This window comes from Pezoporus wallicus, unplaced genomic scaffold (assembly GCF_028554395.1).
Source record: "Pezoporus wallicus isolate ANWC-B61680 ecotype Strahan unplaced genomic scaffold, APGP_CSIRO_Pwel_v1 contig_8837, whole genome shotgun sequence".
Lineage (NCBI taxonomy): Eukaryota > Metazoa > Chordata > Aves > Psittaciformes > Psittacidae > Pezoporus > Pezoporus wallicus.
The window spans coordinates 1,127,186-1,197,697 of record NW_026636730.1 but is presented as its reverse complement, the minus strand read 5'-3'; the positions used below and the strand labels follow the sequence as shown (position 1 = coordinate 1,197,697).

General features: G+C 46.6%; 2 protein-coding genes across 4 annotated transcripts in view; both read left to right on the top strand.

Annotated features, from left to right (window-relative positions):
- LOC130594973 (centrosome-associated protein ALMS1-like) overlaps positions 1-13,930 on the top strand; it is an 18,032-nt gene extending 4,102 nt beyond the window's left edge. The window contains exons 2-4 of one of the 3 annotated variants that reach the window (XM_057401280.1): positions 9,447-9,581; positions 12,149-12,344; positions 13,614-13,930. In XM_057401280.1, coding sequence (XP_057257263.1) covers positions 9,447-9,581; positions 12,149-12,344; positions 13,614-13,618 — 336 coding nt within the window. In that variant the 3' untranslated portion in view covers positions 13,619-13,930. Of the gene's footprint in view, positions 1-9,446; positions 9,582-12,148; positions 12,629-13,613 lie in introns of those variants that run through there. The other 2 variants (XM_057401281.1, XM_057401279.1) reach the window with 2 other exon arrangements.
- Positions 13,931-18,426: 4,496 nt separating this feature from the next.
- Positions 18,427-62,716, top strand: ALMS1 (ALMS1 centrosome and basal body associated protein). The gene is made up of 17 exons (XM_057401255.1): positions 18,427-18,689; positions 19,925-22,121; positions 24,477-24,636; positions 25,588-26,970; positions 27,786-27,916; positions 35,135-36,254; positions 36,525-36,860; positions 37,574-37,699; positions 40,564-40,734; positions 45,228-46,405; positions 48,472-48,583; positions 49,695-49,949; positions 51,609-51,853; positions 53,643-53,826; positions 54,026-54,089; positions 56,699-56,798; positions 62,455-62,716. Exons 1-17 carry the CDS (start codon positions 18,670-18,672, stop codon positions 62,497-62,499), a joined length of 7,827 nt encoding a protein of 2,608 aa, XP_057257238.1. The 5' UTR covers positions 18,427-18,669; the 3' UTR covers positions 62,500-62,716.
- The last annotated feature ends 7,796 nt before the right edge of the window (positions 62,717-70,512 follow it).

Genomic DNA, 70,512 nt, shown 5'->3' with positions numbered 1-70,512 from the left:
AATACAGAGGCTTTTTGACCGAGAAGGAGCATCCCCAGACATCAGCACTGACTGGTGGCCCTTTGGAGAAGAGCCTGAAGGCCTGTGGGCAGCAAGTTGAATGTTAGGTGACAGAGCACTCTCCTGCAATGAAAGCTAGCCATGCATTGGACTGCATAAATAGAAGCATAATTAGCAGTTGAGGGAACTGAATATTCCCTCCTCTGGGCCACAGCTGGATCTTCTCTCCTCTTCTGGGCTGCCAGTGCAAGCAAGAGGTCAGCACCATGGACTGCAGCTGGTGGAGGCCACCAAGATGGTCAAAGGCTGGAGCACGTGGTGTGTGAGAAGCTGCAGAGGTTAGGTTTGTCTGTAAGGAAGGAGGAGGGTGAAGGTGAGGGTCCGGCAGTGGTGCTTCCCTGCTGGAAGAGGAATTGAGGGAAGTGTTGTGGTTTAAGCCCTGTTGGCAACCCAGAGAAACCACATAGCTGTTCGCTCACTTCCCCATCCCTTTCCTCCCCCCAGCTCCCAGAGGGATGGGGAGGAGAATCGAAAGAATGTAACTCCCACGGGTTGAGATAAGAACAGTCCAGTAACTAAGGTATAACACAAACCACTGCTGCTGCCACCAATAATGATAATGGTAAGGGAAATAACAAGGGAAGAGAATACAACTGCTCACCACCCACCGACCGATAGCCAGCCTGACCAAGCAATGACCTAGCCCTTCTGGGTAACTGCCCCCAGTTTATATACTGGGCATGACGTGCTGTGGTATGGAATATCTCTTTGGTCAGTTTGGGTCAGGTGTCCTGTCTCTGCTTCCTCCCAGCTTCCCCTCCTCCCTGGCAGAGCATGAGACTCAGAAAGACCTTGGTCAGAGTAAACATTCCTGAGCAACAACTAAAAACATCGGTGTTATCAACGCTGGTCCCAGGCTGAAAGTCAAAACACAGCACTGCACCAGCTACTAAGAAGGAGAAGAATGACTGCTACTAATGAACCCAGGACAGGAAGGCAAAGGAAGAGTCTTGGAGGTGCACAGTGACAGGACAAGTAGCACTGGTGATGTGTTATAGTAAGGAGAAGGTCTGACTGGAGACAGGGAAATTCTTTTATATGAAGAGGATGGTGAAGTGCTGGACCAGGACTCCACAAAGGTGATGGAGCCTTCATGCTTGGAAATAGAAGCTGAGAAGATGAGGCCTGGGGAATCTGATATAGCCTGAAAGTTAGCCCTGCTTTGAGGAGAAAGTTGGCCTAGGTGACATGCAGAGGTCCCTTAACTTCAGTTACACCCTGATTACCCGAATAAAACTGATTCGGGCATTAGTGTGTATTACAGTAATCAGCTTTCAGATTGTGTTCAGTGCCCGTGGCTGGGGTGTGGCTGAACAGAGAGGTGCTGCCAGCCTCGGAAGCCCTGCATTCCTGGGAGAGTCACTGCAGATCAGCAGTGATGAATTTTCCACTTGGGATGTTCCTTAAAGGTAACCCCAGACTGGTGTGGGTAGGAGGGGACCTTAAAGCTCCTCCAGCTCCAACCCCTGCCACGGGCAGGGCCACCTTCCACTAGAGCAGCTTGTTCCAAGCCCCTATGTCCAACCTGACCTTGAACACTGCCAGGGATGGGGCAGCCACAGCTTCTCTGGGCACCCTGTGCCAGCGCCTCAGCACCCTCAGAGGGAAGAGCTTCTGCCTAAGAGCTCATCTCAATCTATTGGTGTTAGAAGGTTGACAGTGGAAACTACTATTTTTGATAGATTCCAAGTTGTGTGACAGCAATTATTGCACTGTCAGTGTCTATTATGTAAATATAAATTCAGTGTTTATTGTGTAACAAACCAATCAACCCCCAAACCTAAACATTATTGTGTAAAATTACCTTTCTAGAATGATTTCAGCCTATCCCACGCAGTGTATTGTGTGATGAAGCAGGGTTCATACAGACTATAAAGCTATGATACATTAAATTGTTGGGTTATTGTGAGATCGAGTTGCATTGAGGTAGCATGAAAGGAATTAATTCTGAGCTTGCATATAGCCTCCGAGATGCTTTTTTTTTTTGCACAACATTCACTTTGCTTTTCCTCAACCCTTCATTACAAGCCAATAACTGCTCCATGAAATGAGCAGGTGGGTATAGAGCTGTGACCTACATTGCCTGTGTTCTGGCACAATGGTTCCTTTAGTCCTCAGGGACAGGGTGGCCAGTTCCATGGTTTAGCTGTAAAGATGCGCTTGTTTCTGCCTGTTCTTTGCTCTTTCTCTGCGCTGGGGCAGTCGTTGCCCTGCAGTGTTGCTGACTCCAAGTGGCATGAGGCTCACACTGCACTGTCAGTACATGCAGGTGAGAGTGCGAGCTCACACCTTGGCTTTCTTCTTCTTCCTCAGCCTTCCCATGCTGGGGTAAGAGCCACGATACAGGCTGGAAAGCTTAATTTAGGTTTTGTGACAGCTTTTATAGCTTTTAAAAAGTCATTATCCAGTAATGTTTAAACATAAGCCAATGGACAAAGCAGAACTAGAACCTTTCAGAAGGTAGTATGAGTTGTACAGCTCTAAAGGAGCCTCCAGTGAGAGGATTTCAGTGGTACATCCTTTGGGTCCAGTTATCAGCAAATGTGCCTGGGATTTGTAGGATGGAGCCTTCTCTGTGTCTGCATTTAGTTGTACATACAGCCAAATTCATCCTTGTCTGAAACAGATGTTTAATTATTCATTAATTGTGGGTTTTCTATTGTATGCTTCTTTATCCACTAGGAATAGAACATAAAAGCTCAGAAGTAGAAGAATTTAGAACAAGTTATTAAAAAACCACTTGAAATAAAGAAAGAAAATACCCAGCGGGACTCTTACAAACAGTTTATTTCAAACCTGGTTCATGGCCACCTTTGAGAGGGTCAGTGATCTAGTAGCTGAAGAGGTGGTGGAGTATGATTGTGTTTTTCATCTTGGGATGAACTAAGAAAATAGGCAGCATGTTTGGAAGGCATTTCAGGTGCAACTTCTGATGATTTTTCCTGGCTCATTCCTGTTACGTGATTCATCAATGAAAATACTTTGTTAGTAGATGGTGAGACGTAGTGAATAGGTCAGTAAAGGTGTGCTAAAGTAATAAATACTGTGGGAAATGGTATCAGAATGGGGATTGTTCTTGGCAGATGGGTTAAAATAGGTCCTGGAGTTAGCAAGATGAAATCCAGCAAAGGGGGTGGAACCAGATGATCTTAAGGTCCTTTCCGACCCTAACAATTCTATGATTCTACTTGCATTGCAAGTGATGACCTTAATTTAGTGCAAGTGCTTCCTGAGGAGTGAAAAGTTGGTCCTAAGCTCTGCTGCCTGTTTTTCCAGCTGCATGTTCAGATGGGTAAGGGAGGTGAAACATTGATTTATACTAAATTAGCCATGAGCCTCTGATTTTTTTTTTTTTATTTTTATTTTTAGGAGGGAGAAATGAGGCAAAATGAAGTATTTGAAAGAAATTAGTGTATTTCATAGAATCCCAGAGTGGTTTGTGACAGAAGGGACCTTAAAGCTCATCCAGGTCCCAGCCCTTGCCACGGGCAGGGACCCGTTCCACTAGAGCAGCTTGCTCCAAGCCCCTGTGTCCAACCTGGCCTTGAACACTGCCAGGGATGGGGCAGCCACAGCTTCTCTGGGCACCCTGTGCCAGCGCCTCAGCACCCTCCCAAGGAAGAGCTTCTGCCTGAGAGCTCATCTCAGTCTCCCCTCTGGCAGGTTCAAGCCATTCCCCTTGGCCTGTCCCTACAGGCCCAAATATATGATGTTTTGAGAAGGTCACACTTTTAGAACTGCTTATCTAGGGAGTTCTTTCCCATATTGGGGCTGTTCAGGCTGGAGAAGAGAAGGCTGCATGGAGACCTCAGAGCAGCTTCCAGTGTCTGAAGGGGGGCTATAGGGATGCTGGGGAGGGACTCTTCATTAGGGACTGTAGTGACAGGATAAGGGGTAACGGGTTCAAACTGAAACAGGGGAAGTTTAGACTGGATATAAGGAAGAAGTTCTTTCCTGTGAGGGTGGTGAGGCACTGGAATGGGTTGCCCAGGGAGGTTGTGAATGCTCCATCCCTGGCAGTGTTGAAGGCCAGGTTGGACAGAGCCTTGGGTGACATGGTTTAGTGTGAGGTTTCCCTGCCCATGGCAGGGGGGCTGGAACTGGATGATCTTAAGGTCCTTTCCAACCCTAACTATTCTATGATTCTATGTCCCATTACGGACTTTCATGGTTGGACCTGATGATCTTAAAGGTTTTTACTGGCCTAGTTGATTCTATGATTTTTTATCTCTCTAGATCTTTTTCCTTGTGGTTAGAATCACAGTCTGGTTTGGGTTGGAAGGGATCTTCCAAGATCAATCCAGTTCCAACCCCCTGCCACAAGCAGGGACACCTTTCACTAGACCAGGTTGCTCAGCACGAGACCTCTCTTTTTGTTGTGCTGTTTTTCCTTATGTGATATTTTTAGTGTGATATTTCCATTGCTGCATGGGTCAGAACACAGTAAGGAATGCTGAGTCTGGCAACTCACGTTTCAAACCTGAGAAGCATTCCTATTTCGTTCTATGAAATGTAGCATCAGTTAATACCAAACAGGAATTGCTGTTGCTACCATTTAAGTTAATGGCACTGTGTTGTGTGGGGGTGGTTGTAGTTGTTCAGCTTTATTTTTGTCTTTTCCTCTCATTATGGATTTAGCAGCAAAATCTATCTTTGATGTATTGGATCTCAGGAAGAAAAACCTTGTAAATGTTCTTCATTTGAGTTTAATTACATGGAAGCCCTCAGAGATGATTATACTAATTTACTAAACCCTAACATGTTGCTTGCAACTGCTTTATGTACCATGGAGCACACAGTCCTAATATGTAGTAGATTTCTTCCATTATGCTGATTCCTTAATACTGCTCTTTGCTATGGGGATTAAACATGAAATAACGAAGCAGAACGTGCTGCTGTTTGTCTGCTTCCTTCCACTGCGAACCCACCAGGCCCCAGTGGCTTGGTTCTCTCGGGTGTTTGGTTAATGTGTAGCAGGTTCCTTTAAAGAGCGATGCTAAATCCATGAGGAAGCGGGAGAAGATGCTGCTGAGGAGTGTGTGGGCCTGAAGCACTGCCGCTTCTGGGGCACTGGTTATGTGAAAACGCAAACCAAACTCGGGTGGTAGCAGGAGAATCTGACTTGTGTGGGAAGTATTTGACTTCAGGAGCCGATCATCTTTCCTTAAGGTCCTCTTGTTACTGGGGTAGCTCAAGCTGTGCCAGCACCTCACCACCCTCACAGGGAAGTGGTTCTCCGTCTCCCTTTTGATAGGGGTCTGTAGGGATAGGCCAAAGGGAACGGCTTTAACCTGTTAGAGGGGAGCTGTTAGGCAGAAGCTCTTCCCTGTGAGGATGCTGAGTGCCCAGAGAAGCTGTGGCTGCCCCATCCCTGGCAGGGTTCAAGGACAGGTTGGACACAGGGGCTTGGAGCAAGCTGCTCTAGTGGAAGGTGTCCCTGCCCGTGGCAGGGGGTTGGATCTGGGTGGGCTTTAAGTTCCCTTCCAACGCAAACCGTTCTGTTATCTTAGTTCATGTTCTCATTCATGCTTTAATCTCCTTGGCTCGTGATGCTGTCGTTGTTCTTTTTGACGTTCTCTCACAACTTGCAGGCTAAGACAGATGAAATTTTAGAGCATCAAGTAAGACACGTGCCACTATGGGCTGATAAGATACTCAGCGGATGAGCTGTGCTGCTGATTTGCTGTGTTGTTGTACACTAAGGGAACTTTGTGTACAACAGGGAGATAAATATTTATCAGGCACACTCTAAAGTCATGGTGTGAATCAGTGCTGATAAAACATCTTGGGGCCTTTGCATGGAAGGTGCTACTTGAATGATCTCAGCAACAGTAGTACTACTTCAGTTCCTTCCTGCTCTTTTGGGGAACTGAGTATCTGAGCCTTTGGAAGCACTGGATATAACTACTCTGAATCTTCCAGAATATTGCTATTTGTAGTAATTGCATCCTAACTCATTAGAATCCCTTCTGGATGATTCCGAATATGGTACACTTCTGGCTCTGTTCCCCCAAATCAGTCTTGTCAAACCTATTTGAAATTCTAATGGGAGATTAGAATGGGAGATTCACTGTGAGGTGTCCCTGCCCATGGCAGAGGGCTTGGAACTGGATGATCTTAAGGTCCTTTCCAACCCAAACTATTCTATGATTCCATGAACGGGGTTTAAAAACTGAGTGTTCAGGGAGTGTTGGGAAGGGGAAAGTACTTCTGGAACAAAGACTCCCCCAGTGTGGAGCTCACTTGTACTTTATCCTTCTGTGCTCTCATTTTAGCCCCATTTGCCTAAGACTTGGGGAACCCTCCAAGGAATTTTCTTTCTGACTCCATTTGAGAGTGAATTGTGCTTTTCTTATTCATTCTATCATCAAAGATTTTGGTAAAAGATATGAAGCTACAGGTAGAACAAATCTGTTTAGATGATATATTTTTCATGTTATTTGAATGTGCCATACCAGGTGCATTGAAACTGTATGGAAGAAAGCTCAAATGCAAAGTTTGGCTTTAAGGTTTAATGACATTATTATCTCGGTCATATTTTTTTTAGGCTGCCAATTTCTCTCTGAAAGCAGGTTAATCAGGAGGCTTTGGGAACTGAGGAATGCTCTTCATGCCATGTGCTTCCTCTCCATGCTGGTGGATAGAGTGAGGGAATGCTGCGATGCCAGTGGTGCAGCACAGAAAAGGGATTATAACTGAAGTGGTTGACAGGTACATGAGTAATTAAATGCTTTGGAGAGAAATAGCTCGCCACAGGCTGAAGAAGGTCATTATAAAAAGGGGAGACTGAAGAGTAACCTGCACATAACATGCACAGTTGGCTTGTGTAGTGTTTTGTTCATTGTATGCATCTTGAATGCTGTCATTACTCATCCCTTCTGATACCCTCTACACCACCCACTCCATCAGCTCTGCTCAGTGTATCTAAATACAATCAGTACCTGGTTTTGGAATTGCTTTTCAAATCACACCCAGTCCTTTACCCAACTGTTCATTTCCAGCTGGATTAATAAAATTGCCCTTTTCTGAGGATGCACATTGTAAACCCAAATATTCTATAACAGGCCTTAATTAAATTACCAAACCGCTACCGGGAATGCTTTTACCTTTTGAGCTATTGTCACACATACTTTAGTGCTCCTTCTTTTAGTTGATTAGTATGAACAACAGGAGCCAGGGGAATGCAAGAGGGATTGAATATATGCATAGAGGCTGCCATTATTATGTTCAGTCCCTCTACAAAGCCCAAACAAACTTATTTTGTGCAGGGAATTAATTTAGATGAGTAGTTTCTGCCTGGTTGAGCCCCAGTTTCACCAGTGTGATTTGCACATGATCAGTAATAAATGTTTTCCTTTTGAGTGCTACAGCTCTTCTCAACTTGGGCAAAAATATTCATGAATTCCAAGTAATCTACTCGACATTGACCTGTGCGAACAGTTCTGTTGTGTGTCTGTTTCTGTGAGGCTGTTTGGTGGAAGGGTTTAAGGTAGGAAATGGTACTGAAATTCTGGAAGTTTGGGTGAGCAGCAATCGAGGGAGGGGATCCTGCCCCTCTGCTGTGCTAAGGGGAGATCCCCCTGCAGCCCTGATCCAGCTCTGGGGCAGCAGCACAAGAGGGACGTGGAGCTGTTGGAGCGAGGCCAGAGGAGGCCATGGAGATGCTGCGAGGGCTGGAGCAGCTCTGCTCTGGAGCCAGGCTGAGAGAGCTGGGCTGGGGCAGCCTGGACAAGAGAAGGCTCCTGAAGGGGAGACCTGAGAGCAGCTCCAGTGCCTGAAGGGGCTGCAGGAAAGCTGGAGAGGGGCTTGGGACAAGGGATGTAGGACAGGCCAAGGGGAATGGCTTGAACCTGCCCGAGGGGAGACTGAGATGAGCTCTGAGGCAGAAGCTCTTCCCTGTGAGGGTGCTGAGGCGCTGGCACAGGGTGCCCAGAGAAGCTGTGGCTGCCCCATCCCTGGCAGTGTTCAAGGCCAGGTTGGACACAGGGGCTTGGAGCAAGCTGCTCCAGTGGAAGGTGTCCCTGCCCGTGGCATGGGTTGGAGTTGGATGAGATTTAAGGTCCCTTCCAACCCAAACCAGTCTGGGATTATTCACATGGAAGTCAAGCTTCTAGGAAGTAACCGCTGCTTTCTCTCTGACCCTCTCCTTTTCTCAGTCTGTGCCCTCCTCTGCCCTTCACACATAACTCATCACCTTCTGGGTCACTGTAACTCTCTCAGCAGGCAAATACCACCAGATGGTAGATGCACAACTCATGGTACAGGAGTAGATGTTGGGGAGCTTCCCCCTGCCCTGCTTGCTCTTGCTGCGTTGTTCTTTGGATCCCACCTTTCCCTACCCTGGGCACTAAAAGCTACCTCTGAGGCTTTAGAAAAATTACTATTAATAAATCAAACTGGAATGGGAGTTGCCATGAGGAATAGGAGGAGGACAAGGGAGGGCTTTAGAGATGGGGGGAGCCACAAATCCCTCTCCTGGTTGAGGCTTCATGTTAAATCGCTGCCTTAATAACGTTACCTGATGTTCTCCTGTGCCAGTCTCTAGGGGCTGTTTTTAAGCCAGTACTTCCTTTTCTGGAACATTTTTGTTTGGGCTAAATCTTGGTGTTCCAAAAATGTCTCTTTTTGCAGTTCTGTCCCATTGTGTTTGGAGCTGGCTTTGTCTTGTCTGTGGAAAGCTGTTACAGAGACCTCAGGCATGGGATATTCTAGAAGAGAAATTCCATTCCCACTTCAGAGCAGCTTCCTCTGTTACTGTGTGGGGAGGAAAATGTTCCAGCTGCCTTTCTAGGCAGCAGTGCAATGCAGCTTCAATTCCTGCTCTCAAAGGATGGCAGGTATTGCCGAATTATAATATAGAAACCAACCTAGACTTGCTCTAAGGTAGTTACATAAGATGGCTTTTAAAATTCATTTTAAAACATAGATAGAAGTAAACCCCTTTTGATTTTAATGTAATAAATAAGTTTGCTGTTAACCCCCCTGGTTTAACAACCACTGTTAATAAATCATCAGGACAGATGGCAGAACCAGACTTGCATCAAGGTGATGGGTCTCTTTGATATGTTGTGATTTACTTTGCACTGCACCTGTATGGGTTGGGAACAAGAAATACGCTTCTGGCCCTCAGAAATAATTGGCTAATGTGCAGAAAAACATGATTCCAGAAAGCTGGATTTTGGGATCTAAAGTGGCAAAGAACATCCCTGTTTTAGTGAAGCTGTGGGACTCTGGATGGGATTCAAGTCACACGTTGAGGTAGATGTCCCACTTTCAGCCCTGAGGATGCCTTGATTACTTTATATGCTTCCTTGCCCTTGATTTAATATATGAATATATTGAAATACTAAAAAATTGGTTTTAAACCCATATGTTGTTTCTTTTAGCCCATTGCAACAACTCCACCACATCATGGCTGGGAGGAGGAAGCCTTAAGCCACAGCAGTAGTGAAACCCAGGTATCAGCTACCAGTGGGATGTCCCTTGGAGAAGCAATACGTCGGGAAACAGCCATTAAATGGGTATTTGCATTGTGCTTCCTTTTTGCTTGTGATTGGAAGATGGAAAATAATATGAAGTGCTTTATCTATGTAATTTAGGCCTCTACTGTCCTTGCCCTGTAGAGGTGTGTGGTTCTGCATCTTGGAACCGCAGAGAAAGATTGTTGTGAACTCTGGCAAGTCATCAATCCAGTTGTCAAAAAGCTTTGCAGCACTTGGATCACATCTGGAGCGAGAGCAGCAGCTCAGGGAGGGGATCCTGCCCCTCTGCTGTGCTCTGGGGAGACCCCCCCTGCAGTCCTGATCCAGCTCTGGGGCAGCAGCACAAGAGGGATGTAGAGCTGTTGGAGCGAGGCCAGAGGAGGCCATGGAGATGCTGCGAGGGCTGGAGCAGCTCTGCTCTGGAGCCAGGCTGAGAGAGCTGGGCTGGGGCAGCCTGGACAAGAGAAGGCTCCTGAAGGGGAGACCTGAGAACAGCTCCAGTGCCTGAAGGGGCTGCAGGAAAGCTGGAGAGGGGCTTGGGACAAGGGCCTGTAGGGACAGGCCAAGGGGAAATGGCTTTAAACTGACAGAGGAGATTCTGTAATCCATTCAGTTTTCATAGGATCACAGAATCCCTAGTAGTATAATGATTGTTTTTTATTATTTTTCTGTTTTCAGGCTATAAACCTAGAATATACACTAATATAAGCCTAGTGTAGTATTTTCATCACAACACTATCTTTGAGCTGGTTTCCATTTGTAATTTGCTGTAACCCTGGTTCTGCTACTGCCTCTTAAGTTGTCAGATCTGTCTACTTCAAAATAGAATCACAGAATGGTTTGGGTTGGAAAGGACCTTAAGATCATCCAGCTCCAGCCCCCAATTTGGATGTTAGCACAGAGCCATGCTCTAGTCTGTGTGAGATCTGACTCCTTTTAGACCTTAGTTTTGATGACGTGTTCAGTGTGTGATTAAGGAAGACTGTACTCACATCAGGGTACAGTCACAGAATCACAGAATCCACTAGATTGCAAAGACCTTTAAGATCATCAAGTCCAACTATAGTCACACTTCTGTCTGCTGGATGTGCTGCCAAGTATTTGATTACTCTGAGAATTGCATAACATCGCTATTGTTTTGAAACAACTGAATTGATTAAAAACTTGTATTTCCAAATTGTTGTGGTTTAAGCCCAGTCAGCCATGCAGCTCATTCCCCCCTTTCCCCCCCACCCTGCTCCTGGAGGGATGGGGAGGAGAATCGAAAGGATGTGACTCCCATGGGTTGAGATAAGAACAGTCCAGTAACTAAGGTATAACACAAATCACTACTGCTACCACCAATAATGATAAGGGAAATAAGGGAAGAGAATACAGCCGCTCACCACCCACCGACCGATACCCAGCCCAACCAAGCAATGACCTAGCCCTTCTGGGTAACTGCCTCCAGTTCTACATCCTGGGCATGACGTGCTGTGGTATGGAATACGTCTTTGGTCAGTTTGGGTCAGGTGTCCTGTCTCTGCTTCCTCCTGGCTTCCCCTCTTCCCTGGCAGAGCATGAGAGTCACTAATACCTTGGTCAGACTAAACATTACTGAGCAGCAACTAAAAACATCGGTGTTATCAGCACTGTTCCCAGGCTGAAAGTCAAAACCACAGCGCTGCACCAGCTACTAAAAAGAAGAATGACTGCTACTGCTGAACCCAGGAGACAAAATGATGAGAATAATCTTGTGCAAAACATTGTTCATATCAAGTTTCTAATGTGAAGAGTAACTTCTTGTAACTTAGTAATGCTTTAAAAGGTAGGAGAGCTTGCAGCTACTAAGTAATGATAGTGCTGTACTACTGGCATCTCACTGGGACACTTTCTTGCTTATATTAACATATAATTATAGATACTGATAATAATGGGTTGTTTTATTGATCTTCTCAATTCTCTGCACTGAAGGCTGGTCTGTGCCTCTTCTGTAATTAAAGTTTAGCTGGTTTAATTACTTCCCAGTGATCCCAATGCTAATTCTTTAATGAATAATGCGAACCAAAGATGCTCCTTTCCATTTGATCATGAACTGGAAGTCTTTAATTAAATATAGCAAACAATTGGCTTGGATTCTTGAGCATTGTTTGTGTGAACTCAGTATTCTGTAACTAGAAACTTAGAGACAAATCAAACTCTTCTGCCTGTTAATCCTCATTTGTACAGTGCAAACCATCTTTACCAGTTAGTGTCTGGAGCTGGATTGCCCCAGTATCCTGCTGAAGTGTTTGTCCTGGTCAGGATTGCTCTTTCTAAGTGTGAGACTTCCTTCTGTTTTGGTACAATTCATCTGCAGTGGCAGGATCTCGAGCTGGAGTTTCAAAGTGATGGGAGGCTAGCGGTCAGATAGTGGCAACTCGGGCAGTAGTGAGGACTGAGTCTGGACTTCAGCAGTTCATAGTGCATGATAATTATTTTGCATTAAAATCTGAGTATTTATATATGAAATAAAGTACAATTTAGAAGCAATAATTCCATTGTTTCACAACTTCATCCTCTGGAAATACGTCTTATAAAGCTTTCTTCATGCCTGAGCACTTCTGTTTTCTCCTACCTGCCCTTAGGGAATTGAGTCATGGTATCGGCTCCCTGCAGAAGTGGATGTCAGCCGATTGACTGCTGCCTCAGAGACCAAGCTTGGCCTGACTGGTGATAGAAACGACCTGACAGAGTTCCCTACCCTGGAGGAAGGAGTGTTGGCTTCAGCAGAAGCATCTAGAAGGCAGTCTCCTGGAGATGCAGCACATGGCTTACAACTGGGTATGGTCAAAGCTGCCTTGGTTTAACTGCTAAATGATTAGGATTTTACTTTTAAATCAGTCCCTAACCTGGATTGGACTTGTTTTAGTGAGAACTGGTGCTGACAAAACACATCCTGTGTAATTTGGCTCTGGGAAATCCCAGTCACAGCTACAGGTTGGGCAGAGGAGTGTTTCAGAGCAGCCTGAGGAGAAGGACTGGGGGTGCTGTGTGGTGGGAAGCTCCCCATGACCTGGCTTCAGTGTGCACTTGAGCCCAGAACCCCCTCTGTGTGCTGGGCTGCACCCCCAAGGGGAGTGAGCAGCAGCTCAGGGAGGGAATCCTGCCCCTCTGCTGTGCTCTGGGGAGACCCCACTTGCAGCACTGTGTGCAGTTCTGGTGTCCCCAACATAAGAAGGACATGGAGCTGTTGGAGCAAATGCAGAGGAGGCCATGAGGATGATCAGGGGCTGGGGCACCTCCTATATGGAGACAGGTTGAGAACATTGGGGCTGTTCAGCCTGGAGAAGAGAAGCTGTGTGGAGACCTCGGAGCAGCTTCCAGTGTCTTAAGGGGCCTACGAGGATGTAGAAGAGGGACTCTTCATCAGGGACTGTAGTGATAGGACAAGGGGTGATGGGTTTAAACTGAAACAGGGGAAGTTCAGGTTGGAGATGAGGAAGAAGCTCTTCCCTGTGAGGGTGCTGAGGCGCTGGCACAGGGTGCCCAGAGAAGCTGTGGCTGCCCCATCCCTGGCAGTGTTCAAGGCCAGGTTGGACACAGGGGCTTGGAGCAAGCTGCTCTAGTGGAAGGGGTCCCTGCCTGTGGCAGGGGATTGGAACTGGAGGAACTTTAAGGTCTTTTCCAACCCAAACCAATAAAAATGCCTTAATATTTGTCAAGGTTTGCATTTTAAATGCAACTGGAGTTAAAGAGAAAACAAAAGGCTTTTTAATATGATACAAAGATGTAAGAACTTTCTCTACTGCTGCTGTTTCATTTGCTGCTCTCTAGAGAGTGTGCCAATAGCTACGGGCTTTTTGTAGATGCGCTTAAAATTCCAGCTATGGGAGGCAAGGTGAGAGGGAAGGGAGAAACAGAAGCTATAATACTAATGTATTCCTTCTCCTCCTCAGAAAGTGTTTTGAATTTCATTTGGGGTGTGGAGGGGAGAGAATCATAATGACAGTTGTATCAGAATCGCTCCTGCTCCACTGTGGAACAGATTGACAAAGCCAGGAAGGTTTTGTTTTTGTTTTGCCTTCCTTTTTTATCTCCCACAAATGGCAGCTTGACTCTGGCATTCAGACTTGTCAGCAGGCTGGAAGATGAAGTAGCATGCCCAGCTTTGCTTGTGCAGGGAATTCAACTGTGAGGAAGCTTCTGACCTTCAGAGCGACAGCGGGAAGAGTCACTGTTTTGACACGAGATGCTTGAGGATTGTTGTACTGACGTCACTCGCTGCTTTAAGCACCCAGCACCTGCTTCTCTGCCTGCAAAACCTGGGTTGTGTCTGAGCAAAATGAGCCCCTAAATCATAGAAAGCATCCAGAATATGATAGCCCTGATCTTTCTGCCTCCTGAATAAAAGAAGTTATGGGAAACATGAGTTTGTGTGCTGTAAGATTCAAAAAAGCCAGAGGATGCAGAGCACATGATATGGCTGGAGTTATATTTTAGAATGATAAATCCCAGGCTGGTTTGTGCTGGAAGGGGCCTTAAAACTCATCCAATTCCAAGCCCCTGCCACTAGCAGGGACCCCTTCCACTAGAGCAGCTTGCTCCAAGCCCCTGTGTCCAACCTGGCCTTGAACACTGCCAGGGATGGGGCAGCCACATCTTCTCTGGGCACCCTGTGCCAGCGCCTCAGCACCCTCACAGGGAAGAGCTTTGTGCAAGAGCTCATCTCAGTCTCCCCTCTGGCAGGTTCAAGCCTGTTCATCCCCTTGGCCTGTCCCTACATCCCTTGTCCCAAGCCCCTCTCCAGGTTTCCTGCAGCCCCTTTAGGCACTGGAGCTGTTCTAAGGTCTCCTCAGGGCTTCTTCATCCATTCTCCCCTAGCCTGTGTTTGTGCAGGGGATTGCCCTGACCCAGGGGGAGGACCTTACTGTTGGCCTTGTTGAACTCCAGAAGGTTCACATGGTCGCACCTCTCTAGCCTGTCTAGGTCCCTCTGGAATTTTCTATATACAAAAATGTGTATGTTATCTCTTTTAAATATATATACATTTGTTTTTCTAGTCCCTGTTAAATGCTATCTATTGAATTCCATAAGGATGCTTTTTCAGGTCATTGCAGCAGAAGCAAGCTGGAAGAGAGGGTTTCCACTGAGGATGTGTCAGCAGTGAACCTTGACTATTCTCTTCCCTCCTTTTTTTTTTCTGTTCCCTTTTTTCCCCTCACTCTTCTTACCTGGCCTTGTCACTCGTCTGCTGCTTCAAGGCAATGATTACACCCACAGTTCTCCAACTGGAAACCTCTGGGGAAGGCAGGGAACTGTCAGCCTGAGGCAGATTTGCATGGCAAAGCCAGAATGTTCTTTGGAGAAGCCAGGGGAGCAACCCTGCCTGAAGTGGAGGTTTGTCTCAGTCTATCTAATGAGCTAAAATCTGCTACTGCAAGGAAGAGCCTGGCTTTCCCTTGTCCTGCAGACATGCTCCTGCTGCATCCCCTCTGCTAAACCCACTGTGTGAATCAGTGCGACCAGATCAGCTTGCTGTTTATAGAATCCCAAAACTGGTTTGGGTTGGAAAGGACCTGAAGATCATCATTCAGTTCCAACCCCCTGCCATAGGCGGGGACACCTTCTACTATGCTGTGATTCCAGGTGAGCCAGAGTGCCCTATGTGAATGGTCTGTGCAGTGAGGTTGGCAAATATCAGCCTCATCCAGGTGTTTTCCCTGTAAGACCTCAGGGATTTCTGAAGTTTCCCATAGGAAGAGCCAATAGCATCCTTGAAGGGCCTCCCTAAATGCAGTGAGGATTTCCTGTTTATAATCCTACTTAAGGAATCATTTTTCATCTGGTTCAGTGCTGGGTTGACTTTTTTAACACAAATGCTGAGTGGTACTTATATGTTTGTTGATATATCTTTAAACCATTGATTTATCAGCCAAATGGTGTGACTTCCATTGTGTGTGTATATAAATGTGTGTATGCACATTTATTACATCAATATATGTGTAGATCCATTAAATTCTTTAGCAAGATGTATTCTGGATAGCATTTGACAGCTTGGTTTCAATTACATGTAGTTCCCTCCCTCAGTCTATTTTGTTTCTTCATTTACAAAGGCAGCACCCCCAGAATTACTGTGTGGAAAAGCTTTTCCTTTAATCACTCCTGATTTTAGTGTAGCTTTAAAGCACGTTCTCATTCAGAGGGAAGAAGTTAAGCTGAAAATGAGGAAGGCTGATTTTTCCCTTTCTATTACATGAATACAAGTGAGATGCTGGTTCTGCAAACGCAAAGTATAGCATGATGTGAGATGAAAAGTCTGATTTGGTAACAGCCATTGCTGTTGCCTTTGTTCACTAATACCATTTGAACTGTAAAACCACATTTGGGAGGGAAATAAAGTCCATCTACCACAGTTAGGATAGTTTAGGTCCAGCTTGCTTAATGCTTCTTAAAATACATGTTCGTGCATCTCTAATGCGATTCTCTATCCAAGATTGATCTCCTTGGTATTTTCAAGTGAAACAACAAAGAATTGTCTGAGTAAATGCACACTGAACAGAATAAATGCATTGGAAATTGTCTGCTCCCAGTGAGTAGCTGCGAGTAAGGAATCTAACATGCAACTTTGGTCTGGTTCTAGGTATCAGCCACTGGAAACAACCTCCTTTGGGTCCTGCGAAGTACACATGAAATAACACTTGGATATAGCAGTGAATTAGATCAGTCTCTTCTTCCCTGATTTTAAATCATGAGTTAAATTATGACTGAAATCGCAGAAGTACCTAAGTCTCGTGCATTAGATCCAATCTTGGTTGTACTCCATAGTATAACAGAGCCCTGAGGTGCTGTCATGTTATGAGACATCTCTGACCTTGTTCCTTATTTTCTTGGCTCCCTCTATGCTGATGCTGCCATTTTCTCTCCTTTGTTTACACTTCCATGTATGTTACAGTCATTTATTCATCCAGCTTTACACAGACGCTTATCAGTCTGAATGGCTCCTCTTATCAGGGAGTAGCTGTTTGTACCTATTTCTTTAGACATATATCACTTCCTTTTCTGTAACCTTCCAAAAAAGCAGGTGGCTTTTGTTACTTTTCCCTCCTGTTTGGTATTGCAAATCCAGCCTGGTTTGTGTTGGAAGGGACCTTAAAGCTCCTCCAGTTCCAAACCCTGCCACGGGCAGGGACCCCTTCCACTAGAGCAGCTTGCTCCTAAGCCCCTGGGTCCAACCTTGAACACTACCAGGGATGGGGCAGCCACAGCTTCTCTGGGCACCCTGTGCCAGTGCCTCAGCACCCTCCCAGGGAAGAGCTTCTGCCTAAGAGCTCATCTCAGTCTCCCCTCTGGCAGGTTAAAGCCATTCCCCTTGGCCTGTCCCTACATCCCTTGTCCCAAGCCCCTCTCCAGCTTTCCTGCAGCCCCTTCAGGCACTGGAGCTGCTCTCAGGTCTCCCCTTCAGGAGCCTTCTCTTGTCCAGGCTGCCCCAGCCCAGCTCTCTCAGCCTGGCTCCAGAGCAGAGCTGCTCCAGCCCTCGCAGCATCTCCATGGCCTCCTGTGGCCTCGCTCCAACAGCTCCACGTCCCTCTTGTGCTGCTGCCCCAGAGCTGGATCAGGACTGCAGGGGGGGTCTCCCCAGAGCGCAGCAGAGGGGCAGGATCCCATCCTTCAGCTGCTGCTCATGCTCTGGGGGTGCAGCCCAGCACACGGGGGGGTTCTGGGCTGGTTAAGATGGAAGTACAGTGCAGTGGTGGCTGGTGCAGGGCATTTATTTGGTAAACTGGGGGGAGAGTTTGCCTTTAAAGAGGTGCTGGATAAATGAAGACTCCTCACTTCAGTTGCTGTAGCATGTTTGTGCCATCTGTACTACAGATGCTTCCTCTAGGATGCGTTAAGTTGACCATGTGGTGGAGACAGCTGCTAGGGTAGAAGGGGATCTCTGAAACTCTAGCAGTCCTACTATTACTCCTCTAGCTGCCGCTGAAGTGGGAGTAGGGGACATCCACATTTTGAGCCAGCTTTGCTGTGTGATGTAGGATTATTCCTATCTATATAATTATTCTCTCACAACATAGTGATCTAAAGTCATTATGAAAATGTTCGTTGGAGATATTAAATTAAAAGTGAATCAGATATGTTGTCTTATGGTTGGGTACCGCTCATCAGGTGATGTAATAGAGGCTGTAGAAGGCCTCAGGATAAAGCTGATGTGATGTAAACTTGATTTATTATATGTAATAGTCTTATCTGATGTGATTATGGCTCTGTAAGTGATGCAGAGTATGGCTGGCCTGAGATGCTCGAAATCTAATGAATGGAGATTCTGATTCTCAGAGTCATGTTCTTGACCACAAATAACTTGTTTTGCTTTAAAAAAAAAGCTTAATTAATAAAGTATTGGAGGTAAGTGTCTTCTGTATCCATCAAATGTGCATGTAGGCATTTACAGTGATCAGATCCCAGTTTATAGATGGTTTTGTTCTTGTGGTATAAAACCCTTTGTAAACAGTGAACTGAAAGTGCCAGCTCTCTCCAGGAACAAGGGAATATGATAGAAACTAAGATTTATTGCTGGTGTGGTACTATTGTAATGGTGATGACTGGGTTTTACTACTTACATCTTGAAACCCTAAAGAAAAAACCTTATGCAGCTTTTGCTGTAATCAGAATCTGTGGAAAAATGGAGACTGGAAAAGGCATTGCTGGGCATTCTTGGTTTTTAAAGCACTGAATGGGGTAGAAGCCCTGTGGATGTGCAGTTTGCATGGAATTTCCCCTGGGAGTGAGTGGAGAAGGACAGGGATGTGCCCAAGGAGAAGTTTAAGGTTAAGAGAGTGAGTTGGAGATGCCAGTTTGAGACTAACAGAAAGGAACCTGAATTTGGTAAGAAAGCTGGATTTCATCTAGGAGGGAACATGCCTCAGCAGGGGATTTAAGTGATGGGATTACATCATTTTCACTGCAGTTGGCACGGGTTTGGGTTTTGAAGGCTGGATTAGTTGGCAGAGCAGTTTAAAGAGGGATTGCCTGGCAAGCTTTTATTGCTGTGCTCTTCTTGTTTTGACCAGATACTCCGGGCACTCAATTCTCTCCGTGTCTTCCACGGCTGACATATTTAACACAAGGCCAAAGATGCTCAGGTGTGACGCTTCTCCAGCAATCAGAAATGGATTTTATTCCCTTAAGGTAGGATAAAGCTACCTGGAGTCATGCTAAACACAAACCTTATTCCCTCAGTGGCCATAAAGTTTCCTACACTTGATAAATAATGACAGTTTTATGGTTACCCAAATAAGACAAATGTGGCTTACCCTTTGTGTAGAGAGGAGGCATTGTCAGACTTCAACTCATCATCTTTTGCCTTCAAGAGAGTTTGAACAAGGGAAAACCTGAACTTGTCATCCTAAAGCACCTGATGAACACGGGAGAATGAGGAACTCCACCCTCAAAGGCATCTCTTTAGACTCTGGTATAAACTTCATCGCATCTTGCACACAAAAATCAGATACAACTTGTATTTACAACTGTAAATATATGCAATAATATTGTGGTTTCTATATACCAGAGTAATTGGTGTGATGTGTAATTGAAAATACGTCTTTTTTGTATAAAATATGAATGCATAAAGAAATAACACTATCACTAAAAGTCTTCATCCAAACCTTCACTTCAGGGTGTGACAAATGATTCCTTTTGTGCAAGAAATCCTCTGCTTTTATTAAAAAGAGGAAGAAAGGAATATATCTATATAAACACACAGATTTCCAGTGTCATTGATGTTTAGGCTTCCTTCTATTTTACTTTGGGCTGTGACAGGAGGCTGGTTTGATTCCTAAAGTCATACACTGTGACTTCACTTTGTGCATCAAAACTTGGTTCCACCAGAACTGAAGATCTACTTGCATGGAGAAATACCAGTTTGTGTTTGATGTTCCTTTTCATATAAAATAACCATTAATTCAAAATCCACCATAGAAATAGTAGAAGTCTGTGTGCATCCAAGGCCTGGCTTGTTTTATATCCTTCAAAGAAATAATTGATACAATGAAACTGGAGGAGGTGATTTATATTAAAGAGAAATTACACATAAACTTCTATCTGTGTGAGGAACTCCTGTGTTTTATATAACTGATAAACATCCTGTTAAACTTCAGTCCTCAATGGGTTGAAAGTATTAACGTACTAAGTAGAAACTAATGTTATTTTCAAACCTTTGTTTCATATGGCAGCAGAGCTTCTGGATATTGTTTGGACTCTCTTTATGTTCCTTCCCATTTCAGCCTGTTGAGGAGATGTGTTTCTGTGTGTGTTGCTAAAGCCCAGTTATTCCAGTGACTTTTGCCTTGTATTAAAACAGAGAATGTGGATGTTGAAGTGAAAAATATAATCAGAAATTCACTTGCTTTCCTTGCCTCTTGCAGAGGAGTCCCTGATGTTTCTGGTGTGTCTGAGGAGCATTTAAAGCCGTCCTACATCCGTGAAACTCAGTCACTGATGGACACAGAATCCCCCTCCAATGCACCCAGTGACTGCTTTCCTCTATCACAGCATCCTCTTCCACTTGAACACATGGAGCCTCATGATGCCAGTCTTGGTGGTGGTTTGGCTCAGGAAACCTCTTCTTCTGGACAAGCACCTGTGAGCAAGGAGGCAGATGAAGACTTTAAACCTGGTACTCACGAGGAGGCACTGATCCCCCAAACAAGTGCCAGTTTAGCAAACTCCACTTCAAAGGTGATGCCAACAGAGGCAAATAGACTGCACCAAATGGCAGCTTCTCTTGCAGAGCAGATCTGTAGTATCGCTGTAAAAGATGAACATTTCTCCCATGACAGCAGTGTAGCAGCTATTGGTTCTGAGCTTGCAGAGAAAGAAAAAGGGTTACTGAGGAATAATGAGTTCTCATCTTCAGAAAGCTCCTCTTGTAAAACAGCACTGACAAAGGACTCGGAAAAGAATGAGAGAGAGATGCAAAAGGAAGAGGTAAAAAGGGCTGAGAGTGAGTCAGAAGGGTGCATGAGGCAGCTGCACAAAGAGGAGAAGGTTCCTGAGCTGAATTTATCTGATAATGTGAGGAAAGACAGTTGTAAAAATTCAGATGCTCAACATGTTTGTTCTGCAAAGGCTTCTGAAGCAGGCAAAGAAATGTCAAAGGAAAATGGAATGGATTTAAATGGCTCTGAAAGCTTGAAGTTAGTGGCTGTTACTGAGGAGCTCCAGGGAGCTTTCCTAGATCATCCGCAGAAGCAGCCATCTCCTGCAGTGAGGTTTGAGAAAGAGGAGTTTATCCCTGCTGTGACAAACACCAGTGATTGTGCACCTAAACAACTGGTTGTGACTGACACGGGAGCTCCTTCCCCACTCAGTGAGGATGCCTCAGTGGAAGCAGAACCTGGAGGAAGCAGGAGTGCATTAACTATCTCGGACTTCTCCATAGAAAGGGGCCATAAAGTAACAGGCATTTCCCCTTCCTTTAACCTTGTGAGTGATGGCTCATTCTCTGTCCACCTTCCTCATCCAAGCTATCAATCTACTCCAGGGATACTTCTGAAGAAAAAAATGAAGGCAGAACTTGGTGCCCTTATGATCAAATCAGATATTCAGGCGTCTTCCTGCTTAAATGAAGAAACTTCAGAGAACTCCTCTGCTGTCACACCTGCATCTGATGAGAAGCAACAGTCCCTCCAGTGTGCTCAGAAAGCAAGCAGTGAACATTTGGAGTCCTTAAAACTGACACGTCCCCACACTGGAAGGATTCAGGCTCTCCCACCACTTAGTTTCATGGAGAAGGTAGGGGCTTGGAACATGAGCCAGCCAGAGGAAGCATCTGGTGTGGTGACTTCATGTGAAGTTTCTCCAGGTGGAATTTCTCCCAGGAGAGCCTTCAGTGCCATTGCCAGTTCTTCAAACAAGATGTTATCAATGCAACGAAGTGATGGAGACCCCAAAGATGATGTTGCTGCTTCCTCCAGAGTGACAGGTTCCTTGGAAAGTTTGCATTTCCACACTAAAAACCTACTCCTTGCTTACCCTCTCACCAGGTCTCAGTCTGACAGCACAGTGAATGTTTCCAGTAGGAATGCATCCTTGGTTGAAGTTCCCCTTCCAGCAGACTCAACAGAGGCAGTGCAGCCTCTAGAAGACAAAAGTAATGTTTCAGGAGTGTCTGAAAACAGTTTAGGGAGCTCCATGATCCAAAAGATTACAGCTGCCATGGTTGCTGGATCTAGCAGTAAAGATGCACAAGATAACAGTACAGGACAAAGCTCAGACCCGGATGTTCTTGTTTCCAGTGAAGGAGTTGCTCAGCTCCTTAGAGACGATGGTAACTCTTCAGCTGATGACCAGAAGAACTGTGATGCTCTGGAAAATCAGTCTCACAACTTCAGTATTCCTGCTGGCCATGTCAGTGTGGACAATCTGGGTGATACTTCTCCTGATAGCTTGAATCTTCCCATTAGTTCTGGGGAAGGTAGACCCAGGGGTTTGGGCTCTGCAAGGAGCTCTTCAGGGGTTTCCAGGCACTTCTTCACCAGTGCAGAAAATAACTTCATCCCTGTTGGAGCAACTTTGGAAACTCCTGAGGAAGAAGAGCTTAATATTGAGGAAAGGATCCCAGTAAGTTGGTTCCTAAGAGAGAATTATAACTCTTCTTTGCCTTTTGATTGTGAAGAGATCAGCGTGCACTTGGCTGTCATAGAGTAGGACGTAAGTGTAGAGGTATCACAAAAACGAGACACAAGCATGCTTATATATAGTTTCTGATACTCATCAGGTTAGGAACTTGTCATGCCATAGTTCATAGACCCATGGTTTGTGTTGGAAGGGACCTTAAAGCTCATCCAATTCCACCCCTCTGCCATGGACTGGGACACCTTCCACTAGAGCAGGTTGCTCCAAGCCCTATCCAACCTGGCATAATGCAGGAAAAATGTAAAGATTGGTGGTGGATGGTGATGGAACTCGAAGGACAGGACATGATGATCAAACGTGGAATGTTTTTGATGAAACTCATACAGGAATTGGTTATGACTCTTTTAGCAGAGCACTGATAAGCAATTTCTGGTCTTCCAGAGTCTTTCCAAAGATCCAGGTTATAATTATCCAGCCATGAGGTTGAGGCTCAACTGCTGACTAAGGAAACACTGGGCTGCAGAAGAGCTGAACTTCACCCACCCACAATCTGCAGTAATAGAAAACCCACCACAGGATCCTGGCAAATCAAACTGCCTTTTTCTTCTATAAATACTCCCTTTGCATGTTCACTTTGTTCCTGTATCCAAGGCGTAAATTCCTGATCCTTTATATATTGCTCATAAAGGCTTTTGGAAGCCTCTGAATCCATTTCCTCCTTTAAATCTCACTTAATGAAGATTCCTTCCCTTCTTTTCCCATTTCAGGCTTGTTGCTGGGATTGGAGGGCAGGTTCTGGGAGCCATGTGAGCTGTGCTAACGGGTGCTGAGTGTTAGGGGAAAATGAGATGCAGATTTATGTTAATGATAAACATGTAATTATCTTCTGAGTAAGTGGCTGTTCCTCTCACAAGATGACTCCTGTAATGATGAGGGTTTGGAGCTGGGGTTTAGAGCACTCTTCACTTGGTTGTCTGGGCAAATACGTGGTGAAACAAATATAAATATTGTAGGGAGGATGTTGTAAGTGACATGGGTGAGATGTAAAGGTTGTCTGTTACCTTCTTTTATGACGATAATCAGGCTGTTCTCCAGCACTGGGTCTGAGGAATTCTGCTCTTAGAAATCACTGACCAGGTAAAGGAGATTGGGTCAACTGTATGGCTGTTATGTGTAGGGTGTTTTAAATAGTAAGAAATGAGACTCCTGCAGCACTGTGTGCAATTCTGGTGTCCCCAAAATAAAAAGGATATGGAACTGGTGGAGCAAGTCCAGAGGAGGCCATGAGGATGCTCAGGGGCTGGAGCACCTCCTGTATGGAGACAGCCTGGGAACACTGGGGCAGTTCAGCCTGGAGAAGAGAAGCTGTGTGGAGACCTCGGAGCAGCTTCCAATGTCTGAAGTGGGGCTATAGGGATGGTGGGGAGGGACTCTTCATTAGGGACAGGACAAGGGGTGATGGGTTCAAACTGAAACGGGGGGAGTTCAGGTTAGATCTTAGGCAGAAGCTCTTCCCTGGGAGGGTGCTGAGGCGCTGGCACAGGGTGCCCAGAGAAGCTGTGGCTGCCCCATCCCTGGCAGTGTTCAAGGCCAGGTTGGACACAGGGGCTTGGAACAAGCTGCTCTTGTGGAAGGGGTCCCTGCCTGTGGCAGGGGTTGGAGCTGGAGGAGCTTTAAGGTCCCTTCCAACCCAAACCAGGTTGGGATTCTATAATGTTTTCTGTGCAGCCGTTATTTGGGAGGAAGAAGGTTTTTAAACCAAACGTTTGTGTTCTCCTTCCAGCTGATAAATGGCATTTTAAAGAGGTGAGGCTGAAGTTTATCAGCCTCCTCTGAAGTATCAGATCTCTCGCTTACGCAGTGTATGGAGCACATGAGTAAAAAGACTACAAGCAGTTGGCTGTTGTCACAAGAACAGGATATGTGACCTCTTTGCCAACCTTTTCCATCCTTTCTGGTTCCTGTGGGAAGGGCTGGGCACTGGTTTGGTGGCATCAGGCTGCTGCCAGTGTCCATCTTTGGCATGTGCTGAAGGAAAGGTCAGGAAAGGCCCAGGAAAGAACTGCTGGTGAGTGCAAGCACAAGCTGTCCCCATCAGAGTAGTTCTTACAACTTGGGCTGAATTGCTTCCAGACAGAACTGCATGAGGAATAGGTACAGGATACATCAGTTGTCTGCTGGGCTGCACATGGCCTGTGAGGTGTCTGCTAGGTAGACTTAGTCATATTAGGTAGAAAACAGGCAAGTTGTTTGCATTTATGATGATGCAGAAAATAGGCACCTTCAGAATCTGATTTTCTGTAAGAGTGCCATTATCTTACTTATTTCTTCTTTTGCCAGCTATATCTTCAGAACCTTGGCATTGATCAGTCACCTGGAACCATACTGAGGCCATTTGTGCCCCGAGGGCCCATCAGGGAAGTTGAATTTTCCCCTTCAGAGCTTAGAACACTGAAGGACTCCACTGACACACTGGCATGGTCAGCTCCACAGCCACAAGGTATGGGGAAGGAGGGACTTTGTGTTGTGCAAGGCTTTGAGAGCACAGGACTTCAGGCTCACCTGTGTCAGGTGTGTTTCTTCTCGTGTGATGCTCTCTTTCATTTGCACAAGTTGAGCTTCTCCCATCTTGCATGTGAAGTAGTTGACACTGGAAAAAGGAAGCATTAAAACCATGGAAAACGCACCTGCTCTCTAAGGACTCAAGGCTATGTGGCATCTTCCAGCAGTGCAGTGACATTTCATCACGTTTTATCTTTATTTCTCTTTTATAAGAGCTCTTAAGAAGGAAATGATTTCTCTCCAGCCCTCCCAGCATCTCCATGGCCTCCTCTGGCCTCGCTCCAACAGCTCCACGTCCCTCTTGTGCTGCTGCCCCAGAGCTGGATCAGGACTGCAGGGGGATCTCCCCAGAGCACAGCAGAGGGGCAGGATCCCCTCCCTGAGCTGCTGCTCACACTTTGGGGGTGCAGCCCAGCACACGGAGGGGCTCTGGGCTCAAGTGCTCACTGAAGCTGGGTCGTGGGGAGCTCACTAACCAGTAATGGGAAGGAAGCTTGTCCATAGCATGTCCTTTGCCTGTTTTCAGAAGGATATATTGGAAATGCTGCTTTTTTAAATACAAATGCTCATTTGGACATTCAGGCACCACTATGTCATGTACCTAAGAGCATGTATTTAAAATTCAGTCTAAAGATTTATTTAAAAGCAGTTTATTCAAGTCAGGTTCTGTAGTTTCCTTGGTATTTATCCCAGGTGGTTTGAGAGATTTTCAGTGGCTAGTTCTCATGGAAGTCTTAGTTCATGTCTCATTCCAAAACCAATTTCTCAAGTGTTTTCTGATATGTGGATTCTTCCCTCCCTTTACCATCCCTCCAGTACAAGAAAAAGTCTTTCCTGATGCAGCTGTTTCTGGAGCCCCAACCTTACTGACTCTTCTGTTTGTCTGTAGGTAAATTGCTGTCAGCAGCTGAAATCACTCAGACAAGTTTCAGCTTCGGCACACCTGCTCTCAGTGTGTCTGTACCAATGCATCCAGAGGTTGGCTTTGATGCTCTGTCACCCCATGAACTCTCTCCCTGCTTTTCAGGGTCTCTTGGAGACAACCCAGTGAGTCAGTGCAGTGGTTCATGCCATCATCTGGAGACTACAGCTCCCGAGGCAGAGTCTTCAGCTGTCTCCAAAGCAGCGGAAGCAAAGCAGGAGCTGCAGAGTGTTTCACCTCACTGCCATGCTGACAGGGAGAGTCCCAGCCTTGCTGCCAAGAGCGTTCAGGATCTGCTAGCTAAAAATGAGTCCAAAGATGCATACAGCAGCCCGCAGAGATGGGCTGCCGGTGCTTTGGCTGCAGTTAAAGGCGAAGTGGAAGTTGACAGAGGATCACAAACATCAAGTGTAGGTAATAAGAGAAATAAGGATCAAGAAAGTTGTCATTTGATGGGATCTGCTGCATTTCAAGAAATACAGAAGCTTTTGGCAGAGGCAGAGGATATAGCTGGCAGGTGGAGTGAGCCTGTCTTCTCCATTGCCTCTTGTAGAGAAACTGGTGAGTCTTCCCCAGTGCTCAATAGAAAGGAGGTTGGCTCTGAAGATTCTAGGGTAGGGAAAGACAGAATCCCTGAGTTCCACAAGATACTGTCTCAGGATGAGGCTATGACCCAAAGAAGTAGTCAAGAAGAGGGGTTGGTAATAAACCCTCTGCATTATAACACATGCAGTTTAAGATGGGAAAACTCTTTTGATGTCAGTTTGCACAGTAGTGAAGGGGTGATGAAGGAAATGACCACAATGCTTAAGACTGGAAAATCTGTAGGAAGATCTGAGCCAGAAGGCTGTAGCAGTGTAACTACAGACAGAAACCAGCCTGGGTTTGTGGGTCTTGCACAAAGCAGTGGAAGCAGTGAAGGCAGCACTGGAACAACTTCAGAATCAGGGAATCCTTCTTCCTCAGAGCCCCAGGGCAGTGTCACTGATGCCCCAGGAGGATTCCAGAGCACCTTGTCTAATGCTGGTGTAGCTGGAAGCAAGGCAGGAGGCACACGAGGGAGTGAGGACAGCAGCAGTGGAGATTCACTAGCTGCCCGTGTCAGAAACCTCCTGATGAGGAATCCTCCTTCCTCGGAGCCTTTAGGCAGCACCACCAGTGTCCCAGGAGGCTTCCAGAGCACGTTGTCCAGTGCTGGTACATCTGGAAGGAAGACAGGAGGCATGAGGGAGAGTGCCAGCAGCAGCAGTGGAGATTCCCTAGCCGCCCATGTCAAAAACCTCCTGAGGAATGGATCACCTCTGACACAAGTTGTGACGAGCGCAGATGAAGAGGAGAGGAAAGCACGAGGTAATGGAACGTCTCAGTTGTGTTTTATCAAGTGTTATGTTAGAATGGCATGTGTTTAGTTAGGTGCATGTGGAAGGGATGGCTTTAAAGTGGTTGCCCAGAGAAGCTGTGGTTGCCCCATCCCTGTTCAAGTGTTCAAGGCCAGGTTGGACACAGGGGCTTGGAGCAAGCTGCTCTAGTGGAAGGGGTCCCTGCCCGTGGCAGGGGTTGGAGCTGGAGTTGCTTTTAAGGTCCCTTCCAACCCAAGTCACTCTGTGAGACTGACTTTGAAGTGGAGGGCTATGGATGCAAGACAACCTGAACCTGTTCCCCTGATTTTAGAGGTACTTATATTACATTTATTAATGATAAATTTAAAGGGGCAGGGCTTAAACGATCAATGTTTTATAGTCATCTTGTGTAGTATGGTGAAACTGGGGTAGAAGTGAACTTCTCCAGTTTGAATGCCTTCTTTTGCCTGACATTGGTGCAAAAGTATTTTGTCCATGTAGGTATCATCCATGTGCTATGTTACGGATTTGGGAAGGGACTGTGTGATAGAGTGGTGACTGGAGTCTGGCACTGTAAAGAGGATGGAACCAGGTGATGGGTCCTGGATCCATCTTTCCAAAGAAATATTCAACAGACTCATTTAAAATTGTATCCCTGGTCAGTCCATGAGCTCTGGTCTCTGGTATTTGAGTGGTTTTTGTTCCCTCAGTCATGCTAGCAACAAACACATAGCAAAGTTTGGATTTTAAGGTATAGAACTGTTACCATACGTGATATGACAGAATGGAAAGGGAACTGCTTTCTGTTTCCTGTTCTTTGTGTAGCCTGGGTGAAGCTAAAACTGGCCAGTCGATCTCAGGAGTCCGTGTCAGACCTGAACCAAGAGGACCAGCAAAGGATCCAGGAAATAAAGGCAGAGCTGCTTCGGAGTGCCAGGAAATCTGCACGTGCCAAGGTACAAGCCAGCTGCTCTGGGGAAAACAGTTGGAGTGGGGGATAAATGCTGCTGTCTTGATGTGATCTTAAAATGATGAGTTATATTCCTGCAGTACTTTGGAGGATTGGTGTCTACAGAGGGAGGGGGGGGATGCGAACACTGAGAGCTCTGGTTAGTGGAGCTGCTTGTTTTGGCTTAGCCAGTTCCTATGTATGTTTTAGGACCAGCCATGGCACATGTTTTCCCCCAGCTGATAGTTGGGTATCTTGGGTGAGTGGCGTGGTTTGAGGTGTTGGAGGGTGCCACACAACTAAGGTGCTCTGAAAGAAGATGTGAAGGCCAGAGATGTGATCAGGGATGGAGCGAGGCCAGAGGAGGCCATGGAGATGCTGCGAGAGCTGGAGCAGCTCTGCTCTGGAGCCAGGCTGAGAGAGCTGGGCTGGGGCAGCCTGGACAAGAGAAGGCTCCTGAAGGGGAGACCTGAGAGCAGCTCCAGTGCCTAAAGGGACTGCAGGAAAGCTGGAGAGGGACTTGGGACAAGGGATGTAGGGACAGGCCAAGGGGAATGGCTTGAACCTGCCAGAGGGGAGACTGAGATGAGCTCTTAGGCAGAAGCTCTTCCCTGTGAGGGTGCTGAGGCGCTGGCACAGGGTGCCCAGAGAAGCTGTGGCTGCCCCATCCCTGGCAGTGTTCAAGGCCAGGTTGGACACAGGGGCTTGGAGCAAGCTGCTCTAGTGGAAGGGGTCCCTGCCTGTGGCAGGGGTTGGAACTGGATGATCTTTAAGGTCCCTTCCAACCCAAACCTGTCTGGGATGCTTTGATGTGACGGGACCATTGCTGTTACTGAGGTTAGAAGGTGCACACAGCCCATTGTTCTTAGCAAGTCCACATCCTTCCTTTTGAAATGAAGAACAGTGTTAAGAGCAGTCTGTGTTTGTGTTCATAGTTTCTTGGGCATGGACTGTCTTGGTCATAGAGACATCAGCTTCCAAAAACCATCGGAGCAAACTGCTCAGTTATTCACAATTTGATGTAATATTTGAATGGGAAGCAGGAAAAAACCCATATTTCAACAGTTCTGTTTAGTTTCAGAAATTCAGACAAACAGGAAACCAAATCACAAATGCATTTTTGCTTCTATCTCCTTGTCAAAAGCTAGAGGCCTGAAGCTGTTTTTCCTCCCAGCTTTTGTTAGATCACAGCTTTGTCCCCAGTATTAACCTATGACTGATGAACCAAACGTTTTACCTTCATGTGATTGTATCAGATGTGAATTGCTTTATCCCAAATGAGAATAAGCAAATATCAGTCATAGTTTTGCAAACCAACATTCCAAGAAACTGCTTTAAGTCAACCACAACATGCTCTGCTTTGAGCTTGGAAATACATTTGCTCTACAATGGCTTTGAGGTAAAGAGCTGGGTTAAATTTGCAGCACGAAGGTCGATGGGGTGGTTTTTGGTAGACTTCAGCTAAATGTATTTTTTTTTCCTCTCTTTTTCCACACTCTTCCTGTATTTTCAGTTTCCTCTCAATCAAAACAGCACATCACAGCAAAATACAGATTATTGACAACTGTTTAAGGGGGTAAAAATTGCATCCACTTTTGTTGCTGACAGTATAATTGCTGTGGATGCAGTGGATCTTGTTCTGTACCATACCTGTTGAATTCGCAGAGCAAACCCGGGCGCTGCCTTCAAACCCAGAACAAAGATGCTGCAACGATGTTTTCCTTCTAAATTGGAAAGGCTGAGGAAGACAAACTGTTCCCAAGCACTCCAGCAACCAATTCTTCCGTCAGACCATCATCTTTATTTAGTGCTTCTGATGCAGGCATGCGATGAATGTTCTTTTTGGAAAGATTAGACTCTGCCTCTCATTTCTCTAGGTGACAACTCAAGAAATATAATGTACCACTGCGAGATGTTCTTGTTTCCTGCAGCAAGCATGGGAAGCTTCTCTCTTAAAAAAAAAAGCCAAGGCACTGAAGGAGTAGGACAGTTTGGGAGGGTTCTTCTCGGTGATCTTCTGCGTTTCAAGATTGTTCCATGTTTTGAGGTAGTCAAGGAGCCGTTTGATAGGTGTTTGTCACTGGTGATGTGTTAACAGACGCTCAGAAGGAGAAGCATCATACTGATTTCTCAAGTTCTAGCTGAGTGTTTCAGGAGGTGATTGGGACATATGCACATAAATGGGCTCCAAACATGTACTGAAGGGCTCTGCTGAACAGCGGCCCAAAATATTCACTAGGGAAACTGAATTTTGAAGGCTTTAAGATCTTAATTTTTAAGCTCCAAATGACCCGGCTTCAGTGAGCGCTTGAGCCCAGAACCCCCCCATGTGCTGGGCTGCACCCCCAGAGTGTGAGCAGCACCTCAAGGAGGGGATCCTGCCCCTCGGCTGTGCTCTGGGGAGACCCCCCCTGCAGTCCTGATCCAGCTCTGGGGCAGCAGCACAAGAGGGACGTGGAGCTGTTGGAGCGAGGCCAGAGGAGGCCATGGAGATGCTGCGAGGGCTGGAGCAGCTCTGCTCTGGAGCCAGGCTGAGAGAGCTGGGCTGGGGCAGCCTGGACAAGAGAAGGCTCCTGAAGGGGAGACCTGAGAACAGCTCCAGTGCCTGAAGGGGCTGCAGGAAAGCTGGAGAGGGGCTTGGGACAAGGGCCTGGAGGGCCAGGCCAAGGGGAATGGCTTGAACCTGCCAGAGGGGAGACTGAGATGAGCTCTTAGGCAGAAGCTCTTCCCTGGGAGGGTGCTGAGGCGCTGGCCCAGGGTGCCCAGAGAAGCTGTGGCTGCCCCATCCCTGGCAGTGTTCAAGGCCAGGTTGGACACAGGGCTTGGAGCAAGCTGCTCTAGTGGAAGGGGTCCCTGCCCGTGGCAGGGTTTGGAGCTGGAGGAGCTTTAAGGTCCCTTCCAAACCCAAACCAGGCTGGGATTCTGTGGTTATTTAATGCAAATGCTTTGTAAAGGGGCCTTAAAAATGTGACATTTCAGATTGGTCCATGAACCTTAGGAAGGACTGGTGGCTCTCTCCTATAAGCTTGTTTGTGGCGAAGGGAGGCAATGAGTTGCCAGGATGTTACTATAGACAGGTCACTGTTGGGTCAATAATTCTTACATCTGTGGTGATGCTGGTGTGGTTGTGGAGATCTGGTTTTGCCTGAGCAGGTATGTTGGCATTACTTACTACTTTGATAAGCAGTTTTACCATAGGGATGGCTGCTGCTTTCCAGAATGAGCCATGAGCCACCTATGATATTTGTTGGGACTTTAGGAAAAACAAATGAAAAGCCAATCCTAAGCTCCAGAACTCAGCCCTGTTACTGTTCTTCCATTGAAATCATGAGGCTCTTTCCAGATCAGAACTTTTAGCATAACAGGGAAAAGCCAAAGACTTGTAGGTCTAGTTTCCATTCGAGGAGCATTGTCTTTCACATTTAACCTTCTTCTTGTGCTGAGTGTACATTTGCTTTGGTCCCTAGTTAAGATTGAGGGGGTTTGAGTTGCTCTTAGATATAAATCCAGGTTCAAAGTGTTAAACCTATGAATTTTCCTTCTCAACCGAGGACCTTTTTTCTTCACCTTTATTTTTATGGATGCCAAATAGCCATCTCTTGTCTGAGAGCATTCTGCCTTTGTATACTGTATTCTCCCAGATTATGCTGTATTTTTCCACTCCTTGTACTTTCTCACTTTTTCAGGAAGTTCACTGAGTTGTAGCTCTAAATTTGCACTGCAATCTCTTGTGGATCATATGCCATATAGATCTTTTTTGGAAAGATGACACATAACAAGCACAATAAAACATGTGAAAGGCTTGGGAAGAGGAGTTTATAGCAACTTCTGTGCTTGCTCTCAGGAGTAGGAGTTGCTTGGTATTACTTAGAATCACAATCATGGAATGGTTTGGGTTGGAAGGGACCTTAAAGCTCATCCATTCCCAACCCCCTGCCACAGGCAGGGACCCCTTCCACTAGAGCAGCTTGCTCCAAGCCCCTGTGTCCAACCTGGCCTTGAACACTGCCAGGGATGGGGCAGCCACAGCTTCTCTGGGCACCCTGTGCCAGTGCCTCAGCACCCTCAAGGCTCACTCATGGCCTCACTACTTCAGGCCATCAAATTGGTGTGTGGTTTGGGGCAGAGATGTCATGGGAGCAGCCTTACGCTGGCACAGGGCTGCTCTGTGTTCTACAGTCCCTCTTGCCTGTAGGCACCAAGGTAGCTAAACTAGTTTAGTTCTGCTTCAACAAGGTAAGACCACAGAAAAATACTGCTTGGAAATAATAATCCAGACCTTGGTGAAACAGTTCCCTACTAATGACATCTGGGATGTGCACAGGATGGAAAATCAGTTGTGGAATACTTGTTTATACTTTGATTTACACCAGAAATGTTGTTGACTGAGGTTTCTATTTCCAAACTCCAACTAGCTGCTGAGCTATAATCATCCAGGGACCTGTGAAATATACTCTGCTGTTTCCACAGTTATTCCACTCAGTAGGAATATATAAATATAGCCAAGATTTGTATCATTATCATTTTCTAAAGAAGCTTATCTGGCCCATCTCCATGGTACTGCGTTTATCTGAGGTTTGCTCTCTGCAATTCAAGTATCGTGATTTTTAATGACCCTTAAATTAAGGAAGGGCAGAGAGTGATAAGTTAATGATGTCCATTCTTAAATCTTCTCTAAAGAAGGCTGGTGACTTGCAGTTTCACATTCATGAACACAAACTCTTATGATCTGAGTGTGAGGTTTGGATGCTGATAAATTGATTTGTCTTTTGTCCTGTCCATTCCCAGTGGTCACTAACAATGATGCTGCTTCTGAAGTTAAACTGACCCATCACAAAGAGTCGGGGTGGAATAACGTAAGAGGGAGCTCTTTCCTGCATGGTGTGGTTTGTGTCAGCACTGGGACTGTGTTGAGACCTGGTTCACTTAGTGCCCACCTAAGTGAGGGCCATCTCGGTGTGTAGATAAATGTTCCTTTCTCTAGAATCAGTACAGCTACTTCTGAAGGTTTCAGCTCTCTTGTTCTTGCCCCTTGTTGGAGGTGCAGTGTTAAAAACCAGGTGAGTAGCTGTCTTAATGTGCTTCAGGGTAAAATCTGTTGCAGTTTATAGTGAATGATAACTTAAGGTTTTCCCAGTTGTACTTGCAAGGCTTTCTCTTCGTGTTCTTCGAGTGACAGCTTTCTGCGTGCACCTGGGAGTGTGGTGTTTTATTCACTTGTGGTTTGTTTGCTTGTTTGTGGTGTGATCTTTAATCTCTTAATCTTCTCTTCCAAACTACCTTCTCCATATGTGAGTCAGGTAAGTTGCTGCATGGATCAACTCTCGGCGTTTGGAGCTTCTGCTGTAATGAGAAAAGTCTTGGAAGCAAGGTCCTCTCCATCCCTACCGCCTGATCCTTCCACATGCACAGGGAGTTGCAGAAAGTAGGGAAATCATAGGATCCCAGCCTGGTTTGTGTTGGAAGGGACCTTAAAGCTCCTCCAGCTCCAACCCCTGCCACGGGCAGGGACCCCTTCCACTAGAGCAGCTTGCTCCAAGCCCCTGTGTCCAACCTGGCCTTGAACACTGCCAGGGATGGGGCAGCCACAGCTTCTCTGGGCACCCTGTGTCAGCGCCTCAGCACCCTCCCAGGGAAGAGCTTCTGCCTAAGAGCTCATCTCAGTCTCCCCTCTGGCAGGTTAAAGCCATTCCCCTTGGCCTGTCCCTCCAGGCCCTTGTCCCAAGCCCCTCTCCAGCTTTCCTGCAGCCTCTTTAGGCACTGGAGCTGCCCTAAGGTCTCCCAGAAGCCTGTCTCCAGAGCAGAACAGTTTAAGGCACAGCTTTTTATACTACTGTGTGAAACACATGCCAGAGATGCCTGAATCCGTGTAGTCAAATAGTGGAGTCCTTAATATAGTGATCCTGATCCTGAAGGGATGATACAGATGTGGGACAATTTGTATGGTCAGACAAACATGTAACCTAGTTTTAAAGAGACTTTATGAGCATAGACAACTGACAGTGAACTTCACTGGTTTTGTGGGATTAGTGTGTTATATGGGACTTCTCTGCAATACCTTCTCTTTCTTGCAGCATTGTCACCAGCGTTGTAAGCAAAAAAATCCTCTTTGTGGCAAACGTACCCGTTTTGATGGGAGAACGACACGAGCTGTACCCGAGAACTGGAAAGTTCTGACAAGTTCTCACTGACCTTAAAGAGCAAATCAAAGCTCTGATGATTTTCAGTCACTGTCTCATTGCTGCCAGCAATGGGCTGGGACCATAAAAATAAAGAGGTTTATTGCAGCAGTTGTCTAGGGGGGAAATTGGCTTCTTTCAGGGCAAAGAGAAATATCAGTTATGGGAAACTGAAGCATTTCTAATTAAGTATTTTCTCATTAGTATAAAGAGCAGCTTGCTTTTCTTCCCTGTTTCTCTCATTTTAGTTATCCTTCATAACCATTAAGTCAAACAACTCAAGTGCAAGGGAAACCCTTTCTCTCAAGTTGCGTTTCATACAGTGATAGTTATGGCAAAGCAAAGTGTCAGCTGTAGAAGCATCTCCATAACCCTAAAATGTCCCATAAAGCAGCACTTTAATAGTGTGGAGTTTGTTTGGATTCATCCAGACCAGAAGAGTTTTGGTGTGTGTCTGCTACCTGATGGCTTGGAGGTCGCCAGAACTTAACATTATGTACTAGTTCAGGTTTGAGTACTTACAGCTGGAAGTAAACGTGGCTTTTTGTGTTGGTGTTTCTGTGGAGCTATGAAGGGGATTTGTTTCATCAGTAATGCATAGATCACAAGTAGTTCATTTGTATGTGAGTTCTCCATCCTTAGACATTTTTGAGACTTGATGGGACAATCACCCTTGATGAGGATGCTGCGGCGCTGGCACAGGGTACCCAGAGAAGCTGTGGCTGCCCCATCCCTGGCAGTGCTCAAGGCCAGGTTGGACACAGGGGCTTGGAGCAAGCTGCTCTAGTGGAAGGGGTCCCTGCCCGTGGCAGGGGTTGGAACTGGAGGAGCTTTAAGGTGTTTTCCAGCCCAAACCAGCCTGTGGGTTTTCTGTGATTCTATGATCAGTTCCATTACCACATGAGTTCCAGAGGAAGGGTGTGCTCACACATGGTGACAGGCTCTTGATTATTGACAGCACGAGTCCCCTGAATTCCGCAATCCAGATGTGGGCAGGGGCAGGCAGGTACCCCCATAACCTACATGAATTCCTCTCTGTTTTTCAGGCTCCACGGGTCTGTGGTTTGGAAGCTGCTTCTGAGTACAGTCGTAATGGAGAACAGGACATTGAGCATTTCAAAGTTCCAAGTGACAGAAGATTTCAGACTGACAAGCACAGGCAGTCCATTGGGACTGAGGAGCTTTTAGAGTCAAGCTTGACGCAAGCTGTGCCATTACATCAAGCTGATCCTTCTGATTGTTGCCTGCTTAAGGATACACACATTAAATCCTTGAGGATTGTTCAAACGCCTATCTGCAACCCACATCGAACAGATCCAACTGGTCATTCTGCTGCTGAACTTCACCCACCATTGCAGATGGGAGGGGACACGTGTGCAATGAGGTCTGCAGCTGCTTTTGATGCCCAAACAGAAGCCCATTTGCTGTCTCAGAAGAAGCTGTTGATGGAGAAGTGTTCTGAAGATCTGGCCAAGCAAATCACTTCTATCACCTTTTCATCCCGAAAACGTTTGCAGTCACCATTGACTTCCATGGCACTCAACAGTAGCTTTACTAGAGATGGTTTTGATGGGATAATGCCTTTGGAGGTTGACTGTGCTAGCACTGAGGAGCACAGCCATGACAAACAACACTGGGAGAGATCAAAGACCTCTCCTTCAAGCCCAGTGCTTGCTGGCTCAGTGTCTAGTAAGATTGCTTATACTGCTGAGAAAGACAGGTTTCATCATGTCTCTGCTGACAGTAACAGTGTTGGAGCTCATCAAGAGACAGACTGTTTGTCAGATCAGGATTCTGAAAGCATCCATATTGATAAAAGACAGACCCTTAGTGCAAAGAATTCTGATGTTCTGCCTCGAGATGTGACTGACTCGGGCAGGCGAAGTGCCAGACTCCTGGGGCTTGGCTGTGAGAGGAGGTTTGGTCAAGAAATGAATAGATTTAGTGAACCACATTCCATAAGCTCTTACCAGGAGGAGAAAAGCAGCCCAGCTGGCCATGTCCAGTTCTATGAGAGCTTGAAAGGTTCAGGTCCAGCTCTACAAACTGACCTGATGAAGGGCCATGTTAAACTGTCAGCAGAAGAGAAGAACAGTCCTTCTGATGAAGTACCCCTCATTCAGAAAGTGAGAGACGCAGTCGATGCATCTCACCACTCATCTACAGGTGAGGTTTTATCCACCACATCTGTATCTCCTTCCTCACCAACTAAGAAGGTATTGTCTTGTGTCCACATAACTCTTTCCTCAAAATGTAATAGCTCAGAGCTGCAAAGGGATGTGAATACTGAAAATGAGATGAGAGTATGGGATAAACCTGGAGTTAAGACTCAACCAGTGTCTTTTAAAGCTCCAGAAGCTTCAATAGAAGCTGTTTCTAAATTGTCATCTGCTGATCAAAGATCTTCATCTCTCCCCATGCCAGCATCTTCATCAGATCCCTGCCTCATCCTCTCCTCTGTCACCAGCACAGCAGGGCAAGAGCTGCCTCCACAGAGCAGTGAGAGACCACAGGTTCCTGGTTCAGGGCGATGTAGTGTGAAGAATACCTTCAACTCTGTAGCTCCTGCAAGCACTGTGAAAAGCACTTCTGATGCTGCCACTCAGATAACAACAGAGAGTCCTGTAAAAACCACCTTTTCAGCAGAGATTTATGTTAATTCACAAGACAGTGGAAATGATGTTCACCAACCACCTCTCCAGAAAGCACATGAGCTTCCCAACAACACAGCTTCATCTCTTGACAAGGTGTCCTCTTTCACAAAGCAGGGTGGTGAGTACATGTGTCTTATGTTACGGGTTAAAACTTAAACAGGGGAAGTTTAGATTGGATATAAGAAGGAAATTCTTTCCTGTGAGGGTGGTGAGGCACTGGAATGGGTTGCCCAGGGAGGTTGTGAATGCTCCATCCCTGGCAGTGTTCAAGGCCAGGTTGGACGAGGCCTTGGGTGCCATGGTTTAGTGTGAGGTGTCCCTGCCCACGGCAGGGGGGTTGGAACTGGATCATCTTAAGGTCCTTTCCAACCCTAACTATTCTATGATTCTATGTAGATCTTCATCTATCAAAGTCTGAGATACTGGAAGGGGCTTGGAGCAAGCTGCTCTAGTGGAAGGTGTCCCTGCCTGTGGCAGGGGTTGGAACTGGATGAGCTTTAAGGTCTTTTCCAACCCAAACCACTGTGTGATTCTATGTTGGTACCCAAGTTGGTCTTTTTACATCAGTGTTTGTCACCCTAGTCGCAGATTGAACATTGAATAGGTCAGTAAGCTGGTTTTGTTAGCAACAGTCAACCTTTGAATCACTGGGTGGGTATTAAATAATGAAATTAAATGAATTAAATAGCTAATAATGGTAATATATTTTCCTAAAGAATAGGGGATTTCTTCAGCAGTCTCCTTGGGTCCTGATTAGTTGCTTTTATCTTCAGTTGCATTTAAGGATTAAAGCCTGACTTGTGGTAATAGCTTTATCTCCCATCCCCACAGATCAGCCCTTATTGCTGCCATATAAACCTTCTGGAAGCACTGGGATGTATTATGTTCCTTATCTAAAGGCAGTATCCAAAATGTCTCCAGTTGGATCAGAAACCAGTGTGGAGAGCTCTCACTCAGGTATGTGTTTCATAGGATCATTTATCTGTAATTATCTTAAGTCTTCCACCTGCAAACTGATGGCTGTAGCTCCTGAATCAGAATACATCTATTTCATGTGCAGAAGTGTCTCAGTGGAGCTCAGAACTCTTCTGTCCTACCAGTTTAGAGTAAGTGCATTGGTTTTAACAGCAGAATGTCTTCGTTCATGTTCACACTGCTTTATAACACAAAGCTCTACAAGTCCTGACTGGAGGCTATGGTTTCAATTGCTTTGATGAAAGGGATGGTAGTACTCCATTCTGGCACTGAAAAGAAACACGGCTCCATGTTTTACAGCTTGCTAATTCTTTACTTTCCCCTGGGAATGACTATTCAGCTTGGACTCTTTCATATCCCTGCCAGTTCTTCTTTTTAGTTCCCTTATTTATGGGCATTTTCCTCCCTTTTTATTAATTTGGCATGTGTGCTCTCTGAAATAGCTGCATAATACAATATGCATTTCAGAGAACAGCTTTCTCAGTACTGCATTTTCCCTCCCTGTTAGGGGATTCCAGTGTACAAAGCTTTTCTACAAGCAATATAGTTCATAACTGTGATTTGAAGAGCACATTCACCTCTTCCCCACATCCTCACAATAAAAACCACTTCTCTTTTACTGGAAGAAAGGGTGCTCAGTGATTCATCAGCTTCTTTTGCTTTGCCTGCTGTTATTTGTCAGTTCTCTCCTATATGTGCAGAATGCATCACTTAAGCATTATAGCTCTTACTTGCAAGTTGCTTTCAATCGGAGCTTTGTGGCATCCAGACTTATTTGTAGGCAAAACTAATATTGCAGAGATGTCCAGGTCCTGCCAGATGTGCCCTAAGGGAGTAGCTTGATACCACAGTGACAGTAAGTGCACAGGTTAGTCATTATAGCCAGAAATCATGCTTGTAACTACTTTTATCTCCTCTTTATTATAGAATCACAGAATGGTTTGGGTTGGAAGGGGCCTTAAAGCTCATCCAGTCCGTACCCCTGCCAGGGGCAGGGACATCTTGCAGTACACCAGGTTGCTCCAAGTGCCATCCAGCCTGGCCTTGAACACTTAGACACTTGAACACTTAGACACTTGAACACTTAGACACTTGAACACTTAGACACTTGAACACTTAGACACTTGAACACTTTGCCACTCCCTCTGTTGTAAGATGCTCAAAAATAAGAGAAACAAATGTGGTGTGAGTCTGTTGTTTTGCAGAAACTGTGCTGCTAGATATAAAATTTCAATATGCATCAGAGGCAATGCAAGGTTCTAGAAAACATACAGCAGAATTTAAACATATCTTTTGTCTTTTAAACTCCTTGCTGCAGTTGGGATTCTCAGCTCATGACTGGTAGCTGATGGTAATTGAGTTAAGCTCACTGAAGTAACCAGGTGGTGTTGACAAGGAGGATAAATCAGTTTGGGACCATTTTAGGAGACAGCGGTATGATAGTAAGAGAGCTCTGCTGCTGGTGGCTTGAATTCTTGTTTAGAGGTTATACAGCTCTGCTGTTCTCTTCCACTTTTCCTCCATTGTTATTTTGAGCCCAGAAAATAGATACTTGCATCAGTCAGAGAAAATGTCAGGAATTTTAATGTGAGCAGGAGGGAATTTGGACATTTCAAGTCCTGTATCTGCCTTTCCAGCAGACTGTCTAATACTCATTTTCTTGTGTTCTTCTGTGCTCATCAGTTGAACAGGTGAAACTTAACCACCTTAGGGAAAAACCTTATAATAAATGGCTTGAATAATAGAATGGTTTGGGTTGGAATGGATTGGGTTGCTGGTCGATGAGAAAATGATCATGAGCTGGCTTCAGTGTGCGCTCACAGCCCAGAAACCAACCGTATCCTGGGCTGCATCCAAAGGAGCGTGACCAGCAGGTCGAAGGAGGTGATCCTGCCCCTCTGCTCTGCTCTTGTGAGACCTCACCTGGAGCATTGTGTGCAGTTCTGGTGTCCTCAACATAAAAAGGACATGGAACTGTTGGAACAAGTCCAGAGGAGGCCACAGGATGATCAGGGGCTGGAGCACCTCCTGTATGAAGACAGGCTGAGGAAGTTGGGGCTGTTCAGCCTGGAGAAGAGAAGGCTGTGTGGAGACCTCAGAGCAGCTTCCAGTATCTGAAGGGGCCTATAGGGATGGTGGGGAGGGACTCTTCATTAGGGACTGTAGTGACAGGACAAGGGGTAACGGGTTCAAACTGAAACAGGGGAAGTTTAAATTGGATCTAAGGAGGAAATTCTTTCCTGTGAGGGTGGTGAGGCACTGGAATGGGTTGCCCAGGGAGGTTGTGAATGCTCCATCCCTGGCAGTGTTCAAGGCCAGGTTGGACAGAGGCTTGGGTGCCATGGTTTAGTGTGAGGTGTCCGTGCCCAAGGCAGGGGGTTGGAACTTGGTGATCATAAGGTCCTTTCCAACCCTAACTATTCTATGATTCTATGGAAAAGACCTTAAAGCTCCTCCAGCTCCAACCCCTGCCACGGGCAGGGACACCTTCCACTAGAGCAGCTTGCTCCAAGCCCCTGTGTCCAGCCTGGCCTTGAACACTGCCAGGGATGGGGCAGCAACAGCTTCTCTGGGCAGCACCTCAGCACCCTCCCAGGGAAGAGCTTCTGCCTAAGAGCTCATCTCAGTCTCCCCTCTGGCAGGTTAAATCTGTTGTCACCAAAGATCATGGAAATCAATGTGGCACAATACCCATTGCTTCTGTATTCCTCACTAGTACTGCTCACTAGGGATCACAACTGTTGCTTGGTGAACATCTTGGTGCTACTACTCAGATAAGAGACTCTATTAGACCTGCTTCTTTTTCCTGCTTCTTTTTACTCACAGTCACTGCTCTTTCTCTGCAGGGTCAAATGATGTTCTTCCTCCAAGATTTCAGGCAAATGTGCTTGGTTTAAGGCATGATAACCCTCCTGACATTACGGCTCTCAAGCATCAAGAAGGAATCTCCAGTAAGAGGGCCAAGCCCAAGTTAGCCTGGGCTGAGGACCAAATGATGCCACCAGATGCTCCCCCAGGTAGTTAAAGTGTGTTTAATGATATGTGTGTTTTCATATACATGAAAGAATGTAGAGCAGAAGAGTTACATTTCAGCAACCATGACTGTGTTCTCATGATATGCTGATAGTAGCCTAAAGATGCTGAATGTGACTCAGTTTTCTCTTCCCCATCTTTCTGCTTTATCCTGACTGCCCAAATATTTGGACATTAGTATTTGCTGGCATTCCCATGGCCCCAGGGCTTATTGTGGCATTTATAAGACATTTTTGGGGTTTGGTGGGGTGTTGGCTGGTTCTTTTTTGGCTTGTAAAGTGCAATATCTATTTTAAGTAAGTGTAGAAAGGATGCTTTTTTAGAAAATAACAGGAATTCCCTGGTAAATAAAACCAGGATTTATATAGGATTTGTCTATCTTATTTATAGGATAGATATAGGATTTCTCTAGGATAGATAGGATTTGTTTATCCTATTTGTAGGATATAGATAGGGTTTGTCTGTGTATTGAGTCACAGAACCATGGGATGTTTGGGTTGGAAGGGACCTTGAATCCCATCCAGCTCCAACCCCTGCCATGGGCAGGGACCCCTTCCACTGGAGCAGCTTGCTCCAAGCCCCTGTGTCCAACCTGGCCTTGAACACTGCCAGGGATGGGGCAGCCACAGCTTCTCTGGGCACCCTGTGCCAGCGCCTCAGCACCCTCCCAGGGAAGAGCTTCTGCCTAAGAGCTCATCTCAGTCTCCCCTCTGGCAGGTTCAAGCCATTCCCCTTGGCCCCTGGGGTTGTGTTCTTGCCCACAGATACACTGATGTGATGTCATGTAAAGTGTCTCTGTAATGTGTTTAGCTGAGTTTTAATTTGATTTGTTTGATGTTTCTGCCTTCCTCTGCTACACTGGCCTCGTTGGATGGTAATCCTGATGGATGAAGGTCACGGTCACTACTATAGTGGCCTACTTAAAGGCTTTACTTGTTGAGAATGCTGACAGAATGAAATCTCACTGAGCTCACTGATGATGTGGACACTGTATCTCCTGACAGCAGCTATAATTAGTCCTGATGGCTCCTGTTTTTTGTACAGAACCTCATTCCAGGATTGCGAGTGACTGATAAACTTCCTTGAGTCTGAGTAGGGATGAGGACTGTTGTGTTTGAGAGTTACCTCTTGTTCCTGGACAGAGGTAACTGTGAACTGAAGATTGCTGAGGGTGTGATCCTCTCCTAAATGCAGTTATTAATTCCTCAAGGAAGCTGTTTATGGCATGATCCAGTATTTGTCAGCATGTGCTGTAGTAACCAGCGAGCAAATTACGAGGCGGTAGTAATACAACTGTGGCTTTATTGAGGGATGGGACTGAAACATGAACAGGATAATGGGTTCTGAATTACGGAGTTCGTGCTCTCTGGTATGCAGTCACATACAAAGGGGTTTGGGGAGCCCATTTATTATTCTTAGCATCATGTAAACTTATTTGGAGAACACTGAATGAAACAGGTTTTCACTGAGTGCCTCAGTGTGGCTATTGTTGCCCTTTTAAAGCAGGTACCTCGATAGGTAAGGTCACCCCACACATGTACTGATAGGGATTCCGTCTGATGGTTTGAATTCTTCCCTTTAAAAGGGGTTTTCTTTGAAGCTTTTCTCTTGAGAATGGAAAGATTTTAGTATTTCCAGAAAATAATGTAAAAAAGACACATTGAACTTCATTATTTTATGTTCATTTTACTGTTTTGGTTAAGTTTACACATGACCAACAGTTGAATTAGTGTGAAGACAATATTGTTTTAACCCAGGTTTTCTAACGAAAGAAATAGTTCTCTGTGAGCACTTATAAAATGCAAGGATACAGAAATCACAGAATCAGATAGGTTGGAAAAGACCATTAAGATCATCAAGTCCAAGCATAAAATAAGTGGAATAAGGTACTAAAATGCAACAAGAATCTGCAGTAACAAACAAAACATCATGTTGGAGCAAAGATCAATGGATGCATCTCTCTAAATAGCCTGGGTAAAAAAAAGAAAGGGCACCACAAGAGTTAATATAAGATCATCTAATAGTATTTTTCAGTAGCTGTGATGGTCCAAAGACACAGCCAAGAAAGGAACTGTGAGTAGAAAGAACCTTCTGTTAAAGCAGCCACTACAGTTGAAGTTTTAAGGAAGCTTTCTGAAGACTCAAATGTCTAAAATCCTCCCTGACTTCTTCAACTGTATTTTTAGATGGTCTAATAAAAGATTACCTCTACCCACAGAGCTTGTCTAGAGCTTAAAATCATGCAAGTTATGGGGTTATTTTAATGTTTCTCTCTATAAACTTATGTTTTGCTTCTTTGCATTCCTTCCATTTTGTTGGGAATGTTAAAAAAATAGAGAAATGGCAAAAATTCTGCATAGTATTCCCAAGCCTGAGCTCATTTGTCAGGAGGCCGTAGAGGAATCTTGCATCAGCATATAAACATTGACCTTGTATGGGCAGACAAAGTCCTCCAGTTTCAGGGTTAGTGAGGCTGGGTCTGGTTATGCTCTTCATGATCTTGGCATTACACTGGAGTGTCTGTGTTGGGAAGGGAAAAGATGTTTAGAAATAGAAGGAAACAAGTAATTGATCATAGAATCCCAGCCTGGTTTGTGTTGGAAGGGACCTTAAATCCCATCTAGCTCCAACCCCTGCCACGGGCAGGGACCCCTTCCATTAGAGCAGCTTGCTCCAAGCCCCTGTGTCCAACCTGGCCTTGAGCACTGCCAGGGATGGGGCAGCCACAGCTTCTCTGGGCACCCTGTGCCAGCGCCTCAGCACCCTCCCAGGGAAGAGCTTCTGCCTAAGAGCTCATCTCAGTCTCCCCTCTGGCAGGTTCAAGCCATTCCCCTTGGCCTGTCCCTACATCCCTTGTCCCAAGCCCCTCTCCAGCTTTCCTGCAGCCCCTTCAGGCACTGGAGCTGCTCTCAGGTCTCCCCTTCAGGAGCCTTCTCTTGTCCAGGCTGCCCCAGCCCAGCTCTCTCAGCCTGGCTCCAGAGCAGAGCTGCTCCAGCCCTCACAGCATCTCCGTGGCCTCCTCTGGACCTGCTCCAACAGCTCCACGTCCCTCTTGTGCTGTTCTGATGTTATTAAGTAAAAAGGCGGTTTGTGAGGTGGTATTAACAGTGTGAATTCACTCAGTTGTAGCCATTCCTGAGCTTTTCTTGTATCCCTTTCCCACGTGGCAATGAGGTTTTGTAAAACCGTGGCTCCTGGTGATGTAGGTTGGTCTTTTCCTTCTGGCATAGGGAGGAGGCTCCATGCGGGACTTGCCATCCTTCGGCTGAATCGGTGGCAAAGCTGTCTCAAATGCAAAGGTGCTTTCGAGTTCTGTTGTCCTCAGTAGCTCACAGTCAGGAAACAAGACTGTTTAAAACCAAACAGCAAAAGTCCAAACAGGAAAACAAACCTGGGAGGAAAGTTGGAGACCTGGATTAAAACCAGCATGAGCGTGATCCCTGCCATTAATGGAGCCTGGTACACACTTGCTGACAGCTCCCGTTACCTTGTCACTGCTGTTACTATTAGTAAATAGGCTGTTCTTTGTATTGACTTTTCAATTCATACTAAAGCTATTAGTACTTTATGAGGCATCTTTAAATCACATACTTGGCTAAAATGGCATGGGATGTCTTTGAGTAAGCACAGAGACTTGGAAGGCCTTCTGGTGCTAGCATCTATAATCTGTACTTTCTACCTGCATGGTTCACTCTATGGTTCAGTCCAGTATACAACAAACATAACTTAAACCACATTTTTACCTTTTAAATGTGATTTTTAATAGTATATTAGAAACTATTTCAGAATTATTTAGGAGTACATTCCTGCTAGCACATGCTGCATACTGATTTTGTGTATGCCTACTAGAAATGAGTTTATCATTGCATTTTCTTTGTAATTTCAGATAATAGTGTATTCTGGGGGGATTTCACAGCTGCTTTGAGCTAGAATGTGTCCTCTGAGCTTGTAAGCAAAGCAGGGCTAGATCTTGGCATGTGCTGTCTTGAACTGGTTCAAGGAGCTGTGGAGGAAGTGGTACTGGTTGTACTCTATATGTAGTGCTTTACTGAGTTAGCTGAGAGAGAATGTTCAGGTATAGCCCTAGGGGACATTGTGCTCCGTGGGCATTTGTCTGAAAAGGGGCAGAATGAGTTGTGGCTGCCTCTCAGGAGTTCCCATAGATGAAGACTCAGATCAAGTTTTGGTCAAGGTAATTACCTGTGGTATAACTGGATTCCTCCTTCAGATTCAGTTGGATAGAATATTCTCTTGGATTCCATGTTACAAATGATATAAAATATTGCTCATGTACTTCTAATAATGCTGAAACTTCATTTCTAAGCTTGTTGCATTCAGGAAGGGGTGTAGTGATCCCTGCTTTTATCCTTTGAAGTGACTGGGAATTGTTAGGATGAAAATCAGCCTGGTTAAGATTTGCCATTTGCTATTTGTTTCACTGAAAAGAAACAGATTCAAGTGTTTTCTTCTCTTCTAGAACACACAGAGACTGTGAAAACCTCTCATGCAGCCTCCAAATCTGCACGGTTCTACCTTCGCCATCCAGTGCCCTCCTGTGAGAGCTACATCCTGTCTAACAGTGAGCTGTCAGAAGCCAGTTCTGGTGCTGGACCTGCCAGACCTTCCTCAAGTGCTGTCCTGCAGAACAGGAGGAAACCACATGGTCATCAGTGTGTTTTCTCTGCTCGTCATAAAAAAGATGGTGAAAGTGAATTCTTTCCACTCACTGCAGAAGCAGATAACAGCAGGAATGAGGATCTAGACATCAGCACATCTTTGGGGAATGAAACATCATGGAAGGAGCTCCTTCACCGCAGTAGAAGAGAAGCAGAACAAAAAGCAGCTAGAACTCACCCTTTGCCACGTAGCCAAACAACTCACCTCAGTGAGGATGAGGAGAACGACCTGGCACAGAGACAGAGAACCCACTCTCATGGTAGCTTGGATGAACTCTGGGTTAAGTTTTTGGAGTGCCAGAAGAGACACCAGCACCGTAGTTCTAGGAGTAACGGTGAGCTGACTCTTGTGGAACGCCTTGATCGATTGGCCAGGGTCCTTCAGAATCCCCTTAGGCACACACTGATACCAACAACCTCTCACAGGAGTGTTTCTGTACAGAGAATGAAGGGAAGAGGACAGGAGAAAAGAAGAGTGCCAGAAAAAAGCATGTCTGAAAGTACCTCGGAGCCTGATGCAACACATGTTGAAGGAAGACCACGCATCACCCATGGCAAAAATAGCTTTGTTGAGCTGAGGAAAAACAGGTCAGGAGAGAAAATCATCTGCCACATGAAGAACATTTTGGAGCAGCAGTACTTGGAAACTCCAAGCGACACCTCCTCAGAGGCAAGGCTTAGTGGAGATCATGGCACCACGATCACTTCCACCACCTCAGAGTCAGATACAGTGACCCAGACAGAGATGGAAACTGTCACTCAGACTGAGGTGAGCAGTTCCATTTCCACCATCGACACTGCCAGGCTGATCCGGGCTTTTGGCCGTGAAAGAGTTGAGGTGTCCCCAAGGCTCTCCCAGCTTTATCATACCATCAACCACCAGAGAACTCGCTCTGAAAAGTGGGACAAGGGCAAAGCAGTGGGTGTGGAGTATCCAAAGGTGACTTCTGAGAGGCACAAGAAGAGGAAAGAGATGCAGGTATGTGATCAGATGGACCAAAAGACAACTTGAACTGATCTTTACAGGAACTTCTCAGCTGTTGTGCAGTGGTTATCTGGGGAATTGTTGTAACTTCCCAGGGTGTTGTTTGTATCACAGCCTCCTGTCTTTGGTCTAAGTAGCCCACACAAGTCTTTCTGCCTTCCCAGGAGTGAAGTTGAGGTCAAACTATAGAATCCTAGAATAGTTTGTGTTGGAAAGGACCTTAAGGTCATCCAGTTCCAATCCCGTGCCATGGGCAGGGACACTTCACACTAGACTATGCTGGCCACACTGCCAGGGATGGAGCATTCACCACTTCTCTGGGCACCCTGTGCCAGTGTCTCACCACCCTCAGAGTAAAGAACTTCTGCCTTATCTCTAACCTGAACTTGCTCTGTTTCAGTTTGAACCCATCACCCCTTGTCCTATCACTACAGTCCCTAATGAAGAGTCCCTCCCCAGCATCCTTGTAGCCCCCTTCAGACACTGGAAGCTTCTCTGAGGTCTCCATTCAGCTTCTCTTCTCCAGGCTGAACAGCCCCAACTGTCTCAGACATGGTTCTTTCTTTCCCTTGAAAGGTCCCTTTCAACCCAAACCATTCTGTGATTCTATGATGTTGGCGATTCCTGTGATGCTTGGCTCAACAGAAAGCAATAGTTACTTAGTTGTAGTTACAAATACCTGTGATTAAAGATTGCTGTTTACTTCCAGTGAAAGCTCTCCTCAGAGACCACTGTACCATTCTTTTAGACAAATGCTGCATGTTAGAGCTCAGTTTCTGACAGCCTATTGTCAGCTCAGCTTCCCAAAACCTCCGTTACAGCTTGCTTTATTTATAGATGCTGAACCCATCATCCCAGAAGGATTTTTATCTATTCCAGTTTCTGTTATTTCTAAAGCACTCTTCAGGCTGCCATCTGGTAGCAGGTACAAAGCTAAAGGTTGAGCTATTCAACTGCTGAAGGGCTTTGAAAGCACTGTGCTGAATATTGGAGTCCAAATAGAATCTCTGTGTCTGTATTCAGCACTGAATGGCTGCTCATATTTATTTCTGAGGGCTGATATGCATGTAAATAGGTTAGCTGGGTGTGTTTTTCCATGCTTTTTACTCTTTTTTCCCTTTTGCTGAGCACATACTCAAATCTGCTTCTGTTCTCTGAATGACACAGATCTACTACATCTGTCTAGTGCACTCTGCTAGTGCTGGAGTAGTTATCTGAAATGAAACCCCCAGTTCTTTACCAGGGTAGGAGAGGACAAATTGCCTCTTTTTAATGCTGAAACAAACCCCTGTGTAGCATTGAAGTGCTGCTAGCAGAGGTTCCATCAAAAGGTAATAAAAAAAGCCTCTGTTCATTTCTGTGTGCTGAGTTACTAACAGGATACTAATTGCTGCACTCAAGGAATGAGAAAGTTAATCTGTTTCATAATTAAAGCCTAGATCCAGTGGAGTTGCAGAGGTGGGGCTGTACTGCACTGTTGGGGTTGGAGCCTGGGGCAGCACTCCCAGTTAATGGCTGTTAATAAGCCACTCTAAAATAGAGAGCCAGAAAGCCTCTGGATTAGATTAGTATGGTGTTACCCTTCGAGTTTATTCCTTGTGAAATGGCTGTGAAGTTGAAACATGTCCCTGCTCATTGCAGGGGAGTTGGACTAGATATTTGAAGGTCCCTTCCAACCCAAACTGTTCTATGATTCAGTGTCATACAATGTAAATTCATGTAATGGGTTTAAATTGAAACAGGGGAAATTCAGCTTGGATATAAGGAAGTTCTTCCCTGTGAGGGTGCTGAGGCGCTGGCACAGGGTGCCCAGAGAAGCTGTGGCTGCCCCATCCCTGGCAGTGTTCAAGGCCAGGTTGAACACAGGGGCTTGGAGCAAGCTGCTCCAGTGGAAGGGGTCCCTGCCTGTGGCAGGGGTTGGAGCTGGAGGAGCTTTAAGATCCCTTCCAACCCAAACCACTCTGTGATTCTATACTTCTTTTTGTTGTTTAAAACCCACTTTCTGTTCATTTTGGTTGGTATGCCATCAATTTCTGTTCTCTTGCATGTTGTTTTTCTAGACTGCCATCTCCCTTTCATCAGATTCAACTTCTATAAGCAGCACGTGGGGACCCAGCTCTGCTCTTAGTAACAAGCGGCGGACGCGGATGCTCAACAAAGGTATCCAAGCAGGTGAGTTGTTGAATTCCAGACTTTTTTGTCCTTGCTTCTGCCTTTGGTCTCTTTGGAAACCGTTCTTCAAAGTCTGGTGCATGTTTCTGGTGATGGGTACCTACAAATGCCATTCTTCAGATGCTTTTAGAGAAAGATATAGTGTTGTAATCTAAATGAGCCGTTTCATTTCATTTCTTGGGCTGCTGTAGTAGCCAGTTTTCTCACTTAGCAGTTTATTAATCCAAACTCCTGACCCATTTCAATAACAAAGGTGGACAAAGTGTATGTTTTCTGTATTATTTTCTCCACAAGACATCTGTTACACACAGAATGTATTTGTGGGCATGTGCTATTTCTGAAGGCAACTGCAGTGTTTCTTATTCTTCTTGGTGATATTTTAGTTGTTATATTCTATTTAAAACATAAGCTGATCCTGGGCTAGTGCAGTGCTGCATTTGGGTTTCTCTGGTGGCACTTAACCAGTTTCTTCATTGCTTTCATTTACACACCAGCATCCATCATCAGATTGAGCAATAGCTTTGTTCTGTTCGTCATACACATCCATTAGTTATTTATTACTGCTTCTTTTCCCCCATGTGCATGTGGATTGAATCAGAAAAGCCTTTTCATGGCTTGTTTTCAAGATCGTGTTACAACATTTTCCATGTTAGTTGACACCTTTCCACTTTCTTTGCTTGTGTTAAATATTTGTGGTGGTGTTTCTCTTAAATATTTGTAGTGCTGTGGGCAAACCAACCTTCTGTAGCTAAAACACAGTTTTGATGGGACACATCGGGTAAGCTAACGCAGTTCCATTGTCCAAGATACAGAGCTGCATGTTGACCTGCCACTGTGTCTTTCTGCAGCAGATTTGAAGTTGACTCATAGAGTCACAGAGTAATTTGGGTTGGAAGGGACCTTAAAGCTCCTCCAGTTCCAACCCTTGCCACGGGCAGGGACCCCTTCCACTAGAGCAGCTTGCTCCAAGCCCCTGTGTCCAACCTGGCCTTGAACACTGCCAGGGATGCGGCAGCCACAGCTTCTCTGGGCACCCTGTGCCTGCACCTCAGCACCCTCACAGGGAAGAGCTTCTTAATATCCGATGTTTCTGTTTCATTTTCAACTACAGGAGACTTGGAGATCGTCAGCAGCGCGACCAAGAAGAACACTCGAGATGTTGGGGTGACTTTTCCTACCCCAAGATTAAACCAGCCAAAAGAACAGCCACAGGAACCCTGGCGCTGTGTTGATGGTAATTTGGGAGAGTCAGATGGTGCAGTCATGGCTCAGCAGGCAGCAGGGAGCAAGGGGAAGCAGAAGGGAGAGCCAGGCAATGTTTTCATGGAGAAAAGGACAAAAAGGAGCAGGCTGCAGGTACCACAAGGTCAGTCCAACATACACTTTCTGCGCACACTAGCGGAGTTGCACAACTCAACAGCAGCCAGCAAAATCTGTGAGACCGAGTAGTCTGTCCCTAGTACAGTCACTCCTTACTCTGGTTTTAATCCGTGATATTAAGCAAAACACTATATGAAGTGTGTTATTATAATGGTATTTTCAATCAAGCTGTTAGAGGCCACCTGGCCAGTAAAAGTAGTAAAGAATGAGCAATACATAAGGCAAGGAAAGATGAGTGAGATGGGAATCATGCAGATACTTAAGTTTGATTTGCAAGCTGTAAAAGGTTCTGTTAACCTCTGAGTAGTCACTTACTGTTTCATGTCCTGAGGCTTCAAGGGACAAGTACGTTTTCAGGAGTACTTGAGGCAAGACTGTGGTACCAGAACCAGCCTCATCCCCCTGGTTCAGCTGGAGCTGCGTTTTCAGGCTGATGCTGTAGCCTCCTCCTGGCTTTTTTGTTTTTTTTTTTCCTTTCCCCTTTTAAATTTCCTGTCAGTTTTCACAATGTCATAATTAAATGTTTAAAAATATTTTCCTTAGTCATCACCGTTGTTGGTGTAGGGACAAATCATTCTCTTTCATACTGGTTTCATTTGGTACATTTAGAATATCTGTGCGGAGTACAGGCTGATGTATTCAAATCCCATTATGTGTGTAAACTGTGAGTAATCTAATTCTTGCATACACATTTAACATTTACAAGATGTAAAGCATTTCATCTCCACAAACACCTATAAGAAGCCGTAGGGCTTAGGACAACAGAGAGGCTCTTAGAAGTGTCTAATTGCTGATGAACAGCCTTTCTATAGAGAGCGACTTGCAAACTAAACCATTTTGGGCTTTCCCAAAGTGGTGTTTGGTAAAGACTCACTGGTTTTCTGGCACTTGGTGAAGGAATTCTTTTCAGACTCCCCCAGTTGTCCAATACAGAGTCCCACTGTTGTTAAACTGAAGGACTCACTACAGTGTAGTGTTAGGCCACTGATTGGGTTTAGCTAAAACCTTGGGTGTTGCGGTTTAAACGCAGCTGGTAGCTTAAATACCACAGAGCTACTTGCTCACTGTCCCCCTGGTGGGATGGGGGAGAGAATCAGAAAAGTGAGAAAACTCATCAGTTGAAGTAAAGACAGTTTAATAAGCAAAGCAAACCAAGGAATACATTCACTACTTCCCATCACATGCAGGTGTGCAGCCATCCTCGGGACAGAAGGGCTCCATCACCCATAACAGTGACTTGGGAAGACAACCCACATCACTCCCAACATCCCACCCTTCCTCCTTCCTCCCCCAGCTTTATATGCTGAACATGATGCCATATGATCTAGAATATCCCTTGGGTCATGGCTGTGTTGCCTCCCAATTCTTTGTGCCCCCCCCAGCCTCCTTGCTGGTGGTGTGGAGTGAGGAACAGAAAAGGCCTTGACCCTGTATAAGGCTGCTCAGCAATAAGTAAAACGACCCTGGGTTATCAACACTGTTTCCAGCACAAATCCAACACACAGCTCCATACCAACTATGGGGAAGGAAATTAATTGTACCCCAGTCAAACCCATGCACAGGCATAAAGGGCCATAGATGGGGATGGAAAATAGGCCTTTGTATTGGCTGCAAAGCTTTATTCCCTTCTGTGGTCTTTCAACAGGGATTTCATGGTTTGTCCAGGCAGGAGACTTGAAATCTGAATCTAGGAAAGAAAACCATTCCAATTGCTTTGCTGGTCCTGGTCCATCTTGGTTTGAGCCATTCACCAGCATAAAGCCTTGGAGAGAGCCTCTCCGTGAGAAGAACTGGCAAGAGCAGCAGCACAGCGACATGGTTCAGGCAGGAGTTCCAGGAGGAGACCCTGAGAACAGGTCCACATGGCCCTATGTGAAGCTTACTCTGCAGGTAAAGGCACTGCACGGGGAGGCTGCTGGAATCTCAGTGGGATTTCAGGAGTTAGGCTGAATCTTGTGGAAACACTTGGTGTCCCTGCCCCTGCAAGCCTTAAGGTCTCTTCCAACCCAAACCATCCTGTGATTCTATGATGCTTTTTTAATTATTTCACCATTAAAATAATTTATACTCATTGGAAAACCAAGAAATTCATCAGTCCTTTTTGCCAATGGTAATCTGGCTTTCCAGAATATACTGTTGGAGCCACGGAGATGCTGCGAGGGCTGGAGCAGCTCTGCTCTGGAGCCAGGCTGAGAGAGCTGGGCTGGGGCAGCCTGGACAAGAGAAGGCTCCTGAAGGGGAGACCTGAGAGCAGCTCCAGTGCCTGAAGGGGCTGCAGGAAAGCTGGAGAGGGGCTTGGGACAAGGGCCTGTAGGGCCAGGCCAAGGGGAATGGCTTGAACCTGCCCCAGGGGAGACTGAGATGAGCTCTTAAAGATAACAGGAAGGGATTCTGTAGGTACATTGCAAACAGAAGATAGACTAGGGACACTGTGGGCCTCCTCTGGAAGCTCTCAGGAGAACTGGCTACCCTGGATTTGGAGAAGGCTGAGGTTCTGAATGACTTCTTTGCCTCAGTCTTCACTGGCAAATGCGCTGATCACGCCACCCAAGTCTTGGGAGGCAGACGCAGGCACTGTGAGAATGAAGACCTTGGGCCCACTGTAGGAGAGGATCTGGTTCGAGACCATCTTAAGAACCTGAATGTGCAAAAGTCCATGGGTCCTGATGAAATCCATGTGCGGGTCCTGAAGGAGCTGGCGAATGAAGTTGCTGAGCCGCTGGCCATCATATTTGAAAGATCATGGCAGACAGGTGAAGTTCCCAATGACTTGAAAAAGGGAAATATAACCCCCATTTTCAAGAAGGGGGAAATGGATGACCCAGGGAATTACAGAGCAGTCAGTCTCACCTCTGTGCCTGGCAACATCTTGGAGCACATTCTTTCAAGGCCAGGTTGGACAGAGCCTTTGGTGCCGTGGTTTAGTGTGAGGTGTCCCTGCCCATGGCAAGGGGGGGTTGGAACTGGGTGATCTTAAGGTCCTTTCCAACCCTAACTATTCTATGATTCTTAGGCAGAAGCTCTTCCCTGGGAGGGTGCTGAGGCGCTGGCACAGGGTGCCCAGAGAAGCTGTGGCTGCCCCATCCTTGGCAGTGTTCAAGGCCAGGTTGGACACAGGGGCTTGGAGCAAGCTGCTCTAATGGAAGGGGTCCCTCCCCGTGGTAGGGGTTGGAGCTGGAGGAGCTTTAAGGTCTCTTCCAACCCAATCCATTCTATGGTCTGTTCATGTGCTTAGGGACTGCCCTGTGAGGGAAATTGAAGTGTGGCAAACAGAGATATGGGGAGATGGCTTTCAAAAGTCCACTTCTGATCCAAACCAAATTGCTAATGTTGATGTGCCACTGATTTAGACAAGCGAGACTGTAATAAGTCACTGGATCTCCTATCCTATGGGATTAGCTTTGAGGTGTTTTGAGAGGATGTTTGAGTCCCTTTGACTAATTATTTTAGCATTTTCTCTTCTTTCTGGTCAGCTTTTTGTCAATGGCCAGAAAATGAGTTTGTTAAAGGAGGTCTCTGAGGAGCTACCCAGCATTAGGGCTACAAGTTTATCGTGTTTTATACCAGATAGTACTTTGATAGGCTTTTTTCCATGCCATTGGTGATGGTATTAGACATTGTCCAGCTTTGGGGAGACATCTGCCCACTTGAGGCTTTGTTTTGTGTCATGCCATCGTAGGAGGCTCTTGCAGTGCATCGCCCCGACTTCATCTCCCGCTCTGGAGAGCGTGTGAAGCATCTGAAGCTTGTCATGGAGGAGAGGAAGATACAGAGCGTGCTGCAGTCCCAACGAGAGGAGCTGTTTAACCCTCCAGAGAAAAGAAGGGGCTACAGGAATGCAAGTGACATGCTGTCTGACAGAGGTACCTCCATGCTTCTGCTTTGTACCTTCTACAGGAACTAATGACTTTCCACATTAAACTTAAGTGTGTGTATTTTAAATGGAAGTATTACAATTCCTTAACTATAAGAATCCATAACTTCTACAGGAGTCATATTCCTGCAGGAGTGTTCTTTGTGAGATTTGTTCACCGTTTTCCTCTCTCAAAACTTTCCATTTAGGTATTGTCATTAGAGAAAAGAGAAGAACAATTCCAAGGAGTGAAATGGTTCAGAGATCTAAACGGTGAGGTTAAGAACGTGTTGGTTTGGGTGGTCTCTTCATCGGTTTTGGTTTGGTTTGGTCAGTCATCGGGGACTAGTGATAGGACAAGGGGCAATGGGTTCCAACTGAAACAGGGGAAATTTAGTTTGGATATAAGGAAGATATTCCTACTGTGAGGGTGCTGAGGCGCTGGCACAGGGTGCCCAGAGAAGCTGTGGCTGCCCCATCCCTGGCAGTGTTCAAGGCCAGGTTGGACACAGGGGCTTGGAGCAAGCTGCTCCAGTGGAAGGGGTCCCTGCCCGTGGCAAGGAGTTGAAACTGGATAATCTTAAGGTCCTTTCCAACCCAAACCAGTCTGTGTTTCTATGATTCCATAAGTGATCTGGGTATCAAGATGGATGAATTGTATCTGAAGTCCAGGAACTGGGTCTGGGGGATAACTCAGCTTTTTCCGTGGAAGATGTAGGCATCTTATCAGAGGTGTGTGAGGAGAAGCTGCAGAGTTTGGCTGGGGAGGAGGAGGGTGAAGGTGAGGATCTGGCAGCAGTGATTCCCTCCCAGAAGAGGTATTGAGCAAGGCAGAGGAGGACTCTTCTTGGAGGTACATGGTGATAGGACAAGTAGTACTCATGGTGTGTTACAGCAAATAGAAGTTCTAACTGGAGACAGGGAAATCAGTTCTTCCTGAGGAGGGTGGTGATGTGCTGGACCACGATCCCACAGAGCCGGCGGAGCCTTCATCCTTGGAAACAGTGACAAGTTGATGGGATGAGGCCAGAGGAACCTTATCTAGAAGGGAAGTTAGCCCTGCTTCAAGCAGGAGGTTGGACTGTGTGACCTCCAGAGGTCCCTTAACTTCAGCTGCACCCTGATTTACAAACTATCTATTGGAATTCACATATAACCCTTATGATGGGAGAGTCCAGGATGTTTTGTTTCAATAGCCTTTGGCATTTAAACATACTTATAGGATGTCAATAGAGAGGTGGCAGAAGTGGTGACTATGGTAAATACATCAGTTCCCCAAGGAACCTCCACATGTTTTAGCTGAAGTAGCAGGATTCAGGTGCAGGTCACTTGGACTGTGAGGTGGATGGAGCTGAACTTGTGTATTTTAGGAAACCCTGATTTCATAATACCCCAAATGAGCAGGATTTCTATGGAGACTGGTTCAGGCAGTCTCACTTGGTGACTCTCTGTTCTTGCTGCTGTCATGCTCCAGCTCTCAGTTGGAGCTCAGAAGTAATTTATTCTGTACCATTCTTCTGAAATCCACGCCTCTAATGAGAGCAGAAGCTTTGCCTTGTTCTCTGTGAGGGTATAACTGGAATTTCTCATGGCAAATTACTACAGGCAGTGAAAACAAGTTTCACTTAATTTACTGCATTGCCCACTTCTTGCCCTAAACATCCTTTTGGTGGGATGGGTTGAGAGGGGTTCATCTTGATCCTTTTCACCTGCAACGATGAAAGCCTTTAGAGAACGGTGAGATGATATTAAAGCAACACCACAAATACTGTATCCAGAACAAGCTGGAGGTTTTTGTTCTGTTTGCTGATTATCAAAGCAGCATCTTAAGAAATGAGTTATTATAAGATGTGCCTTGCTTTAAATATTACAGGACTGACATTTTTGGACATCATTCATTTCCACCTCCTGCAAACCACAGTGTTTTTAAAGCTGCATGTTTCTTGGCAACCACTGCCATGAAATTAGGGAAGCTTTATGATCTTGAAGGAAGATTTGGGTAAGGCAGTGGGAGCGATACAGTGCTATCCTTGCCCTCAGGTCCCTCCTTCATGTGGTAACCCATGAACCAGACTGGAATGACACAGCTTTTATTCATAGAATCATAGGATGGTTTGGGTTAGAAGGGGCCTTAAAGCCCATCCAATTCCAATCCCTTGCCACAGGCAGGGACCCCTTCCACTAGAGCAGCTTGCTCCAAGCCCCTGTGTCCAACCTGGCCTTGAACACTGCCAGGGATGGGACACTCAGTTCCAAGCATTCCTTGCTGTTTGGCTCTGGAATGGGAGGAGTTCAGTGCTGGAAAAGACAAAGCCTTCACCTAAACAGGGCAACACTGCTGAATGCTGAAAATAGAGCTCAAATCGGGTTATTCATTTTGATAATGATGTTGCTATTGATGGATGAACATGTTGCTCAGGATCAGTATAACCAGGAGTAGAGCAAGAGCTGTTCTGCATTGCAGATACTGAAGCTATACCTGGGTAATCATACAAGCAGTATGGTCATTGTCATGTGTTATATGCTGCTTTTAGCAGGTGCTGCTGGTGATAGAAAGGCATTATGGGATGGTGGAATTTCCAGTATCACAACTGCTACATATTCCACAGTGGAGCGAGCTGCTCTAGTGGAAGGTGTCCCTGCCCATGGCAGGGGTTGGAACTGGATGAGCTTTTAGGTCTCTTCCAACCCAAACCATTGCATGATCTTCCCTGTGTGACACTAGTAAACCCCCAAATAAATATTTCTATGATGTGGGTGATCCAGAACCTATAAAAGAATACGATGATAAACCAGAGGCTGGTTTAATTTATACATACATATACATATATATATCAGAAAGTTCCTTTAAAGTCAGTATTTTTGTCCTTTTCACACTGCAGGATCTATGAGCAGCTGCCGGAGGTGCAGAAGAAGCGAGAGGAAGAGAAGAGGAAAATGGAATACAACTCCTACCGCCTGAAGGCCCAGCTTTACAAGACAGTAGGTGTTCTGCTCAGGTGTTTGCACTGGAGCATTCTGGACCTTTCTTTCAGTTCACAAACATTACAGAACCCTTTGCTACATCTCAATTCTGTGGTACTGTTTTGCAGCTTCTAGGTGGTTAGGATGTATTGGCATTGAATCAGGGTCAAAGCAGTCAAGCTTAACACACCTTGGAACATAAAATCCCCCTGGAATCCTTTCCATACGCAGGGTGTATGGAGAAAAGGCAAGGAAGCCTGGTCCTGATTAAAGGGTACAAAGAAGGTCGGGTGGAGAGTCTTGAGGGCAGCACAGAGGGATCATGAAGCGTGTTTAAAGAAGGATCATGCTTCCTTGAACTGAAGGTTGCTGGTTTTGCCCTTAAGTGTAAGCTAAATCCACCTATAGCAAGAATAGAATAGTTAGGATTGGAAGGGACCTTAAGATCATCCAGTTCCAACCCCCCTGCCATGGGCAGGGACACCTCACACTAAACCATGGCACCCAAGGCTCTGTCCAACCTGGCCTTGAGCACTGCCAGGGATGGAGCATTCACAGCCTCCCTGGGCAACCCATTCCAGTGCCTCACCACCCTCACAGGAAAGAATTTCATCCTTAGATCCAATTTAAACTTCCCCTGTTTAAGTTTGAACCCGTTACCCCTTGTCCTGTCACTACAGTCCCTAATGAAGAGTCCCTCCCCACCATCCCTATAGGCCCTCTTCAGATACTGGAAGCTGCTCTGAGGTCTCCACGCAGCCTTCTCTTCTCCAGCCTGAACAGCCCCAACTTTCTCAGCCTGTCTTCATACAGGAGGTGCTCCAGCCCCTGATCATCCTCGTGGCCTCCTCTGGACTTGTTCCAACAGTTCCATGTCCTTTTTATGTTGAGGACCCCAGAACTGCACACAATGCTCCAGGTGAGGTCTCACAAGAGCAGAGCAGAGGGGCAGGATCACCTCCTTCGACCTGCTGGTCACGCTCCTTTGGATGCAGCCCAGGACACGGTTGGTTTCTGGTCTGTGAGCGCACACTGAGGCCGGCTCATATTCATTTTCTCATCCACCAACACCCCCAAGTCCTTCTCCTTGGGCTGCTCTGAATCTCTTCTCTGCCCAACCTGTAGCTGTGCCTGGGACTGCTCCGACCCAGGTGTAGGACCTTGCACTTGGCATGGTTAAACTCCATGAGGTTGGCATCAGCCCACCTCACAAGTGTGTCAAGGTCCCTCTGGATGGCATTCCTTCCCTCCAGTGTATCAACCGATCCACACAGCTTGGTGTCATGGGCAAACTTGCTGAGGATGCACTCAATCCCACTGTCCACATCAGCGACAAAGATGTTGAACAGCTAACTTCACAGCCATGGCTAGCAAAGCCTGAGCTGTCATTCCTTATTCTGATCCAGGGGAGAGCTGGCAGTCCTGGTGGGAATTTGTTAACTCTGGGGCCTGTGGATGTCATCATAAGTGTGCGTGCAGCTCGTTGGTGTGATCTTACCACGCTGGCACCTATCAGCCAAGGACCTCCTTTCCCTGGCACGTGTAGAATAAACCAGTTTAGCTCAGCATGGTGTGGCTAACCTTGAACCACAAACACTTATCCAAGCAGTTCCAGAGTAATCTCTATACTGGGGCCTCACCCCCAACCAGCAGCACAGCAAAGGTGCGGGGTGAGCACTCCAGGGTTTTGAGGAGCAGGAGAAGCAAAGAGCAGGGCCCATTTTGCTGGGTTACTCCTGGACTCTGCTGAATCCTGCCTCGTACTGCGTGTGAAGCAGAGAGAGCCCTGCTTCTGTCCCAGCTACACTGCTGCTGATGCTCTTCCTCCCTGGTTGTCCGGGCTGTGGAACACGTGCTTTGTGTTTGTGTGTCTGATTAATGGCAGAAGGGTTGAAGAACCCTGTGCTAGAGACTCATGGGGGTTAAGCACAACCAATATCAAGGAAGAATCTTCTGTCCCTGGGTCCTCCCACATCTCTGTATCTACTACTTCTGTGTATCAAGCAGTATCCCTTTATGCACAGTGATGTGATAAGTGCCCTGATAAAGCAGAGGAGGCCCATTTGTTCCTTCTGAGAAGTGCATTTCCAAAACTCACCAGTGTGTCACTTTTTGAGCTGTTCCATGCATCCATATGCTTAAGCTTTCTCTTATGACTTATTAATGACCTAAAGATGAGAAACAAGAGTTTGCAATGCACACACTGAGGTTCTAACCTGACTTGTCTTCTGGCTTTTTAACTAACCCATGCACCATAAAATGCGGCCTTGCAGCACGCAATAAACTGCATTATAAACCTCAGTGGTTAAAGGACAGACATTAAAAACCAAACCTGACTTCTTTTTCCTCTGGATCTTAAGCTGCACTTCATTTTTAGCACTGCAATGCTTTCCTGGCTGAGATGTCCTGCCAGAGCTGGGATAATGGGGTTAGTTATTTGTCGGGAACAAATTGGATTTGTAAAGCCAGGGATTGTAACACAATGCATTATCCAGAATACCTAATCTGATTATGGGCATTTACCACTAGAATGACTTGATTTTGATGCTATGCTTCTCCAGGGCGTATTCAGGAGGTGTTTTTTTCACTAGTCTGAGAATCTCAGATGCTGTAAAGTCTTAAGGGTTAATAAATGCTGGCAGGCATTGACTTGAAGTAGCATAGTCAGCTGGAATCAGGAGTTTTGTGTGTAAGTATGGTTTTGATTGGAAGAGGGCTGTTGATTCAGTGCAGTAAATATTGTAATCCCTTTGTCTGATGCAGAATAGTTGTAGTGAGTAGCTGTAAATGCAGTGAATGAGCTGCTTAGAATTTGGTTAATGTGTTGCTGAGAGCATCAGTTTCGAAGCGGATCTGATTGTACAGGAAAGAAAGGACCACAGATTTTGTGGAATGATTCCAAAGATGACACAGACTCTTAGGAGAAGAAAACAGCTGGTACAAAAGCTGGATAAAAGCATGTATTCCAGGGTGGTGTCATTGTAATGATGTGCAGCGCTGTACCCAAACTGTGGGCTGAGTATCTCTCAGTGGCAAGTTGGTGAACTGCTGATGTAGAACAGCAGGCCCATCCTCTGGGCTAGATGTGGCTGCTGTTTTAATTGCAGTCACCTAGAGGAGTCCTGCTGTGTCTTATCCAAACCTAGCAGGGGACAACGTCTTCCAAGATCATTTGGTGTATTCTGAGTCTCATTACTCATGTTCTCTGGCTGTCACTACTCCTGTCTTTCACAGTGCTCTGTGGCATGAACTGTCCTACTGAAACTCCTGATGTGAAGGGTTAACCCATGTACGGGGGGGGGGGGGGGGGGTAGGTCAAGCTGCTTAAGTGTTACTGCTTGCTGATGCTTATCGTACTTGCAGTGTACGAAGGGGTAGATCAAGCTGCTTGCTTAACAATGTTACTATTTGTTCATGCTTATTGTACTCACCGTATATGCTAGAACAAGATGTAAAGACATAGCTGTTGTTAAGAGGTAGGGACCATGACTTAGTTCCTGTCCTTTGGATGCCCAGGCAGGCTGAAACTGGCTCTGTGCTTTGGACAATGACCAAGCCTCCAGGGAACATGTGTGATGACTGGGGCTGAAAAGTTCAGGCTCAAGGAAGAGTCGTTTACTTCATCTTGAGACCCTCACCCACAACCACCAGGAGGCACTGCGCAGGCGCAAACGGCATCTTAACTCATTATAATACGAAGCGGGGCTAGGACATGAATACGTATAGGAGTGTTGTGCAACCTCATGCATATGTATAACTTTAGAGGATAAATGTAGAGGGGAAACAACGCTGGGGTGCGTGTTTTTGGAGGAGCTATCCCCCATGCGCCTCAGCGCTGAATAAAAGCATACCTGCTTTACAACTGTAACGAGTTGTGGAGTCAATCCACGCATCACTTCTCTATGGCAGGGGGTTGGAACTGCATTGTCTTTAAGGTCCCTTCTAACCCAAACCGTTCCATAAATCTATGAGCATTTTCCCATCTCCATGATGGAGAAAGGATGTACTTGTGTCCCAGGCACTCCAGAGTGCAGCTTAGCAGGTTGAACTGCTGTGAAAGTGTGTGCTCAGACATCCTGTGCTGGAGTGCCTGAGGCTGCACATGCATTTGCTTGGCTGACTTTCTGCTGTGAAAACATTCATACCTGGCAGAGAAGCACTGATGAAACAGCTGGGGAGGCGGGGATGTTTCTCTGCCTTAGTAAAGGAGGATCTGAGCACTTGTGCCATTCCTGAGGCTTTTCCATTAGATTCAGTGAGTTTGTCAGTTTTGTAAATAGGGAACATGGGAGAAAACACCATAAAGGTGGTAGCAAAGTTCTGTGCTTGCCTTTACCCCTTAAAAACGCAAGATATTAGCATTCAGCAACGTTAACCACTATCATGGCTATCCTTTAGAGCCTATTCTAGACTGGAGCCACAAGGTGTCACTACCCCAAAGGGAAAAGCCCAGGCTTTTAGAGGTGTGGAGCTGAATTGAGCTCTGCTTCCTGCTTTACAGTGGTTCTTCATGTCAGTGTTTGTTTTTCATCCCCTTGGCTACACGTTCCCTCCTGTCCGCAACACGTTGGGGTTTATTGATCTGTAGTGGCTTCCTGGAGGGGAAAGGGGTGAGAGAGAATCTGATTCTAGCAGGTTTGCTTATTAGATTGCAAAGGGGCTTATGAGCTAGAAGGACTGATGGGAGTTCTGTGGCATGAGGGGGTTTGAGCCCTTTTGAGCCTCTGTGAAGTAGTGGGGACAGATCCCACACTGCAGTTTGTGTGTCTATATACTACGTGTATGTACTATATACACACTGCATACTCTGCACGTGGGTGTGTGTATAGAAGAGCTCAGCTGCCTGTTGCATTCATCTCTGGGATGCAAAAGTTCCCGTCAGACAGTGGCTGTGATTCCCGAAGCTGTGAGTAATACATGAGTTACCCAAAGCTCTTACTTTATCTTTCACTTCCCTAGAACCACTTCATATGTGTTCCGTGTTTCAAAACATCACTGAGCTGTGGGCTGAGCTAACAGAATGATGTTGGTGTCATTGCCTCAGGGACTTCAGCCAGGCCAAGTGCAAGGTCCTGCCCCTGGGTGGGGGCACAAACACAGACTGGGGAATGGAGCAGCCCTGAGCAGCAGCACTTGGGGGTGCTGGGTGAGGAGAAGCTCCCCATGACCCGGCTTCAGTGAGTGCTTGAGCCCAGAACACCCCCCCCCCATGTGCTGGGTGCACCCCCAGAGCGGGAGCAGCAGCTCAGGGAGGGGATCCTGCCCCTCTGCTGTGCTCTGGGGAGACCCCCCCTGCAGCCCTGATCCAGCTCTGGGGCAGCAGCACAAGAGGGATGTGGAGCTGTTGGAGCGAGGCCAGAGGAGGCCATGGAGATGCTGCGAGGGCTGGAGCAGCTCTGCTCTGGAGCCAGGCTGAGAGAGCTGGGCTGGGGCAGCCTGGACAAGAGAAGGCTCCTCAAGGGGAGACCTGAGAGCAGCTGAAGCAGTGAAAGGCAAGACATGCATTAGGGTTACTTAGGGGAAGAGTCTGTCAGAAAATGTCAGGGTGTGTTCTTACTTTTAAGACTTGTTTCAGACCATCTGGCACTGATACGTTTTTCAGACAACATCATCTGTCGTGGTTTTAATACTTAGAGGATTAATACTCATCTCTCACTTTGGTTTTATCTTGCAGAAGATCACCAACCGTGTCTTGGGGAGGAAGGTGCCTTGGAACTGATAGAGATCTCTTCAAATGAAGTTGTCTGCTGCTTGGTAACCTTGCAGCAGGCGGGAGATTGCGATGTGCCAGAGATAAAGCAGTAAATACGTGTGCAGAGGATGCTGTGTGGTGTTCAGTTGTGCTGGTTTTGTACTAATATCATCTCTCTGTATTTAAGAATCAGTGATTTGATGTGAATGGCAGGTTTTAAAATAAAGGACTGTTTTTATAGTGATGTGCACTTCAGAAGTGAACCCAGTTTGAAACTCCTGGGCTCACAATGTGTTTAGAACTGATTGTAAAGCAGTTTTATACATATTTATTTCAAATAGGGTTTCACAGTTTTGTAGGGTTTTTATTTCCTCTCTCAATGTAGAAAACACACTTGTCATGTTTTGTACTGAAAAGCCCCTTAAATAAACAACAGATCTATTTGTAGCACTCATTGCAGCGATCATGAATGTATCTTTGCAGTCATATGGGCAACATCTGGGCTGGAACCACCTCTTACTGTTAAGAAAAGCTTTAAGGTAACTGTAATGGTTGTTTAAAGGGGACGTGAAACTGAAAGGGTGGAAGGTTCATGACTTCACTGCCCTTTCACTTGGTTTTCTGTCTTTCTGTATGAGCCAGGAGGGTCTGATCAGAGAAGATGTTTTATGATGATGGGGAGCTTTAAACCTCGCCTGGGAGAGTCCTCTTTGCTTCATTCCATGTTTGAATTCTGACAGTATTCTTGTACCCTTAACTGGCATCTCAGGGGCAAGAGATGATGCATAAAGATTGTGCTTCTTGGTGCCAGCAGCCTGAAGTCTCACTTTCAGTTGCTTATCACAGTGGATACATCTGATGTGTAAACAGGAAAAGACATCTGAGGAAAACCAAGCGGGTGCGAGCAGCGGTTTCCTATTTTCTGTGCTTCAGATGTGCACTGCAGTTCGCTTCAGGGAGCAGCTGTAACCAGTGGTGCACCCAGTTCTGCACAGGGGGAGGCACAGCTCGGTGAGTTTGGCTTCTTATGTTCACTAAGGATGACACAGAGCTTCTTGTTTCACCCCTTGGCAAACAGCGGTGCGTATGATCCAGCCCTGCCAATCACCCCTTTCATTCACATTGGGATGTAAGGCATCAAGTCTTTAAATGATGGGAAATAATGTGATTCCCTTAAAGATTAATAGAACCACACTGGATTATCCTAGACAATGATTTGGCAGAGTAGTGTTTGAACTATGGCCTGTGCTGATGGTGCCACATGATATTAAAGCCACTCTTACATTCCAGCCCAGGGTCAAGTGTAAGATTCATGTTTCATATGGGAGTGCAAAACCCCCAGCTACCACAAACCCATGATCTTAACTATCAGAAGGCCATAGCTGCTCTGGTCTTAGAAATCTGAAGTTGAAAGTAGAGCTTAAGACTAATACAGCATCACATGGCTGTGATGGGGGGATGGCTTATCTCTTCTCAAACCTCTTCTCAAGCTCTGCTCCTTCCACTGTCTTGTCCTTTGGATGCAAGTCAATGCTTGCCTTTCAGAAGCTCTTCTGGGGCTGGAAAAGCAGCCCTGCTGAAGCAGAAGGTGCTAAAACGTGGTGCTGAGATTTCTCCTGCAGATTCTCTGATATCCACATGAACAGACTCATTCCTTGCTTCAAGAAATCCAGTTGTGTTGGAGTCCTGACAAGATCTTGCCTCACTGAGTGCCTGTTTAAAGCCAGTCAGCTGCTTAAATATGCTCGTAAGCTTTCAGCTGATGAAAAAACAGAGCTTAAGGGCCCCGCCGATGCCTCAGGGGATGCCTGGAAGTCTTCTCACAGGCAGATAACACGGGTCTGATGGTTGTTTGTATTGAAATGTCTGTCCTGTGCCTGTTGCTCCCTAACAACAGCAGAGAGGCCACTAATCAAGCGCGTTGCAGATGGAAGAAAGGCAGAGGCAGTCCCTTTACCCTCCTTGAGCACCCTTCTCAGCTGAGGAGGGAGCTCTTCACTGTAAACCCTTCTAAAGCAAAGAGCTGCTGCGGGGTTATTTAATGTTTTACCTTGCTTAACAGTGTTCACCGAGTACCAAAGTTACCCAACAGCCATCCTGTGAGTTAAGAGGGGCAGCTCGAGAGCTTTAGCAGCAAGTCATTCCTCCCTTGGTGATAATAGTGGAGCCTTCTCCCTTCCTGAGAGTGGAAGTGTTTGCTTCTGTTAAGGTTTTTCTGCTCAGGCATGCTTTAGTAGATGTAGAGATTGGGCTCGGGTGTTTTACACCGGTCTGGGGCCTCACAAAGAGTTTACCCTCTGCTTTCTGACATGTAAAGCAAACTTTCTCTTTGCACACAGGGAAGAAGAGAGTTTTCCAGAGGAGCAACATGAGATTGTTTGACTTTTCTCCCCCCCCCCCCCAAGAATGAGCAATTCCAGAGGAAATCAAGTGAGCATCAGGCCAGGTTTAAAGGATGCAGATCTCAGCCCTGGGTTCTCCTCCATCCTCCTCTGGATCTCTTCACGAGGGATGCTAGTGGAGCTGACTCACCCCCATTCCTCATTGTCGTCAGGTCAGATAAAGCTCCTGCTGGCTGCAAAGCTTCCACTGTTTATAGTTCTATGGAAGGAGACTGTTGACATTTGAAGTCAGTGGTTCCAGCTCTCAAAAGCTCTTTCCAAAAACTCAGGCAATTGTGCTTTTCTTGTGTGGGTTCCAGCCTGGAGTCATCTCTTCTTCATCCACTGCTGCACAGAGACTTTTAGGGTAAATCTGCCCATCCTTGGAAGCTGAAAGAGGGCAGAGCTGTTCCCTTTAACCCTTTTGGTCTTGGTTAAGCAGAAATAGTCACTGTTCATTTGTACCTTGGTCATCATCAGGTAAATGCAGTAACAGCTCTTTGGCTTTGGATGGCCTCTGGGTACGCTGTCTGCAAACTGACCTTGAGGTGAGAAGTGTGGATAGGTGGGTAGAGGTGGAGAAGGTGAGGAAACAGTGAGAAAAGGGGTGTAAAAAGCCACCTTATGCTTTGACAAGTTCCTCATTTTAAACGAAGAGGCTAATTTACCCTTCAGAAGCACCTTTCATTTCCTCTTTCATGACCCTTTTCACTAGTTCTGCATTTGCTGCTGTAAATCCCATCCTGAGGGACCTTTTATAATGGCACAACAAGTGCTGTGGTTCTTGGTGGCTGTTTCTGGAGCCCTCTCTATGGGGAACCATCCTCAAGCGAGAGATCTGCCACACCAGGCAGTGATGGGGCTCAAATGGGTGTTGTTTGGGACATGTTCTTTCATCTCTGGTTGCTGGAAGCATTGCCCTGGAAGGGAATTGCAAGGATGATGCCATCCAGAGGGATGTTGAGAGGCTGGTGTGAACCTCATGAAGTACAAGGCCAAGTGCAAGGTCCTGCACATGGACTGGGGCAATCCCAAGCACTCAGGGTGCCCAGAGAAGCTGTGGCTGCCCCATCCCTGGCAGTGTTCAAGGCCAGGTTGGACACAGGGGCTTGGAGCAAGCTGCTCTAGTGGAAGGGGTCCCTGCCCGTGGCAGGGGATGGAGCTGGGTGAGCTTTAAGGTCCCTTCAACCCAAAGCATTCCCTGATCCTGTGAGCTCCTTGGAAGTTGGCCGCAGAATGTAGTCATGTTACTGAACATCTGTCTAAGTATGGCCTGCTCCAGAGGGGCTGATTCCTGGAAGACTGCTTCCCAGAAGGAATTCTGCTGTCTGTCAGGGGTAAATTTGTTAGTGGTTGTGCCTGTAGGAGAACACAACTGAACGGAGTCCTTTAGTCGTTGCCCTGTTCTATGCAAAAGCCAGGTGAGCTGATCTCTTCCACTTATCCATCCTGGTTTATAGCTCACTTTTCCTGAAGCAATGAACCTAGTATAGGAATTACTTCCCTATAATCCAGATTAAACTTAGAATCATAGAATAGTTAGGGTTGGAAAGGACCTTAAGGTCACCCAGTTCCAACCCCCCTGCCATGGGCAGGGACACCTCACACTAAACCATGGCACCCAAGGCTCTGTCCAACCTGGTCTTGAACACTGCCAGGGATGGAGCATTCACAACCTCCCTGGGCAACCCATTCCAGTGCCTCACCACCCTCACAGGAAAGAATTTCCTCCTTAGATCCAATCTAAACTTCCCCTGTTTCAGTTTGAACCCGTTACCCCTTGTCCTGTCACTACAGTCCCTAATGAAGAGTCCCTCCCCACCATCCCTATAGGCCCCCTTCAGATACTGGAAGCTGCTCTGAGGTCTCCACACAGCTTCTCTTCTCCAGGCTGAACAGCCCCAACTTTCTCAGCCTGTCTTCATACAGGAGGTGCTCCAGTCCCTGATCATCCTCGTGGCCTCCTCTGGACTTGTTCCAACAGTTCCATGTCCTTTTTATGTTGAGGACCCCAGAACTGCACACAATGCTCCAGGTGAGGTCTCACAAGAGCAGAGTAGATGGGCAGGATCACCTCCTTCGACCTTCTGGTCACACTCCTTTTAATGCAGCCCAGGATACGGTTGGTTTCTGGTCTGTGAGCACACACTGCAGCCGGCTCATGTTCATTTTCTCATCAACCAGCACCCCCAAGTCTTTTTCCGCAGGGCTGCTCTGAATTCTCTTCACAGAATCATCAAGTAGTTAGGGCTGGAAAGGACCTTAAGACCATCCCGCTCCAACCCCCATCTTTAATCCAGTAAAGATGCTCTTAATATACCTCTTCCTTTAGGCTGCGTTTCTTAGTTGGTCGGCTTGGAAGTGTGACCTGGAGTCCTTGGACACGCTCATCGTGGCCTTGGGGAAGGAATTCTCCTGAGCTGCTGCAAATGGAAAAGCTGGGATTCGTTCACACAGGCAGGGTTTGAAGGTTCAATTTATATTGCCGTCTTCCTCCCTCCCTCAGCAGATAAAGGGGATTCTCGGAGCCAAATTGGACCCTGCGGGAGGGTGAATGGCCTCTGCGTGACAAATGAGCGCCGTGTTGATTAATACACTTCTGGAAGGCACCCAAATTCCAGGCTGATGAGGACAGTTGGGAGAGGTCTTGACAGGGGAGAAGGGCTTTAATGCAGTCTCATTTGAGCCATGCTCTGTTGCTTTCTAGCTTTATCAGGAGCTACTTCATGATGGAAAAGAGTCGTCTTCCCAGAGCTGTGCTGGATCCATGCATCCCTGGAATCATTGGGATCTGACTTGCTGCCCTCTGCCAAGTCCCATTGAGTCATCTGCTGAGTAGCCAGCCCCACGCTGCCTCCGGAGAGGAGTAAGTCCCTTGGCCTCCGAGGTAACCAATTGGGTCTGGAGGAAGCTGCATGAGAGCTGCATGACGGGGCCTCGAGGAGCTGAGTTCCTGTGGTTGTGTCCAGGTTGTGTAGTCATTGTAACAGGACATTGGGTGACATCTGCTCTAAGGAGGCTCTTTTGGGGGGTTCTATCAGGGCAGAAGTCCCTATGAGCGTCACAGAGCTGTCACCCTACCTTCCAACTGTCCTTGTCCTTCACAGAAGGACTCATCACAGGCTCAGAGCCATGGCGTTCGTGGTGTAAGGCGCAACGTGTGGGTACCCACAACCTCCCTGAGTGATGTGGACTCCATGTGCTGATCACCACCTCCATGGCTATGAGCAGTGAGTGCCTGGAATGCCCTGGAAATAGACAAGAGGCCTCTCCATGGGCTCAGTTCCACAGATTGGGAGTGATCCTTCAGCACTGCTCACACGTGCTGCTCTTGGCTCGCTCCAAACACACGCATCCTGGCTCGGCGCTCAGCTGCCAGGCTGTGACCCAGCTGCAGACCACGGCAGCATCTGAAGGCTTTTGTCAGCAGAGGTATCAAGTGATGGGGGCTGTGGGGAGGGGGAGAACGCCTGTTCCTGGGCACAAAAAGGCCTTTTGTAACTTGGTCTGGAAAACCACCAGGCATCGGGGGGCCATGCACGTCTCTGCAGCCAACAGCTACACTCAGGTTCCCTGTGCTGGTGGGAGGCAGAGAGAGTTCTGCCTTCAACTGGAGTCAGCCTGGTTTGCGTTGGAAGGGACCTTAAAGCTCATCCGGTTCCAACCCCTGCCACGGGCAGGGACCCCTTCCACTAGAGCAGCTTGCTCCAAGCCCCTGTGTCCAACCTGGCCTTGAACACTGCCAGGGATGGGGCAGCCACAGCTTCTCTGGGCACCCTGTGCCAGCACCTCAGCACCCTCCCAGGGAAGAGCTTCTGCCTAAGAGCTCATCTCAGTCTCCCCTCTGGCAGGTTCAAGCCATTCCCCTTGGCCTGTCCCTACATCCCTTGTCCCAAGCCCCTCTCCAGCTTTCCTGCAGCCCCTTCAGGCACTGGAGCTGCTCTCAGGTCTCCCCTTCAGGAGCCTTCTCTTGTCCAGGCTGCCCCAGCCCAGTTCTCTCAGCCTGGCTCCAGAGCAGAGCTGCTCCAGCCCTCGCAGCATCTCCATGGCCTCCTCTGGCCTCCCTCCAACAGCTCCACGTCCCTCTGGTGCTGTTGCCCTCTTGTCCTGTTGTTGCAGGACTCCATCCCCAAGTGCTGCTCTCAGCACTTTGCACTGGTTGAGAAAGTGGAGGAACGAGTTAAAACCATCCCATAACAGGCAGTAATGAGCTGCTGGGGGATGAATGGAGTCTGTTGGCTGCCCAGGGCTTCCTCTGGCTCGTGGTCCCTGCTCCATCCCACCTTTGGCTCACCCCTCCACAGCAGTCCCAGCCACCCATGGCCCTTTCTTGGAAAGACATTGGCAGGGCCCTGCAGCTCTTTCATGGCCTCGTCCCTCTGGACCTTGCTCTGTTGGGAGCTCTCCTGAGCTGTGTGCCAGGCTACTGATGTACAGCCACTGCTGAACCTCCCCCTGGACCTGCACAGGGCCACCAGTGTCCTCACCACCCTTCCATAGCTTTAGTCTTTGGAGTCACTTCCCTTTTGGCAGTCTTTGTGCTCTCATGGAAGCAGTGAGACCCGCACAGCTCCTCCGTGGTGAGCTCTGGGAGGAGATGGTCTTCAGGGAGTCCTTCCTGGTGCTCTACAGAGCTCGACTCGGGGCAGAAGATGCTTGGAAGAGCTTGTGGTGACAGCGAGGTGCTGTTAAACAGCATTAAGCCACCTCAGGAACACTGCCTCTTGGGCTAATGGGGGCTTCAAGGTGCTGTGGGAAGCCTCACTGATGCTGTCCAGATGTTTGCATCTGCTGGTTGCATCCGAGTGCCCTGTTCCTGGGACCTCAGCCCATGGTTGAGTGCCAGGAGGGCTCTGGCTGTGCTGCTGAGATTGGCTTTATGTGCTTTTTGTTCTGGAGAGGGGCTTTGGACAAGGGTCTGTAGGGGCAGGACAAGGGGAACGGCTTTAACCTGCCAGAGGGGAGATTGTGATTAGGAAAGTCCCCTATCCTATCCTATCCTATCCTATCCTATCCTATCCTATCCTATCCTATCCTATCCTATCCTATCCTATCCTATCCTATCCTATCCTATCCTATCCTATCCTATCCTATCCTATCCCTTCCTCTCCCAAAGTGCAGGGGGCCCCAGAGGTCCCTGCAGCCTGTTGGGTGAGGGTATTTTCTGTCCTCATCTCTTAGAGTGAAATCATTTGCAAAGCTTTAATTGTGAATGTTAATCAGTATTATTAGTAGGACTTTAAGAACGAGTGATGAATCCTGATGGGAAGAGGGATGGGTGACCCCAGAAAAGGACCTAAAAGGGCAGAGAAAGTGTCGTCTGTGTACGTCTGTGTGTGTCCACGTGTGTCACTGTGTGTCCGTGTGTGTGTCTCTGACTCTATGTGCATCTGTGTGCATCCATGTGCGTCCGTGTCTCTGTGGGTTTGTGTGTGTCCCTGTGTTGTGTTTGTGTCCATGTGTCTGTGTGACTGTGTCTTTGTGTGTCCATGTCCCTGTGTATGTCTACGTGCCTGCATGTCCACGTGTCCATGTGTCCCCATACCCCTGTGTGTCCATGTGTCTGTGTGACTGTGCCTGTGTGTCTGTGTCCACATCTCTGCGTGTCCCCATGTCCCTGTGCTGTGCTCCTGTGTCCCTGTGGCTCTGACTGTGTGTG

Coding starts and splice junctions, on each gene's coding strand:
- ALMS1 (XM_057401255.1), top strand. CDS start 18,670: ATGGATTTTATTCCCTTAAG. Junction 36,861..37,573: donor CTCTTTCACAAAGCAGGGTG/GTGAGTACATGT, acceptor CCATCCCCACAG/ATCAGCCCTTATTGCTGCCA. Junction 56,799..62,454: donor AGGCCCAGCTTTACAAGACA/GTAGGTGTTCTG, acceptor TTTATCTTGCAG/AAGATCACCAACCGTGTCTT.